This window comes from Populus trichocarpa, chromosome 4, assembly GCF_000002775.5.
Source record: "Populus trichocarpa isolate Nisqually-1 chromosome 4, P.trichocarpa_v4.1, whole genome shotgun sequence".
NCBI lineage: Eukaryota > Viridiplantae > Streptophyta > Magnoliopsida > Malpighiales > Salicaceae > Populus > Populus trichocarpa.
Genome location: NC_037288.2, coordinates 6,519,591 through 6,590,499, shown reverse-complemented (window position 1 = coordinate 6,590,499; position 70,909 = coordinate 6,519,591). Strand labels below are relative to the sequence as shown.

Below are 70,909 nucleotides of genomic sequence, written 5' to 3'. Positions count from 1 at the left end.
TTAATTATACTATATCTAACACTGTTAATTTTTTTTTTCATGGAAATTCAACTAAAAAGGATGTACACCTTTAAATAATTGTGTCGGCAGCTCTTTGAATTGTATAAATATATAGGAGCGTAATATATCACCCTTTGATCTTCGAAAATCTTAATCTTGAGATTAGGGCACTAGACTTTCCATTGTCAATCAAACAAGAGGTTTTGTTTTAGCTTGGAGGGTGTTTGGAAGTGGAGTAATAGTTGTTTTTCAAAGTATTTTTTATTTTAAAATATATTAAAATAATATATTTTTTATTTTTTAAAAATTATTTTTAACATTGGCATATCAAAATAATTTGAAAACATCAAAAATATATTAATTTAAAATAAAAATAAAAAAAATAATTTTTTTTTTTAAATTTCAAAATTACTTTCCAACCGCAATACCAAACATTGCTAAGTACTTTCGGCACAATTGGTGCGGTGCAGTTAAAATTATGTTTTATTATAATTATAATTTTAAATATATTTTTTGTTAATTAACACGCACAAAAGTTTTGCATAATTTCAAATGAAAATCTTATTTTGAAATCTTGGTTACAAAAAAGTGATGCAAAAGCTATTGTAGCGATAAACACACACTAAAATGCTTGAAAATATAATAATTTTTGTTTTTAAATGTGTTTTGTTTAAAAAAATATTAAATTAATAATTTATAGTATTTTTTTATTTTTTTAATATACTAATATCAAAAATAAAAAAATTATTTTAATATATTTACAAGTGAAAAAAACTTAACATCGTAATATCATTCACGAATTAAGTATATGAAATGATGTCTAGCCGGCACATGTTAGGTCGAAGAAAAAGGGTAGAAAAATCAAACAAGAGATTTTTTTTTTTAGTTTAATGTGGATGTCCGGACCAGTTTGCGCGTACCTCGACTAATCCCACGGGCCCTGAAGTTAACGACCATGTAAGCCTCTAGTGGCCATCATATGAGCAATCACAGGGTTCGAACCTGAGATTACAGAAGAAGCAAACCTCTTAGTTCTAAGCTCTTATTACTGGGACATCACCTAAATGATTAAACAAGAGAATTTTATGTGATAGTGATCGAACCCTAGATCCCTTTTGCTTGGACTTTCGGTGAGACGAAACAAGTTGCAAAGGGAGTTGATTGCTCTTCGGACTCCTCGAGTGGAGATATTTAATGGTCAAGATGATCATTTGCTATCATATCACGTCATTATTATCTTAATTTCTCCGGTAAATCTTCTTGTGGCACCTTTACAAGCCGTTACTTTGTCGGAGGTGGGACAGGCGGGGAATGTTATTTGTTTTTGTATTTTAAAAATATTTTTAAAAAGATTTATTTTTTTTTAAATTAATATTTTTTTATGTTTTTAGATCATATTTTAATATGTTAATATCAAAAATAATTTTTTAAAAATAAAAAATATTATTATAATATATTTATAAATAAAAAATATTTTAAAAATAATCATTACAAACACGGCTTATAGTCATGAAAAATCGTGTGACGCTGATGAGACCCACTCGAGACTCACTTTGCTACGGGCCCAGGACGAGCCTAGTTCATGCACTTCCTCGAACTCCAGTTGTTTTCCTGTACTTGATAAACCCGACCGACCTCTGCTAGGTGTACTTGACAACTCAGAACATTATCTAGAATAAATCCCAAGTTAAGTTTTTTTAAAAAATATCTAGCTAGTAAAACTCAGTTGATTTATCTACATACAGCCCCATTTGCGTCAATGTCAAGGATTTTTTTATTTTTTTTTTTGAAAATATCTCTTTTTAATAGAAAAAAATCCTGATTAACTCAATAATCCAAATTGTTTTCAAGTTCTTCGAGTAAGGATTGATATTTTTTCAATGGAGTTTTTAGAGATCTACTCTACACTATCCAACCCAATTTGCTTTAATATTGATGATTTTTTTTTTAAAAAAAATTAAAGTTATGTCGTTTAAATAAATAAAAAATAACTAAATAATTCAAAAATCTATGTTGTTTTTCAAGTTCTTGAATTGGGTTTGATATATATTTTTTTTATAAGGAGATGTTTGTGAGGATAGTAGCAATTATTTTTAAAATATTTTTTGTTTATAAATATATTAAAATAATATTTTTTTTTAATTTTTAAAAATTATTTTTAATACTAGCTTATCAAAATAATTTAAAAATATAAAAAAATTAATTTTTTTTAAAATATTTTTGAAACACGTGTATCTAAATCCGGAAGGGATGAGCTGTGAAACTGAAATGTCCAATAGCATGACGTTAGAAGCGTATCATGGTGACATATAGAGGCAGACAAGTGAATACCAGCTTTGCTGCATAATTGACTTGTGGGCTAATTAATAATTTGAGTCTGAATCATCCACAGGAAACCTCGAGATAGACATGGATGTGGGGGCACATACATCTTTTTTTTTGTTTTTTAGTTTAATATAGATGTCTGGTCAGCTTACATGTATCTCAACTAATTCTACGGGTTTTAAAGTTAACGACCATGTAAGTCTCCAGTGACCATCATATAAGCAACCACATGACTCGAACCTGAAATCACAGAAAAAACAAACATTTTAATTCCAAGCTCTTATTACTATGCCACCACCTAGATGGTTCACATATATCATTCTTGATGTTTTGAGTTCTGAACTTCAGCAAATCGGCATCATGCAGCTCGACAATGCAGCCGATTCACAAATGGAGGCTGCTTCATGCCGTCACAATGCTTTAGATAAATATCGAGAATAGTTTGTTACTTTTTAAATTATTGTTTATTTAAATATATATTAAAATAATTTATTTATTTATTTTTTAAAAATTATTTTTTATATTAATATATTAAATATTAACGTGAAAATATAAAAAAATATTAATTTAAAAAAAATTTTAAATTTTTTCAAAAATAATCTTAAAATATAAAAATAAACAGGCAAAATCACTTCCTTTCCCTTCAACCCAATTACCCTAGACGTAGAGCATCGGCCCCACACTTGGGGAGCTGGGTGTGCCCCACACTTGGGGAGCTGGGAGCATCATGGACTAAGGCTTTGATTTTTTTTATTTTTAATGGGATTAGGTAACTCTTCTTCGGAGCCCAACATCCCTTTTAAAATTTTTTCAATTCAATACATATTATTTTAAATAAAATATAATTTAAAACATCACATTAATATATAAAAGCTAAATAATTCTTCAACCCCTCATTTTTATAAAAAAATAAAATTTATGAGCTATAAATACCCCATAAATCCATCAAGTTCAAGGTTCACCATCTTTATTATCTACTTCGTATATATTTTCAGAACATCTCTTTCTAAAATATCATTACATTCTCTTTCTAAAAAGATACTAAATTAGAGAATACTTGAATCTTAAAATAAATTTTTTTTATAGGTACTAATTATTAACCACATTGATTTTAAATAAAATCAGATTAATAAAACCAAATAATTAATTAATTATTCAATCCATAAACATCACTACCAAACTAAATATATTGTTTGCAAGGAGGGGTGAGCACTGAGCACTCTTGCTTTTGATCACATTCTAGACGAATCTACTTTATTTCTCTCTCACTCCCTCTCCAAATATTAAAAACCTACCTTGTGCCGTCCTGTGATTGCTCATATGATAGCCACTGGAGGCTTACATGGTCGTTAACTTCAGGGCCTGTGGGATTAGTCGAGGTGCGCGCAAGCTGGTCCGGACACCCACGTTAAACTAAAAAAAAACCTACCTTGTGCTTCGTGTTACGGAAAAGCTTATTATATAAATTTTACTTAAAAAGTTATATATCCGAGTTAAACGAGTTATTTTAAACAAAATATATATAATTTTTAATTTAATTGTTGTATCAAATTAAAATTCTGTAATCGCATTTTACAAACCTGATTATATAGCGAATCAATTAGTTGTCTCGTTTTTATGCTCAAATTAGACTAAAAAATATTTGTTTTCAAATTTTCTTTATTTTTCCTGTCATTTTAAAACACAGCAGGAATGCTAAATCTCAGGGGACAGAATATATAACCTAGATGTGTTTGAAACACTTGCAATCATATTCACCATGTAAATGAAGATAAAATACAGCTTAAAAGTAGAGAAGGAAAAAAAAGATAGGAAGAGGAGGCGTCTCTAGTGCACCTAAGGAATGATGCCGAGGAGAAGTCCTGAGACATGATACAATGCAGTGACTTTGAAATTGCCCCCGCAATGTAGACTGTTTAAGTTAAGGTAAGAGTGAAGAAAACTATCTGCCTTCATTGGTCATCAACTGTGAAAAAACTTGGCTGTTTTTAATCTCTGAGGTACCATCACCACTGTCTGTTTCAGTCTCAGTGTTCTTTGATGGATCTTGGGGAGCTATTCTAGGTGTTGGGAGCTCCGGTGCATTCACATTGCTGTCTTCGCGTGGTTCTCTTGATGGTCCAGAATCAGATTTTTGAAGCTGAAATGCGTGCTCCAAATTCCATAATACATCGCCCATGCTTGGCCTATCGACACCATAGTCTGCCAAACATTTCTCTGCTGTCTCTCCAAATTTCTTCAAAGAATTTTGCTTTATCTGTCCCGCGAGATGAGGATCGATAATTTGCTCGAGCATGCCCTTCTTCTGCCATTGCATTGCCCATTCTGCTAAATTCACCTGCTCCGTAGCAAGTAAGGGATCAACTGCAGGCCTCGCACAAAGAACTTCCAAAAGCACCACTCCAAATGAATAAACATCTGATTTGTCAGTAAGCTGCTGTCTTCGGAAGTACTCTGGATCAAGATATCCAAAACTTCCTTTTACACCAGTACTTACATGAGTCTCATCCAGACATGGGCCTGATCGTGAAAGACCGAAATCAGCAACCTTGGATACGTAATTTTCATCTAGCAAAATATTTGTAGACTTGATGTCACGATGGATAATGCCTTGAGCAGAACCTGTATGCAGGTAGTGAATTCCTCTTGCTGCACCAATGCAAATCTCAAGCCTTTGCTTCCAGGACAGATGAGAACATCCCGGGCCATACAAGTGTTCCTTCAATGGACCTTTTTCCATGTACTCATAGACAAGGATCATTTCTGACTGTTCTTCACAATACCCAATGAGGGAAACAAGATGGTGGTGGCGTATCTTCGACAAAACTGTTATTTCAGATTGGAATTCAGGGAGCCCTTGCCTGGATCCTGGCAGACCCCTCTTTACAGCAACCTTTGTGTTGTCTTTAAGAACACCTTTGAAAACAATACCAAATCCACCCGAACCAATTTTCAGACGGTTATCAAAATTGTTGGTCGCCAACTGTACGTCAGCAAAAGGGATCTTCAAGCTGCGATATTCATTCACAGTCACTTCTGACATTCTACCATGAGTACTACCTCCATAAACACATACAGGTGTCCAACCTGCACTTTCTACTCGTCTTGGTTTCGGTTTCTTCTTCTTGCATTTACAAGAAAGTGTTACTACAAAGACAGTCAAACACAGAACAACAAAGCCTCCTATACTCGAACCCACCGCAATCCAAACAGTTCTCTTCTTGGAACCACTTTGCGAACCAGAAGGATTTATCATCTTCATGATCTCCACCCCATTCAAAATAGCATTGACTTTCAAAGGACCACTAATGGCCGAAGGTCCAACACTAACACGCACAGCCCCTAAATCATTAGAATCCACAATATAGTCTACATACATTGGAGATGAAAGTACATGGAATGTAAGGGATGACAAATCAAAATCACTTTCCGCGGAGTACTCGTTTAGGTACACATCAAAGTACAACTGATTAAGTGAAGTACTGACAATATCACAGAAATGTAATCGAACCAAGTGCCGAACCCCAACAGATCCCACTGGAAAATCCCATGTGATGTTAAATCTTGACTGAATTGGGTTATTATCCTTATTCAACTGCTGTGCAGTCATATATACATTTTCAGGTGCAATCTCCCTACTAGCTCCCCCACTCTGATAATTGGGAGCTCGAGTAGTAACTGCACGTTTCGCAGCATATTTCAAAACAAGAAAATCCTCATCAGGAATCCAAGTTCTCCACACAGTATCATTAAAAGGCACCAATTTTGAACCTCCAACATTAATCCTATGAATTGTCTCTAAAACATGTGAAGAAAGATTCTTGTACACTTCAATTCCATTAGCACTAACCAATTTAGCTCCCTCATCAAGAATAAAATCCTTAGGAGCTGAAAACACTTCAATTGCATTCACAAATCCAAAACTTGATTTACCAACAGGACTAAACAAAATTTCAAGAGCATTATCATCAACTCTAAATACGTACTCTTTAAGCACAACAACTTTGGTACTAAAATCACTCAACAACAAATTCCCATTAACTAAAACACTAAACTTTGCAGTAGATAAATCAAAGCCTTGCGCTTTAAACGGAGAGAAATGCAAACGTATAAAGTGGGTCCCGTTTCTCTTAATACTGAACTTGTAGCTTGAAGCAGTAGTGAAAACTCTAGCTGTGTTGTACAAAGTTGGTGAATTTGGAGATGGGTTTTGGTTCTTGGGTGAAATGGACTGGCCTTTCGAGGGAAAGATTGAACCTTGTGAAGTGGATTCAGCTCCAAAAATTCTGCTATCTGTAGGAATGAAAGAGGTGTTAGTGTTTGAACCACAGTTGATAAGGTAGTTGTCCGTAGGAGTGAAAGAGGTGGAGAAAGAGACGAGAGAGAGCAGTGTCAGGGAGAGCAAAAGAAGTGTTTTGGTTTCCATTGAAGCAGGTTTTTTGGGGTTTCATCAAGAGAGATTGAAGGGAGAGCTTTTAAGACATGGAGAGCAGTACATGATTACGGTGAAGTGCTGAAGATAGGTGTGCTTGTGCAAGAACAGGATCAGTTGAAATTTGACCTTTGAAATTAGTCTCCAAATCAAGTTTGACAACCACGAGAAAAAAAAGCTAGTTCCTCTACATTTTTGTGTCTATTGGAAGTACTGCTGCTACCTAATTTTTCATTTCCAGAATCTAAACATTAACACAACAAAAAAATTGAAAACTTTCTATTAATCCATTAAAAAGCATTTTTAATTCACCTGATCCACTAGCTAGCAATAATATAGTTACGCACTGATGACTTATTACTTGTAGTCCACTAGCTTCACAAAGTGGACGACAGATTTCATCAATTCATGTTGCATTCCTACATCATACAGAATAATTTAGAAAACCCTAATTCTCAACACTAAAGGATCAGTTGACAAATAGAATTCTCAGTGTTTATCATTCATCTCGGCCAAACCCCAAGTTTCCTGCACAGTTGCACCACACATGCCATAGCAATCAGCCCCTCAGCCATAAATTTAAGCTGGGGCGGAAAAAGATGTCAAAGAAGACACAAAATTTCTTCACCCTTTGACAAAGGGGTACCGCGCAATCAATTGCCATTATTATAGTCTTGATAGCTCTGGCCCCTGGATGCTCCATCAGCTTGTGGGTTTAGTGGCATCACCATCGTTAAGCAGATGGATGGGCGGTGTATTGCCTTGGTGGGCAAAATTTCTTTGAATTTGCTTTGCTTGGTGGATGTCATTTTCATGCATGTGTTACATGAATGAGCTGTAACCCTAATCATGATTCCATGAATTTTACCTCGAAGAGATGTGAGTGCTGCTGTTTTCATTATCTCTTAAAAGAATCCAAACACATTGAAGGAAACTGATTGAAAGAGGTATTTCATGGTAAAGTCATGATGAGAAAATATATTTAAAGGCATCGGAGAAAGAATGAGAAGATACATTATTAGCTAATCAATCTATAATGAAAAGCTTAATTCAATTAGATTAATGTGTTAGTCCTTTGGATTAAAGATTATGTCATCTTAATTTCCCAGATGAAAGAGCCCTTCATGAATTTATTGGCCCAAAAAGACTAAGTGGGCAGCATTGGGGAGAGCTGATGAGGTGGGCTTCGCCAGAATATCTGGTCTCATGAATTGGAGCTCCATTAATAACCACGAAAGAGCATTACTCTCTCATCTTCAATCCATTATGAACAGAACATTAAAAAAAACAAAGAAAATCAAAATTCAATTAAGATTTCCGAGACTTAAAAATTAAAACAATGCACTGTTATTGGATTTGTTGGGTCTATAAATCAATTTAGATCTATTATTCTTATTTAAAATTACATTGTGTTAGTTTTTTTAAATTCCTTGCATTAATCCGATTTAATCTAAATTGAGTTGATGAAACTAATTAGATCAATTGAATAAATAGCTAAGGTTTAATCAAATAAATATCAAAATTAATTCAAATTAAAACTTGAGTGGATTATGAGTTTGGAATTTATTAAATCAACCTATGGGGTCAGTACTAGCTTAATATTCATCTTAAAAAAAAAAAAAGATGAGTAATATTTTTCTCCTTTTTTTCACTGTTTTAGAACATGATTTTATAGATGAGGCTGAAATTCAATAAAAATTAAATGAGAATTAATTTGGTATGACAGGTTAAAAATTTAGGTTGACTTATGATTTAATTAACTTAAAAATACCCAATAAAAAACCAATCAAAACTAATTAACTTTTTTTTAAAAAAATATTTTTTTAAAATGATATTATTATTATTTTTTATAAAATAAAAATTTAATTGAATGAATAAACTTACCAGTAATTCAAAACATGTCTGGTCGGATCTATGTTTTCTTTCTAGAAAAAAAAAAAAAAAAACTCTTAATACTACGGCGTCGTTTTCGTAGGCACTCAAGTCTCGAATAAAACCGACGCTAGAAATCTACTTTTCAGCGATGATCAAAATCCCCCCCCCCCTCCCAATTCTTTTCTCACTGTAAGCAATCAAAATAAATTCTTTTCTTGATTTTGATTTTTAATTTCCAATTTCTAGGGTTTTTCTTTACAAACCTTTTTCTTTAATCTCCCCAATCTAATAAATCATTCAATATAATTTCATAATTCAGCTTAAATATGCATAAATTTCGTTGCTTTATACCGATAAGTATTGAAAATGCCTAGTCAATAGTTAATGTTGGGGTTTGTTTTGTTATTATAATGCAGGTATTTTGATGCTGGAAATCTCTTAAAGTTCCTTGCTTGAATCCCATTATGGTAAAGGAATTCACTTTTCAATTATTGTTTTTTATTATTATATGTGTTTATTGCTTTGTGTTTTTTAAGATTTGTAAATGTTTATCAAATTGACGCTGCTTAGGTTAGTCTCAGTAGTCACTGATCACGTTGCTTAAACTTGGAGATTAATTTGTATCCGATACGGGTGTGTGTTGTGTTCGACAAGCATATCCATGTCGGACTTCGTTATTTTCCGACATTTTACTTTGATTTGAAATGTCCAAGTGGTGGTGCCCGTGTTCGAGTATCTAGTATCTTGCACAGGTGCTCCACGGTAAAGTGAGTAGCTTGAGTAATACACAGAACATTAGGTGGGTTGGTTGTTGAAGGCAAGCTCGAGTATTTGGTTGTTTGAGACCATGTGGTCGGAAAACAAACCTTGGCTGGTCTGCTCTTCGGTATGGATGAGTTTATTGGAACTTTAATGAGAGTATTTAATTGTGTATTTGGAAGTTTTGATATATTCGTTTAACTCTGAATGTTTTTAAAACCGCCTTTTGTTTTTAATCTTGATCATAAAAAATGAAACATGAGTAAACAGTTATACAGAAATGCTAGACCATGTTTTACTTTCAGAGAACATGTTGCAGGGACTTGGGACATCTGTATCTAATACAAGTTCATGTTCGATGTGCATACTTGTGTCGGAATCAGTTGCTATACAGAACTTCGTTAAACTTTTTCGTTTATATTAAGTGTTTAGTGTCATAACCCATGCCTAGTTATTTGACACGGGTGTTCTTGGGGGTAAAGAAAGAGCCAGAGTATTTTATGCAACATTGGGTGGCTTGTTGATACCAAAGCTCTCTTTCTCTGTCTCACAAGTGAGAACGGGCTGAGTTTTTTGAAGACATTGTTAGAGGCATTTTACCAGGGAATTGGAGGTTTTGATATGGTCAACATATGAATGTCTTGCCAAATGGGTTTCTGACCAGTATCTTAACATGTCTTGTTTGATTTGGTCCTCATATTCAAATGCTCAACATTTTTCATAACACTGAGGAAGGCTGAGCTTAAGTGCAATCTTGTTGTGATGTTTTATTTCTTTCATGATGCATAATGGGATGATGGTTTTCTGGGTGTGATAATTGGATGCAGGATCCTAATTTTTTAATTGATGAGAAGGCTGAAAGTAGAGTTTATATCGGTAACCTTGACTTGAGAATAACAGAGTAAGTAAATGTATGAATGTTGAATTCCTTTTCTTTTCTTTTTTTTTGGTGCAAGTGTCAGCATAAGTTCATATTATCATGTTTTGCTGTTTCATTTACTCTCTGCATCTTCTTCAGGGCTGCTCTGATTAAGATGTTTACTCCCTATGGCAAGATTTTATCTGAAGAATTTCTATGGCATACTCGTGGACCAAAACGTGGAGAGCCAAGGGGCTTTGCTTTTATCCAGTTTAGCACTAAAGAGGTAAGCTGTATGCTTCTTTTGCTTTTGTACCAAGGCAAACTCCTGATTTCCACGTTTAAAGTGAGTATGCAGGAAGCTAAACTGGCCAAGGAGAAGATGCATGGGAGGTTAGCTTGTGGCCGCCCTTTGGTTGTTCGTCTTGCCAGCGAGAAATACGTGGATGAAGCAGCACAGGATTCTTCCACAGCACTTGGTGAGGCAAAGAAAGCTGGCCTTACTGGTAGCACTTTAGGGCAGACAAGTCGTAGTGCCAAGATAGCTGCAATAAAGAACAAATTGAGAGCCTTGGAAGAAGGGGGCCCTAGTGTGAAGAAGCAGAAGCAAGCTGACAGTGACTCTTGTAAGGATAGTCTTGACCACTCACAAGACAAGGGATAGGTGCTGAAGAGAACTTTGAAAACTAAAGGGTTTCAAAACCCATTTACTGTTTCTTGGAATATACTCAGTATGGTTTTAGCCTTAGGATTATTTTGATACATAACATCATGGGAACATCATCTGCTGTGGGTTTCAATTGCTTGAGTTTTGTGCATTACCTTCTGGCTTGGTTACTCGTATCAAAATTGTGCTGCTAACATTTCTAGGACTATGAAAGTTGATTTTATCATATAGATTCTCATACCCCTTTGAAATGAAAATCAGGATGCTTTGACAAATATATATGTATTTGGGGAGAAATGTTTTTTTTGTGGAATGGACAATTTTATTTATCTGATTTGATGAAATCTAAAGATGACTTGGCTGTTTTTCTTCCTCTTTCTGTTTTTCTACCTCTTTCTGTTTCAATGAAAGGATGATATATGGTCCAGACAACAGCTTAGAAGGAAAGAAAACACCTAGAAAAAGGATGCAATGAGATGCTCATAACGGTTCACTGCTTGCTTTGTTATTCCGTGTATGTCCATTGGCTTCTTTCTTTGTGCGAATAAAGCTGACACCATTAAGTAAGCGATGTTTAGTCTTCCTGGTTTGCAATATGAGGTGTTTGTTCCTTGCTGGCTTGGTTAGCAACATTTGAATCGAACTGCTTTTGCCTTCATAATCCTGCAACATTTGAATCGAACTGCTTTTGCCTTCATAATCCTGGATAATGTTGCTTTCGTGATTATCTGATTCATGGGAGGCAAATACCAAATGGTAGCTGGCTGATAATACTTTTTGTATTTGAAAGTGTTTTACCCGTACCTCACTTTACATGTTTCCTCACCTCACCTCTTCACTTACTTTTATGTAGGTTTTATCTTCCTAGCAAGTAGAGATGAAATGCAGTTTGATTTTTCCTTTGCAATACGAATGGGAATGGCTAAGTTTTTGTTTGTGCTAGCCTGCGAATAATGGAGAATTCCACATTAGCCACTTTATCTTGAGAATAATATGTTTTATATGTTCTACTGAGTACTGGTTGTCTTCCTCTCCATGTTTTCACATGATTTCTCATTTTAGGTTTGACATTGGAACTTTTAGTACAACCGTTTTTTATTATGTTCTTGGTTTTTTCCTAAACAATTTTGTAATGCTAAATTTTGACATCAAAATCCTTTTCATGTCAAGATGGATGCAGTTGTTTACCTGGCAGGTGTCAATGACAGAGAGGTTTGAATGAAATACTTACATTAAATAAAATCTTATTTTTGAAACAAAAATCTAAATTTGAATGAAAACAATGTAACACTGGATTATCTAAGACATCAAATTACAAAGAATAAGAAAAATCTCAGGAAAACAAGCAAGACATATCAACAAATAAAGTAGCAAGAACTCTCAATCCAAGGTCAACCTCCTAACGGAAGCTAAGAACCTAAAATAATATTTAAAATGGAGGGGTGAGTTAAACAAACTCAATAAGAGAATGACATTTAATATATATTTTAGCTATTTATAGGTATAAGGACTAAAATACACACACACGCATGTATATTAAGCATAATAACACATGGTATTGAAATATATGTCAAAGATAAGACAAAGCTATTGAATCAAATAATGGTTGAAACCCTAAGGTTTTGATAACATACGATGTTAGCGGCTCCAATCACCGTGGGATGATCAATCGTCACAAGTTGATGCCTCTCTAACCAACTAAATATATAGAATACTATGTGCACATAAACTAACTACTTTTTGTTAGCATGAAGTTACTGACATGTATACCAATATCAAGATATAACAGATATTCATATGAATATCAAAGCAAATGAATATGATATTGAATATAATTTAATTCAACAGAAAGCGAGTGCGAAATCAAGAATGAATAAGTACTCAGAAAATGCAATATATATATATATATATATATATATATATATATATATAAACTAATTGTACTTATAAAATAATCAATATACATATAATATTTATATTACATGCATATTAAAAATTATCTCACTCACCAAGAAAAATAGAGCAAAAGATAAACAAATGCATAATTGAAGATTAATGAGGATCGCTAGTACGAACATCACCAGAACCTATAACAAATATGATAAAAATACTAAAAACAACTTAAAGCAAATAGCATAAAACATTACAACTTTAAACTTAGAGACCAAAACTTAATTATAAAGCCAAATTAATTCACCTGATTAACCCCCATTTCTGGATCAATTGGTCAACTGAAACGACCAATTGGTCGACCACTACCATAAGCCAACTGGTTGACTAACAACATCAAGCCAACCAGTCAACCTTGACTGGTTAATCAAGATTTCTAAAATCTTGATATGACAGTTCTTCAAATCTACAAATCCCATAACAATCAATATATTCTTCAAAACCGATAATTCCAGTAATCTAATCAGTTCGTTTTAATCCAAATAACACCCTAAAATATCAATTAAATTCTTTAAATAGTTCAATCATAAAATCCTGATCTGACAATTTTTCAAATCTACAAATCCCATAACAATCAATATATTCTTCAAAACCTATAATTCCAGTAATCTAATCAGTTCGTTTTAATCCAAATAACACCCTAAAATATCAATTAAATTCCTTAAATAGTTCAATCATAAAATCATAATAAAAACCATAAACTCTTCTTTAATCCTTCCACCAACAATTTCCTAATCGAAAATAATAAGAAGAGAGATACTTGTTTCTTCAATCCTTTTCGAAACCCAAAACTTAAAATGCATAATGAAACGATAAAAATACCCTAAAAAACAAATTAAGCCTAAGGACAAATGATGTTATTTGTGTTTTTATAATGGTTTAATTTTTTTTTTGTAATTATCATATCAGCTTATGAATAATTCCTTATTTAGCTAAATAAAAAAAGGTGGGCATGCATGTAGTGCACCCGGGGGCAGGTGGGAGGCGTCCACGCCTTTCGAGCGACGCCTCCTAGCATTAAAAAATGCTCTTCCACCATGTTGTTGGAGGTGATGTCGTGTCCTATTCCTATTGGTGCAGAGAGTGTCATTGATGGTGGTCTGATTTGGTGTCGGTGGATCTTTTTTTTCGTCCTTCTCTCTCCCTCCCCTAAAAATTATGGCTGACCCTCATGGTTATTGGTATTTTAACTTCAGTCATTATTTTTTCATTTCTAATTTTTTGTTTTGACCCTTTTGTAGAAGTTTTATTATTCTTTTCAATTTCACATTGCAATTAAAACATTGTTTTTATTTTTTATGCCAGTCTTGATCCTCATTATTTTTAATTTTTTTTGTTATTTTACTAATTTGAATCTTTTTTCTCAATCTCACCCTTTAATTAAATATAAAATTTATTTTGTATTTTAATTTTGATCATCATTTTTTTAATTGCAATTTTTCTAAATCCTTTTGTATAATTGAAATTCCCTTTTCAATTTCATCCTTCAATATTTAATTGATTGATAATTGAACTTCATGGTTTCTCTAGATTGGATGCTTTGGGTCTAATGAATCGAGTCACAAGTTTGGAAAGTTAACACAATTTTTTTTATTTATAAAAAAGGGCTTTATAATTCTCTTTAATTTTGTTTATTTGGTTATTTCATTCATATGATCTAGGTCACAGGTTTGACGAGATATCCCTGGTTGATTCAACTCTAACCAGTCCTGATCATTCCAGACTTCATTTCTAATTTTTCACCTCTTTACTTTATATTTCAATTCAAATTGATGGTATTATGTTTTCTAATTTGGTCATCATTATTTTAATTTCTATTTTCTTTATCTTGACCCTTTTGTAAAATTTATTATTCTTTTCAATTTCACACTGCAATTAAAACATTGTTTTTATTTTTTATGTCAGTCTTGATCCTCATTCTTTTTATTTCAATTCAAATTGATGGTATTATGTTTTCTAATTTGGTCCTCATTATTTTAATTTCTATTTTCTTTATCTTGACCCTTTTTTAAAATTTATTATTCTTTTCAATTTCACACTGCAATTAAAACATTTTTTTTATTTTTTATGTCAGTCTTGATCCTCATTCTTTTTTTTTTTTTTTTGTCCTTTTACTAGTTTGAATCTTTTTTCTCAATCTCACCCTTCAATTAAATATAAAATTTATTTTGTATTTTAATTTTGATCATCATTTTTTTATTGTAATTTTTCTAAATCCTTTTGTATAATTGAACTTTTCTTTTCAATTTCATCATTCAATATTTAATTGATTGAGAATTGAACTTCATGGTTTCTCTAGATTGAATGTTTTGGGTCTAATGAATCGAGTCACGAGTTTGGAAAGTTAACATAATTTTTTTTTTTTAAAAAGAGCTTTATAATTCTCTTTAATTTTTTATTTGGTTATTTCATTCACATGATCTAGACCACAGGTTTGACGAGATATCCCTGGTTGATTCAACCCTAACCAGCCTCGATCATTTCAGATTTTTTCTTGGATTTAGACTTGTTTCACTAGTCCATAAAAACATATATTAGGTCATCCATATAATTTGTCGAGGTTAAATCTCCATTTAGTAATGTTAAATCATCACTTGAAGACTCAAAGCAGACCATGTCTACTAGCTCATACTTTCATTTCCTATATTTTCTTGAAAAAAAATGATGCTTTTCTAAGATTTTATAATATTTTTATATTAGATATGAAGCTGATTTAATCATGAAATCTTAATATATTTTTTTTGTAATCTTTCTCTTCTTTTATTCTTTTCTTAACTAAAGCTTGGACTGGATAATGGCTTTCCTGAGAATGTTAAATAATTAAGAAATTGACACTGTGCAGCTTTTAATTAGTGAAGAAGCCACTTGCTGGCATGGGGTAACATTGAACATGTTGAAGAATAGAACCACAGGAAGGTCACCCTTTTTTTATAAATAAAAATTAATTTGTTTAAAAAATATTTTTTATAAAAACAAAATCAATTTAACCCTTTATTTTTTTTATTAACCCACTCGACCGTGACTTAAAGCATGATATGATTAAGAAATTCAACAACATATCATCTAGAAACGCACCTTCATCACTACAAAATCCTAAGAAATCTTAATTCCTTGGGGTCCCTTGTCCTGCAAATAAAAATGCTATCGAAGATAACTCCTTACCTTCAACATCACTTTCCTCTTTTAATCTTTGGTGAAGTGATCTAAGAACAAAAATAATTGAAGTATGGTTAGATTAAAAAAAAATCCATCACTTTCATCCGTTTTTGCATTTCAATCATAACTACCACTATAGTCATAAAACCCGATTCAGGAGTCAAATCAAGATAAGACTCGAATCAACCTGAGTTAATACAATTTTTTTAATAAAAAGATTAAAATAATGTCATTTGAATGAGAAGAAAATTCAAACAAAAACATCAACGAGTTGAGGACTGGATTTTATTACGGGTCGATCTGGATTTCTGACTAAGTTAAACATCAATATCTTAACTCATTTCTTCTTTAGCTCGGATTGAATCAAGCTTCAGGTTGGACAAGTTCTAAATCGGCTTACTAGACTAGTCTATATTTTATAACTAGGCTTATAATGGACCTCAAATCATTCCTTTAGATTTTTCAACTATCTATAAACTAAAATATATGTGCACATAAAACACATGATGAAAATAATTTTAGATAATGAAATCGATTCAAAATCAGATTTCATCCAAAAGAGACTAATGAATGTGAGTTTTGACAAGCTGCTAGGTCTAAGAAATGAAGACAATTATTATTATTTAAGAAAGAGAATAAGTCTATTAGTTAATGTTAACATATATGATCTAGACAACAACTAAGAAGGAGTAAGAAGTTTTAGATATTAATTCAACTAATGATCAGTCATTGATAATTAATTTATTTTTTAATGATTTTTTAATTATATATAAATGCCACATATTTATTAAATTTCCCACCATGTTAATTTTTTTAAAAATATAATCTAAATATTCAATGAAAAAAAGGGAAAATAAAACCTGAAAGATTAAAACATTTTTTTAATAAAAAGTACAAGGACCAAAACGTAATTTGACAAAAAATTAAAGCTCCTATTCTAACTGTGGAAAAAGTAAAAACAAAGTCAACCGACGTTTCCAACTTCACTTGCTCCTTAAGTCCAGGTACCTCTGACCTCAACAGAGTCATCACTCTACTCTACTCTCTTCAATGGCATCAATACTTCCATTTCTCCACTCTCCGGTTGTCCCATCCCGCCGGTCATGTTTCATTTCCCGCCAAAATACTCTTATTACCACTGCTAACCCCACCAGAAGAACGTTACTACCAGCAAATAACGGGAACCAGACATCATTTCTTTCACCTCAAAAGAACCCGAATTTGATTCGATCTTCTGTAACTGTTAGATCCAATCTGATTCTGAATTTCCCTCTTATTTCCCCTACTGATCCATGGGGTATGTGGACTGCTCTCTTCGCCACTGGCGCTTTCGGTATCTGGTAATTCACCTTCCCTTTTCTTGCCTTTTCATTATAATATTTTGGTGTTTGTCTTAGCTGTGCAATCTGGGCTGTTCGTTGAATTCTGTATGCATGAACGTGGAACAACATTTAGTTGTCAAATTGACTTTTTTTAAGGTGAGTTTTGATGATTTTGATACGGTGATGTGAAAACCGTCGGACAAAGACATCTGAAAAGGAATGAATTTTATGTTTTTTCAGACGAAAAGTACTTACAGGTTGTTTGGTAACTTTAGATTTGAAACCGAATCAATTCAATGTGCTAAAATAGTTGGAATCGATTTTAGTATAGAATTGTTTCCAAAGAAGATTTTAGAGTTAATTGGAATGGTTGAGGTGTATGTTTGATACTGTGAACTGATTTGTTACTGTTTCTGTTAAGGTCAGAGAGGACCAAGATTGGAAGTGCATTGAGTGGTGCATTAGTGAGTACTTTAGTTGGACTAGCAGCTAGTAATTTGGGGATTATTTCATGTGAATCTCCTGCTTATTCTATTGTACTGAAGTTTCTGCTACCATTGGCTGTTCCATTGTTGCTGTTTAGAGCTGATTTGCGACGTGTAATTCAGTCTACTGGGACTCTTCTCTTGGCTTTCTTGTTAGGATCAGGTAATAATCAAACTTTTGATAGTCATTTCTTGTAGAGAAAATTAGGTTAAATGGGTTGTGATATATAATGGGGATGGGTTTGTAAAGAAAATTGTTTGTTCTTCTTTTCTATCCGGTTAGAAATTGGTTTTTGAGGGTTTTGTTGTGTGACAGTTGCGACAACAGTTGGAACAGTATTAGCCTATATGATGGTGCCAATGCGAGCACTAGGTCAGGATAGTTGGAAAATAGCAGCTGCTCTCATGGGTAGACATATTGGTGGAGGTATAATTCTTCTTGGTTGGCATGTTTCTTGCATTTCGGACGCTCTCAGGGTATCTCCATCAGTTTTAGCTGCTGGGCTAGCTGCAGATAATGTTATTTGTGCAGTGTATTTCACATCATTGTTTGCTTTGGCATCTAAGATTCCTGCTGAGTCTTCAGCATCAATCGATGGTATGCAACCTTCCACCTTTACATTACTTGAATGTTAGCAATTCCACTATCTTTTGGTGGATGAGTTACTTGTTAAGTTCTGTTACATGTAAATGATTCAGAATTCTTCATTTTGATTGTTATACATGACTGCTGATCTTGTCCACCATTTTCCTTAGTTCCCCTGCCCGCTCTTTAGACTTTTATCCCATCTGTTGCTGTCCTATCTTATGATTGCCTTCATGCCTTGAACTTGACTAGTTGAATATTTTCTGGCAGGTTCTGGAATGGACAGCGGGTCTGAGTCAGGCAACAAGCTTCCTGTTCTGCAGACTGCCACTGCCCTTGCTGTGTCGTTTGCTATCTGCAAGGCTGGAGAATATATCACGAAGTTCTTTGCAATTCCAGGAGGCATCCTGCCAGCCGTTACAGCCATTGTTGTTATCCTAGCAACCGCATTTCCAACCCAGTTCAATCACCTTGCACCATCTGGTGAGGCTTTGGCCCTGATTCTGATGCAGGTGAGCTGAGTTTTAGACAACTCTGTTTATTTAGTTGGTTTGCATCAACCATGAAGAAGCTGAATTGCTCGAAGTTTAGCTGTTAAAACTCAACTCCATAGCTCGTCAGTAAATTGCTTTCCGAGCTCTTTTATCTTGCCCTTTCCTCATTTTATCTCCTTAACTGTGAAAATAATTTTTTTTTGTATCTAATAAAAAACAACACGCCTTCAATTTCCTTTCTGATAAACAGGTATTTTTTGCTGTGGTTGGTGCAAGTGGAAACGTATGGAATGTGATCAATACTGCGCCCAGCATTTTCCTGTTTGCTTTGGTCCAGATTGCCATTCATCTTGCTGTGATCCTTGGACTTGGAAAGCTATTTCGCTTCGACCAAAAGCTGTTGCTAATTGCATCAAATGCTAATGTTGGAGGCCCCACAACTGCATGTGGAATGGCCACTGCTAAAGGGTGGAGTTCGTTGGTTGTTCCCGGCATTCTTGCTGGCATTTTCGGAATTGCCATAGCGACTTTTCTTGGCATTGCTTTTGGAGCAAATGTTCTTCAATACATGTGCAAGTTTTAAATTTGGAGGTCGGCTTAACTTGTATAATCTGTATAATAAGAAACAATTCCATGCACTACCCCTTGATTGCTTCTTGATACATCATTCTGCTTACCATTGTCTTCCTTCATATTTGATGTAGGTAACACATTGTTCACTGCTAGCAAAACTCAATAATTTGTCGGGTTTGAGTTATTATGTTCACGCACCAAAAAATCTAAAATTGCAAGCTAACGACCAAACCCTCTGTATTTAGAAATTGGAAACGAGCATCAAATTGTAGATTTGAAGTTATTTAACCATAGCCTCCTCTTGAAATGTCTTTCAGCCACATTTTCCTTGGTTCGATATTGAACCAAAGTAAGAAATATCTGGTTCAATGACTTGAGTTATGGTTGAACCCGGCCACAGACTTGAGAGTTGAGACATGGCTGAATTAGGCCATATGAGTTGTGGTCGATCCTGAACATAGACTTGAGAGTTGAAATTGTTAGTGTATATACCTTATAGTTAATCAGCTGATTACACGTGACATTAACTTTGTTGATGTATATATATTTAATTTATTAATAAAAGATTATTTATTTTTAATATTCATTAAATATTTAATTAATGAATTTAATATTTGATTAATAAATCTAGAATAAAGATAAAGTCTTTAGAACAAATGTTTTGCAAAGAAAAATATAAAGTTGTTATAAATATGAGATTCCTATTGCATCAAGACATTGTTCTTAAATGTTTTTGGTCAATTATCTATTAAGACTGAACATTAGATATAGCTGTTGAGACTTATATATTTTATGTTCTTTCCTTTATGAAATAAAACAGTTGTTCTCATAAACTGAGGTATGAGAGATATTTAGAATTAATATGAAAGTGCTTGTTAGATGACATGTACACTGAACTAACCCACATGAGATTCTTATATGAGAATATTATTTGTGTCTATGGAAAGGCTCACGTAATGGTTGTGTAAGTGATCATTAGACTTGAAATCACCAAGTTATCTTACATAAGGAGTGTTATGTTTTGATCCTGACCACACATTATCCTAATCAAAGGTAACAACTAAGCAGATATTGAGTATAACATGAAGTATATGAAAGTATTTAAATAATCAAGAGATGATTCATCATCTTAAGTGAATTAAAGAAAATATTACATTTGTTCTCAAATAGTATTGATTGTAAATCCTTACACAAGGTGGAATGAGATTAGTAAAGAGTTTCAAATCTTATTCAAATAATCTATGACTATAATATTGAGAACAAACATGGTTTGACAAAGTAGACACACTCTATGCTATAATATCTAAATCAGAATATTATTGATGAAGGAATAATAATTACACTGAGAAACTCGTCATTGAAAGGTTAAGTCAAATCACTTATGACTTTCATAATATCTAGGAGATCATGATAGGTTGCTAGACATTGTATTTGATCATCAAATATAAATCAATCAATTATTGAATTAATAATAAATCAATTAATTTATTTTAATTTATTTTATTTAGAATTATGATTTATATTTTGGCCAACTTATTAGGGAACCTAATGGGTCACACACATAAGAATCATTAGTTAGAAATTAAAATGTGTTGATTAATATGACTTGATTGTAAATAAGTTTTAGAAATTGGGTACTAGAGTGTAAATTATACATAGAATCACAATTCTAGATCTAAAAAAATCAAGTAGGGAATTGATTAAATAAATTTCTAAAATTAGCCTAAAACAATATATGTGATATTATTTAAGGGCTAAATTGATATTTTTATTTATTTATAGGATTTTTAGGTTTCCCTATAAATAAAATATTATGCCTCTTATTTCTTTAAAGTTTTAAGGTGAGAAAAGTACAATACAGAAACACCTAAACACAAAAGAAAAGAGCTAGCACTGTAAGATATATCAATCTCTCTCTCTTAAAAGATTTTAAGAGATTTATCACTGGTGATTCGTATGGATTACTTTTGGAGACCAAACATTTTAACGGCTTGTGGTTTACGACAACCTAACCTTGAAGCATATATTCAAAGCCAAAAAGAAGTTCAGATCCTCAGGTAATCTTCGCATCAACTCTAAACAACTTTATATTTGTTTAACAGGTTTCTTGGGACTCCTGATATTAAATTTACCGTTTCTGGCTTGTTGCTGCGTGTATGTGTTTCGGGAAACTTAACATAAACATAGTTAAATTCGACCATAGAGGTGACATGATTTCAAAAACAACTTTCATAGAAAAACATCACACTTAAACATAACCAACACAAATGACCAAGCCTTGACATATACAAAAAAAAAAACAAACAAACAAAACTCTCCAAGGACAAATCCTTTCACCTATTTCCTCTCTAAAAAACCCTTAATTAATGGTTTGTTCAACATAAACACTTTACCTCCCTCTCTTTCCCTCATCAATAATACCGCCTATTTATACACAAAATGAAAGCTTGAAAAATGAGACTTCAAGTGTGAATACAAATGGTTGGTGGCAACGTGAATGTGGCTTATGGATATCGGTCAATGGTTGGTGGCTATCATCATTGACCTTCTGGATTAAGTTTACTATAGCAAATTCCCCTTTTACACTCAATCGAGAGATGTCATTCCAAGCATTAACTTCAATATGATAAATGCCTCTCCTTTCAATGGCTTTGTAAAGATATCTGCAACTTGATCATTTATTTTGCAAGATATTAGTTCAACATATTTGTTCTTCACATGCTCTCGGATAAAGTGATGACGTGTATTGACGTGTTTACTTTTTTCATGATGCATCGGGTTCTTTTCTAATGTAATCGCTCATCGATTATCAATATAAATCTCTATAGGATTTCTTAAGGAAATCCCAAATGCTTCAGCATATTCCTTAACCATATTAAATGACATATAGTTGAGGTGACAACAACATAATTGGCTTCATAACTTGACGTTACTATCGATTGCTTTTTGGATGACCATGTGAAAGATGTATCTCTCATAAAAAAGACAAATCTTGTTGTGCTTTTTCTTTCATCCAAGTCTTATCCCCAATCATTATCTAAGTATCCAACAAGATTTAAGCTTTTACTTAAAGTATAGAATGTACCTCCATTCATCATTCCTTTGATGTAACAGATAATTATCTTGGTTGCATTCAAGTGAGACTAATCTAGTGTCTCTATATATCTCCTGATAAATCCTACTCCATAAAGTATTTTTAGTCTGGTACATGTCAAATGCCTTAAACTTCCCACTAAGCTTTTAAAGTAGGTTGGATCAACATTTCTTACTTTACTCTTTCTTGATTCCACTCTATTTTTAATTGGAGTTGATACCGGATCGTGGCTTTCTATCATGAACTTTTCAAGAATATCCTTAATATAACCGTTTTAGGATACAAAAATCCCTTTTTCTTTCTATATCACTTATAGGGCAAGAAAGTGTTCCATTATACCAATGTTTGTCATCTCAAACTCTTGCACCATACTTTTTTTGAAATCCTCAAACATGGTACGATTGTAGCTGGTGAAAATCATATCATCGACATATAGGCATGCAAATAGTGTGCTTCCATCATCTTCTTTCATAACATGTATTTTGTGTTCATATATATATTTTTCAAATTCATTTTTCTTGAAAATACCTGTCAATTTTGGTATTCCAAACATGCAGAGCTTGCTTTAAACTGTAAAGGGCTTTCTTCAACTTGTATACTTTGCCTTCATTATCGGCTTCAATGTATCAAAGTGGTTGTTCAACATAGATATTTTCTTCTAAGAATCATTCAGAATGTTAACTTCACATCAAGTTGATAGATCTTTCATCTATGTTGTGCAACTAGTAAGATCATTAGTTTGATTGTCTCTAATCGGGCTACATGAGTAAATACTTCTCCATAGTCAATGCTTTCTATATGTTTATAGCCTTTTTTCACTAATCTTATTTTATATCTTTGTAGTTCACCTTTTGTATTCTTCTTTGTCTTATAAACCCATTAACATCAATTGCTTTCTTATAAATTAGTCAGCTTTCAGGTATCATTCTTCTCAATGACATGTATTTCTCCATCCAGTGTTTCTATCTATTTCTCTTCTATGATAACTTCATTGAAGCTAAATGGATCACTATCTGTGAAGAAACAAAATAGATATGTATCTTCAATGGCTTCAGTGACATCATAAAAATCTTTCAAGTTTTATTAATCCTTATTAGTTCTTCTGATGAGGATGTTGATGGTGATGGTGATGATGATCCTGGTGTTGATGTGTTTCTCCTGTTAAATACAGGGAATCTGTATACCGGAGTTTGTGGCTCATCTGTTGATATTATTGGACCTTTTATAAGTATTGTTAGTACTTCCACTTAATCTGCAAGGATTAGATCAATATTGATCCATTTGACTTCTTATTGATCATTATTCCATTTCCAAGTTTTATGTTCTTCAAAGATAACATCTCTACTCATAATCACCTTCTTTATGATAAGATTATACAGCTTGTATCCCATCCTTTTATCATCATATCCGACAAAGATGCATTTTTTGCTTTTATCATCGAGTTTGATTCCTTTTATATCTGACATCTTTGCGTAGGCCACACAACTAAAGACTCAAAGATGAGTAACACTTGGTTTGTGACCACTTCATGCTTGTTCTGGAGTGACAACTTGTAGAATTTTGGTTGGGAAACGATTCAGTGAATACACTACACATGACATAACTTCGGCCTAATATTGTTTTGGTAGTTTCTTTACTATAAGTAGACTTTTTGCCATATCCAGAATAGTTCGATTCTTTCTCTTAGCTACAACATTTAGCTATGGTGTATAGGATGGCGTTGTCTAATGCCTGATGCCTTGTTGTTTACAGAAAAATTCAAATTCATTTGATGTATATTCTCCACCTTAATCAAATCTCATGGTTTTGATGTTATAGCCACTTTTCATCTTAATAATTGCTTTAAACTCTTTAAAACAATTTAACACCTTTGACTTCCTCTTTAGAAAATATACCAATGTCTTTCTACTATAATCATCAATGAAAATAAAAAAAAAGTACCTATTATGTCCAATTAACATTGGCTTTATAGGACCACACACATCAGTGTACACTAACTCCAGTGGTTTTTTTTGCTTTCTAGTTGACCTTTTTGGTAAAACTAGTTATATGGTGCTTGCTAAGAATATAGCTTTCATGGATTTCATCTGAATGATCAATGTGAGGTATACCTTTGACCATCTTTTTGCTTGCTAGTATCTCCAGACTTGTAAAATTCAGATGTTCAAGCCTTAAGTGCCATAACCACTCTTCATTGTTGGTGATGACACTTAAACACTTTGTTGCATCATATTGAATGTTTAGAGAAAATATCTTATTTTGGACATCTTCACATAGGCAATTAATCTCCCACTGTAGTCCTTGACTGTAAGATGATAATCCTTCATGAAAAGAGTATAACTTTTCTCTAGAAGTTGGCCTACACTCAGCATGTTATGCTTTATGGCTGGAATTTAGTAAACATCTGCGATATAACTATGATTTCCATTCTTCAACCTAATTGAGATGTTTCTTTTACCTTCTACTGGAACTTTTGAGGTATCTTCAAAAGTGACTTGTCTTTAAACAGTTTCATCTAAATTACCAAACAGATCTCGTTGTCCACACATGTGATTGCTTACTCCAGAATCTAGATACCAAACATTCTTATGATTGTCACTTAGTCCTTATTGGACAAATAATGCAGTTGATCCTCTTATAGTGGTATCTTTCTTTGTATAGATAGCTTGTTTATGCTCCCCTGATGGTTCTTTACTTCGACATTCAGTGCTATAGTGCCCAAATTAATTGCAACTATAACAATAGATATTCGTCTTGTCACAATTATTGTAACTGTTTTTTTTTTCCTCTAGGAGTATATACTTGTTTTCCTCGTCATCTTCTAGTGTTGTTTCTAACACCTCTATCTTTGAATCTTGTATTCCAAGATCCTATTTCTTGAGATTATTGAAATCCTCTCTGTCGCTGTTGATCTCTTCCTCGAGTGGTATATCCCCTTTTTAAAGTCCCTCCTTAGTCATATTTCCTTTTTTTGAAGGATAATTTTTATTGCAAGGCATGTTTTATTGCCTTATCTCTTCTCTTTTTCACAATCTTCTGTTCACGAGCTTGTAAAGAATCCATAAGCTCATCCACTATCAACTTGTCCACTTCTTTGGACTCTTCAATATCGATAACAAGATAATCAAATATTGGATTTAGGGATCTCAGAATTTTCTCAATAATCTGAACATCTATGAGGGTTTCTCTATTTCTTCTCATATGATTGACTATCACTATATTTCTTGTGTGATAATCAGAAATATATTCTTAGGACTTCATTTGCAATTATTCAAATTCACCTCGCAAAGATTGGAGACGAATCGTTTGATTCTATCAATACCTTTGTATTTTTGTTAGAGAGCCTCTCATATTTTCTTTGATGTTTCTATCGAAGTGATGATCTAAAATGTGGCTTCATTTAGACCTTGATAAATAATGGTCTTGGCTTTGTTGTCTTTCTTTCTATTAGCTTTGAGAACTTGTTTATGTGTCTCTTGTAGAGAATCTTCTGCTTCTTTGGAGTTTGGTTCATCATAATAATATCCCATTATCTATATACACTCGAGCTAATAAATGCCTTCAGTCTGATACACCAATTATCATAATTGTCTTTAGTCAGCTTCGAGATTAGTGTTGTTGCATTTTATGTAGTCATTTTATTCTTTGAATTACTATATCACCTTAAAGGAGTTGAATTTGACGTAATGGACACTGAGGATGAATCCAGAATGATCAAAATAGTAGGGAATTGATCTAATTCGGTTGAAAATGAGTCACAAATAGGTTGAATCGGTCAAAAAACCAATTTTGGATGTCGATCAGTTAACTGAGGTTGAACCAGAAATATTCCAGGAATATTCTTCAGCATATGGCTTGATGGCTCAGTTAAACGGATTTGGAGGCTTGGCTGATGGCGCGGCTTGGGCGACTCACCTCGGCTCAAATATGGCGTACGTGTACATCATTCGTCTTTTTCCTTTAGGTGTGTGGGCTACTAAGCAGATGTTTCAGGTAGCGCTTATGGATCACCACAAGCTCTGACTGGACTGATATTTGTATCGTTTTGTTCATAATGAAGAATACTACACCGTGGATGTGTTTTCACAACTTTGAAAATTCAAATGTATCTAAAAAATTCCTCAATTTTTTATAAACGAGATTCTGATATCAATTATTGGTGGGAGAGACCATAGGTAGTGGTTTTGAAAAAACTCAGGGAAGATAAAACAATCATAAACAACAAACTTACATGAATTGCAAACTCTCAAATTCTCACCCTCTCTTGCTCTTCAGCCACTGGTCAACTGTACTTGAATTGCCTATAGAGAGTCAACTGCACTTCCAGCAGTAACCATTGTATATTCTATAGCTTATGTATTACACATTTCTGAACTGTGCTGAAATAAATGACACTAACTAGAAGAACATATATTGAAGAATGGATGAGGGGGTCAGAATGTCAGATTGATGCATAACATTCACATAAATCAATCGTGCAAGAGACATTTCAGACCTCAGCTTTTTCTTTCAGATTGGTAAGATGTGAAAATATGTACTCTAATATGCTCCTGATGTGTCCCCGTGTTGAGAAGTACTTAATATCTAAAGAATCTGTAACCAAGTGAAAGGGACTTGAATTGCAGGTTCAGCACAAGGTTCAGCACACAATTATGCATCTTAATGTATGCAAATATGCACATAAAAAGTCATTTTGGATAAATCATCATTTTCGGTGCTTATGAAAAGGATTTATAAATGTATTTATAACACATTCTGCAGTTATTATCTGTCTTTTCCTGCTTATAAGAGGCATTTTCTCATATTTAAGTGTTTTTGACTTTCCAGATTAAGCCAAATCGCATTGTTTGCAGAAAGTGATTTACCACAAATGGGGTTTTAAATGTGCATGAATCATGCTGTTTCTTGGTGCTTTCACTAATGATGGTGACTAAAAGACAGGTCTTATGTCGTATACAAATGCTTTTCAAAGGCTGTTTACTTATAGCACTTTTAAAAAGTTTGCAATTGCAGGATTACAATTTGCAACTTAGTGCAAGGGCCTCCTTCCATAACAACTGCACAAGGCAAAGAAGATGAGCAGCATGACAGTCTTCAGGCTAATCTTCCTTGTGGTGTTTCTTGGATGGCTCGTGGTTTGGATTATGTTGCCAACGAAGTTATACAAAATTACATGGACTCCCAAGCTAAACAGCAAGCTTAATTCAACGTATTTTTCAGGACAAGGTAGGTTTTCGATTATCCATTTTCAATCCAGATAATCATTCTGTTGTTTTCCATTTCATTTCATTCTTCTCATTGATTATTTTTGTACCATTGCTACAGGCACAAATCTACTGCTCCTTTCATTCCCGATGATGTTCATTGCTGCCTTAGGATGCATTTATCTCCATGCTAAGAAGCAGCAGAGAAGTTCATACTCCAAAAGGTTTTCTTTTCTTACTAGTTCACTTCAGTTCTTTCCATTATTTTGATACTAAAGAATGAAACGGACGTTCGATTCTTGGAGTTTACCACATTACTGTACATTATACTGGTTGCAGTGTTGTTACAAGCAATCGTTTGTCCTTCTTAAGACGTCCGGCTCTCGTGATGGCTCCTCTTGGAACTGTTACTGCAATGGAGCTTGCTTTTGTAGCCATGTTTATTGCACTCTTGATCTGGTCTCTTGGAAACTACTTGTATGTCAGTTTTGGTCATCTCCACATACATAAACAAGGGGAGAAAGTGTAAGGCATATCCCTTTCATCTTTTTGTTCATTCCTACTTAGCTGGAATCAATTTTTCATGAAAACCTCTCATTCTTTCATTTTGTAGAAAGTCTTCTTCAAAATTCTTTCACTGAGGTGTTTCTTTTCATCAATTATTGCAGGTGGCAAGCAAAGTTTCGCAGTGTATCGTTGCGACTTGGATATGTTGGAAACATATGCTGGGCTTTTCTCTTCTTTCCTGTAACTCGAGGATCTTCAATTCTGCCTCTTGTTGGACTTACCTCTGAGTCCAGTATCAAGTATCATATCTGGCTTGGTCATCTTTCGATGATTCTTTTTGCTGCACATACTGTAGGTTTCGTCATATACTGGGCAATGACTAATCAAATGGCTGCGGTACTTGAAATTACTATACTAATCTTGTTTAGTTGGGCTTCCTGGTCAATCTTGTGGTCCTTAGCTTTTGTATGGTTATACTTTTTATCCTATAATATCAGATCAAAGGTGTGGTATCCGAGTCGCGTCAACTTTTTGTGTGATTAGAGCTTTATCAACTCTTTTTTCTTGGAAACGAATCTTGTTGTCTTTCTTGTTGGACAGAAGTGCGGGACCTGATGGTGGTCATATTCGTTTTGCACAAAGCTTTCCTTTCTTTTTCATGTTAAAAGTGGCATAGGGAGAAGAGAATTTTACAACCTGTGAGCATCAATTACATCAAAATACATGAAAGAAAAACAAGAAAAAAAAGGCTTATTAGGGCATAGGGCATGTTGTTGCATACACATTGCTGGGGTACATACATGAGAGTTTCATGAACATTTACATTTTATTTTATGATGACATTAGTCCTTTAGCGGGTTTGCAAAGAAAAAAAGAAATTGTTTGAGTGCTCATAAATTCAAGAATCTCTCGACTCACATGCATCAAAGAATGCCACACGTAGAAGTCAGGCATGTAGTGGGTAGCGTCATGAGTTTAGTCATAGCACCTCTTGGCATAAAGTGCTGGGTTCCATTCTCCCTTTGTAAAAGGAACCGAACCCAACACTTCTTATCAGTGTCCAAGACGTGCAACAACGTGGACCAATCAAAGGGTTGTTGCTAACTAAACTTATTTGCTTTGATGTTATTATGCCTGAAGGTCTAGTGATGTCAATGGTGTTTCCTGAATTTGTTGTGTTCTTCACATTGAAAATTTTTGTGGGACCCTTCAGATGCTGGAATGGGGCAAAACCTGGGTATCAAATGTTGCTGGAGAGATTGCAGCTGTACTTGCATTAGCAATGTGGGTGACTAGCTCTTACCGTATTCGGCGTAAAATGTTTGAGGTTTTCTTCTACACCCACCAGCTATACATTCTCTACATAGTCTTCTATGTATTGCATGTTGGTGCTGCCTACTTCTGCATGGTCTTGCCTGGGATCTTCCTCTTCGTCATCGACCGATACATGAGATTCTTACAGTCACAGCGACGGGCTAGATTAGACTCCGCACGTGTCTTACCATGTGGTAGTGTTGAATTGACCTTCTCCAAGAGTCCAGGTTAGAACACATTTTGATCTAGATGCGGCAATCGAAACATTCTATATCAGTATAAAATTAATATTTAATATTCTTGTCCTCAGGGCTGTATTATAATCCAACAAGCATATTATTCCTAAATGTGCCTAGCATTTCGAAACTACAATGGCATCCTTTTACTATAACTTCAAGCTGCAAAATGGATCAAGATAAGCTTAGTGTAGCTGTCAAAAGATTGGGAAATTGGTCCCAAAAGCTTTGCCAAGAAATTTCTTCTTCCGTGGATCGTCTTGAAGTTTCTGTAGAAGGACCATATGGACCTAATTCATCTCATTTTCTAAGGTCAGTTTGCTAGCTGGAAAGGAGTCCTGTGTTTAGAAGACTGTACATGGATTTCTGATATCATGCTCATCAAGTTTGGTTTATCTTTCCACAGGCATGAGCTACTGGTTTTGGTGAGTGGAGGTAGTGGCATCACTCCATTTATCTCCATAATCCGCGAGATCATGTTCGAAAGCACGAAACCGAACTATCAAGTTCCTCGAGTCCTTCTTGTTTGTGCATTCAAGAACTCAGCTGATCTTGCCATGCTAGACCTTCTGCTCCCAATCAATGACACACCTGCAAACATTTCTCAAGTGCAGCTGCAAATTGAAGCCTATATCACCAGGGAGGAAGAGCATCCTATTGCAGATAACCAAAAGCTTCTCCAAACCATTTGGTTTAAGCCAAATCAATTGGACTCGCCGATTTGCGCAGGTCTAGGCCAGAACAATTGGCTATGGCTTGGTGCAATAATTGCATCTTCATTTATCATGTTCCTTCTCATACTAGGCATTGTCACTCGTTACTATATTTACCCCATTGACCACAACACTGAGGAGATATACCATTTTTCCTACTTTGTACTCTGGGACATGTTTTTGCTCTGTGCCTGTATTTTCTTAGCTTCTAGTGCAGTCTTTCTTTTCCGCAAGAAAGAGAATACCATAGAAGGGAAGCAAATTCAGAACCTGGAAGTGCCAACTCCAACACCATCACCGGGTTCATGGTTTCGCAACTCAGATAGAGAGCTCGAAAGCCTTCCTCATCGGTCACTTGTTCAAGCTACCAAGGTGCATTTTTGTGCAAGGCCTGATCTCAAGAGTAAGTAAATGCCACTAAAACATTTCCATCTTCGTATGATCACTTAAATAGCTTGCAATCTTTTTATCCATTTTTCAGCATTTCCTGTGGCATTGCAGGAATTTTGTTCGATTGCAAAGCCTCGGATGTTGGAGTCCTGGCTTGTGGGCCAAGGAAAATGAGGCACGAGGTTGCCAAGATTTGTTCATCTGGCATGGCAGATAACTTGTACTTTGAGTCCATCAGCTTCAACTGGTGATGCTAGTAATATATACACTTCTAAGTAGAATAAAAGTAGGGTTTGGTCAGTACCATCCACAGCTACAGCAAGGACTCTTTCTTTGTGATTATGGACAAATAATTTGCTAGTAATATATATACTTCTAAGTTTTTATTTGAAAATATATTAAATTAATATTTTTTATTTTTAAAAATTTATTTTTGCATCAAATTAATTCAAAAATATTTTTAAAAAATCATAAAACAGGCTCGGAGTAAAGTCGATAAAAGTATGTAATAAAACAAACCATCTTCACGGGGAGCTGAGCACTAAAGTACAAGGGACCTGGAAAATGTAATGTTGTTGAAATGCGTACGCATGCTTGCATTAGATGGTATCCAGCCCATTTGAAGCTGGACTTGATCCTAGCTCATTTCTGGTCCTTTTTCTTTGCCTGCTTTATCAAATCAAGCCCTCTACTTTTTAGATTATATCAAATTAGCCCTAATTCATTTTTAACAAAGCAAGGCGACATTCTCCGTCCATTTATGTCATCACACATGGCATTCATCTAGCCATTTGATTAGTCAAAAAGCTGGATGAGGGTGACTAAATCATCATCTTAAATTGAGAATAAATGGGCTGATTTGATCTAATTTTAATTTGACCAAGTAAAAGAAAAGGTAGAAGGATCTCTCTCTCTCTCTCTCTCTCTCTCTCTCTCTCTCTCTCTCTCTCTCTCTCTCTCTCTCTCTCTCTCTCTCACACACACACACACACACACACACACACACACACACACACACACACACACACACACACACAGAGGAATTTTAACTTTATTGAATAATAATCCCATTTTTCAAATCTCAATTATCCATAAATTTTAGGGATTTATATAAATATATGTTAAAGAATAATCATATTTTAGAATCTCACCTAATAATTTAAGCTTTTGAGTTGAATTGGTTTTTAACATGACATCAAAGTTTTGATGACCAAGTGATCACGAGTTTGAATCTCATCATTCTTATTTATTTGATAAAAATTAAATATAAGGTAATATGAGTCTATATAAGTTTTCAATTCAAAATATTTTTACTTGAAAGAATAAATTAAAAAATAATATAAATCATACATGGATCTCGTCTAATAATTTAAACTTTTAGATTGAATTAATTTTTTGATTATATATATAAGAGCTCGAGATCTCTCTTGAAAAAAAAAAGAGGAACAAATTGCTAATTATGATGTAAACCCTTTATCAATCACTACTTGCCAGTAGTAATTAAGATTCAAATTAACCTTTAATGATCCCAAAATCATTTATCATAAAGAATTGGGGGAAGTTGCCAGTATGAACAGATCCATGTTTTTGCTAATGAATCATCATTCAATAGCTTAATGGTCAATTCTCCTAATTCAAAAGAATATATGAAAAGGCACGCAGTTCCCATTTCGCTAGATATTGACAATATTGTTTGATAAAATATTAACAATCACCTTTTTTGTCTCTAATAATAATTAATGACACCTTAATTACTATTATATCTTCTATTAAGTTCGTCTTAATTAATTATATCATGAAAATCGTGGTTAATGTTAATATAACCATTAAGGTCCGTACCATGAAAATGTTTTTTTTTTTTTTGGAAAAAGAGAAACGATGAAATAAAATTGTGTCATTAATTATATCATGTTGTTGCTAATTTTTATTTTTTACTTGTTAGTAGGGTTTCTTAGCATTCGTTCTCATATGCTATTTTCCTGTTTCTTGGACATGGTAAATATGTTTAGTTTTCATTATAACATGTTACTTTTTTATTATTATTAATTATGGGTGTCCGGGTCAGCTTGTGCGTGCCTTGACTAATTTTACTGACCCTGAAGTTAACGACCATGTAAATCTCCAGTAACCATTATATTAATAATCACAGGACTTGAACTTAAAAACATATAGAAAGCAAACTCCTTGTAATAATTATTTCATGGTTTTGCTGTTTTTATTATGTTCGAGTTATAATAACGGTCAATATAAACTAGAGATAGATATTACAAGAAAAAGAAAGAAATAAAAAAATAAACTCTGAATAAATTTTTATTATTTTTAATATGATTATATATATTATTAAAAAAGTATTAGTAATTAATTACAATTTAAGTGTTATAAGAAGGTTTCGCTCCGACATGAAAATAGTCGTTGTAGTCATCATCGTATCTGAACAGGAGGGAAATGTTTTTCTTTGACCTGCACGGTGCAAGTTAATTAAGTACTGATAATGACAAATTATAAAAATATTTTCTTTCATGGACGAATAACTAATTGACACATGCAAAGAATCCAAAATCTACTTCGAAGATAATATCGTTGTTGCTTGAGATACCATTTAGACGGTCCTAAATCAATAAAAATTAAATAAAATTGGATTGAGCAAGTGCTGGCATCGATTAAAATTAGAGGATGTTAATTAATTTTTAATTAATGCCTTCAAGAGAATGATTAGATGAAGATATATACCTAAGGTTGACGCCTTGTTGGAGGCATGATTTAAGACACCAAATCTTTTTTTGAATGTACAGATTCTCGACAAAGAATTTCCTGTGAGTATATCAGGATTAATTCATGAGTTTTATAGATCCAAGCTCGATGGCTCCATAGAATTATTTATATTTAGCAAGAGATGAACTTGGGATCTTGCAGACTGTCAATTTCCAGGTCTTTAAGATAACAAAAGTTGGTGGAGGTCTAGCTGTTTTGTACCAAGTTCTTTAAACATTCGATAAAAAAAAAATTCGACAGTTTCTTTGAAGATTTGCAAATAATTAATGGAAATATATCAGTATGATTATAATATAGACTCGTCAATGTTGATGCATAATTAATATAGCTGTAAAAGAATTACTTAATTATTCCTAAAACCAAGAGAAAAATCAATATTTCGCAAATCAAATACTTTCTTTTTTTATATTTTTGTTTGTTTCAGAATAATCGTTTTTTGGTAAAAAAAAACCCAACTCGTATATTTTTCTAAAATATATATTAAAGCTCATTAATTATCAGGGACATATAATTAATTTCTTAATATATATATATATATATATATATATATGCTTTCCAAAAAAGGGATTTAATCATAAATGCAAAAAGAATTGGACGAAATCTTGGATATGTCAAGTGAGAAAAGAAAATGAAACAAACAAATGATTGCAGGCCAAGCAGCTGGTCTTGCTTATGACCACTGCTTTGTAAAAAACAAAACAACAATGGTGGCCAAAAGTGATCATACTTGAGCACCTCTTGCCTTATCTCCCAGATAAGTCAACTTTTTTGGTCACGGATCCCAATACTTTTCACCCTTTTTTTTATTCTATAATTGACACATAATTCGTCTTGCAAAACCCTCTTCATCCATGTAGCATTTACTGTATCTATACGTAAAGCAAAATAATTTTCTTGTACAGGTCACTTAAATATATATATATATATATATATATATATATATATATATAGTTATTGAAAGATTTGGACCGTCAAACTCATATGAGCAAGAACTAATTTAGTAAAATACATGAATAAGGATTTTGTTTACAAAGAAAATTAATTGAATTTGATCATTGGGTTGTATGTCTCTTGAGACATGCATGAACAATGACTTTTCACTAGTAGCTAGTTAGTTTACATCAAAAAGATTTCAAATAAAATATAGTAATTACTGTTCTTTAATCTGTCTTTCTCTCTCTCTCTCTCTGTATATATATATATATATATATATATATATATATATATATATATATATATATGTATGTATGATAGGGTGGAGTTAACTGTAAACTCATAAAGGCCAGACGTGTAGTGCTACAAGATAGAGAGCAAGAGATGGGTTCTGGACCTTCTGGTGCAGCAATGAAGCTGGTTGCAGCGGTGATGACCTTTTTGTCAATGGTGGTTTTTCTGGGATACATGATGATTTGGTCTATGAAGTCTACTAATACCTTTTACTTGCATTGGTGGCCTGATGTTCTGAAAAAAACAAGTTCCACTTATCTTGGAGAACAAGGTATGTTATGCCAGGTTTTTTAGTTTTCTTATTGTAAGAAAAGGAGAGGAATTTTATGCTCATGTTGTGTTGTTGCTGTTTCTGTGATATATAGGCACAACCACACTGATTTATGCATTTCCTATCCTCTTCATTGCTACCATTGGCTCCTTGTACCTTCATCTGGAGAAGAAGTATGATCATGATCATAGCACCAGGTAAATAATTATATACAAAGTTGAGTATCGTTGATTGTGGAAAAGCTTATATGAAGGGAAAGGCTAATAGGTATCCTTGGAGCACTTAAAATTCGTTGGAGGAGCTTGTAGAGCCTGTTTGTAAGTATGGTAAAAATTATATTTTAAAGTTTTTTTTTTTTTTTGCTAGAAAATGTAATAAAACAATATTTTTTTAATTTTTTAAAATTTATTTTTGATATCAGTACATCAAAATAATCCAAAAACACTAAAATTAATTTTAAACAATAAAAAATCAAATTTTGAGCAAACAAGCACACAAATGTAGTCCAATGATAGGTTTCTCGCCGGAGATTATGAGTATGAACATTAGAAGTATGAACTTCTCAAACCAAAATGAGGTCCCTAGTTGATTCCAAAGTTTTTTTCTCGAGGAAATACATGCATGACGGAGTTGATTCCAAAGTTTTTTTCTCGAGGAAATACATGCATGCATGACGGAGAAATAAGTGTGACATTAATATAAGATGCATGATGGTATATATTAATAAATAATCAATGTTTAAGGAAGATAAATTATTGACCAATGAATCAATGTTTTTCTTGAAATATCAGGTTCATTTCTCGGATTATCTTGTTGAAACGGCCGGTGATAACGAAAGGTCCACTGGGGATTGTTTCTTGGACAGAGCTAACATTTCTGGCCATGTTTGTTGCATTGCTGGTTTGGTCCATGTATTCTTATACGCATAATATGTTTGCATTTGCTGCCCTGGAAGCTGCTCAAGAAAAATTTCAAGCGTAAGCCTAGCCTTATCTCCTTCTCAGCTTAATCTCAGAGCAAAAGGATTGATTGGTGTTTAAAGGGTTATTGATTTATGGAGCTTTTTGGCAGGTGGGAAGTTAAGTTGCGAAGTGCAGCTCTAGGTCTAGGGCTTGCAGGGAACACCTGCCTGGCCTTTCTCTTCTTTCCAGTGACTAGAGGGTCTTCAATTTTGCAGTTTGTTGGCCTGACCTCAGAGGCAAGCATCAAGTACCATATATGGCTAGGGAATATTACTATGGTCATCTTCACAGCTCATGGTCTAAGCTACATCACTTATTGGTCCCATACACATCAAATTTCACAGGTAATGTTCTATGGAATCTGCTAACTTTAGTCACTGTGTGTTGGTTTAGTGCTAGCTACTGAAGCTATGGGCCATGTCTGTGCTGAATGTGGCAGATGCTCAAATGGGACAAGTTCGTGGTTGCCAATGTGGCTGGAGAAATAGCTTTGCTTGCTGGATTGGTGATGTGGGCGACCAGTTTGGGACGCATAAGGCGAAAGCTTTTCGAGCTCTTCTACTATAGTCATCATCTCTACATTGTCTTTGTTATCTTCTATGTTTTCCATGTTGGTTTTGCTGAATCTTGCCTCATTCTTCCTGGTTTCTACCTCTTCTTGATCGATCGATATTTGAGATCCTTACAATCTCAGCAAAAAGTTCGCTCTGTCGCAGCACGCATTTTACCTTGCGAAACAGTAGAGTTGAACTTCTCCAAGAGTTCAGGTGAACTCAAGATTTTGTAACTAGATGTTACTGAAAGGTTTTGCAATCAAATTTTCCACTCTCGAGATATGTTTTTGACACTCTTTTGTTCATTGTTGTGCCAGGGTTGAGCTATGCACCAACAAGCATTGCGTTTATAAATGTGCCTAGCATTTCCAGGATACAATGGCATCCCTTTACTGTTACCTCCAACAGCAATATGGATTCTGATAAGCTAAGTATTGTCATCAAACGCGAAGGAAGTTGGTCTCATAAGTTGTATCAGATTTTGTCCTCCCCTTCTCCTACTAACCGACTTGAGGTCGCCATCGAAGGACCCTATGGACCTCCTTCAACCAATTTTACGAGGTAAACAAATGTTAGCAGAATCTGTATATCAAGATTTAAATTTTTGTGGCAGCTAAACTAACATAGAGAAATTGTCCCAGGTATGAGAGGCTAGTACTGGTGAGTGGTGGAAGCGGCATAACTCCTTTCATCTCCATCATCCGCGAGATCATCTTTAAATCCAGCACAACAAGCAGCAAGACTCCAAGGATTCACCTCATATGTGCTTTCAAGAAATATGTCGATCTCACCATGCTTGACCTTCTTCTCCCAGTTTCTGGCACCACTCTTGACCTATCTCGGTTACATCTACAAATTGAAGCCTACATAACCCGAGAGACAGAGTCAAAAACAGAGAGCCAGAATTCTATCAGAACAATATTGTTCAGGCCTAATCCATCAGATAGACCAGTTTCTGCAGTGTTAGGACCTGACAGCTGGCTGTGGCTCGGGGCGATAATCTCATCTTCTTTCATCATTTTCCTTATCTTGATTGGCCTTCTCACACGATTCTACATATACCCAATCGACCACAATACCAACATGAAGTATCCTGTCCCAGCAAGTTCAGCTTTCAACATGTTATTTGTGTGTATAGCCATAACAATAGCTGCCTCTGCAGCTTTTCTGTGGAACAAAAGAGAGAATGCTAAGGAAACAAGCCAGATTCGAACCACGGATATGTCAACACCGGCACTATCACCCACTTCATTGGTGTACGAAACAGAACTGGAAAGCCTTCCTCACCAATCTCTTCGCCAAGCCACCACAGTGCATCTAGGTCAAAGGCCAAATCTGAAAAGTATGCAATACTTTCCTCCCATGAGTGAATTTATAAACTTCTTACGTACTGACTTGTTTATATGTAAATCTCATTTCCTTTCGATATAAATTTTTGGATTCTTGATTCTTGCAGAAATATTATCAGAGTACAAGGAAGAAAAGGTAGGAGTTTATGTTAGCGGGCCAAGGACGATGAGGCAAGAAGTGGCAGCAATTTGTTCATCTTTTTCAGCAGATAATCTTCATTTTGAGTCTATCAGCTTCAGCTGGTGATTTAGAACAAGACATGTTAGAATGTAGCAGTTTGGTTCGAAAAATTTGTAAATTCCAGAAGTCCTTTGAGTGTTCATTGCAGTCCTCAACATCTCTACTTGCATTAGTTTTATAAAAGCGACGAGTACAAGCATGGTTATAATACTCCGGCCATGACGCGACCAAAGACTCAGGTTACCGGTTACGCAGTATAGCATGTTTAGGAGAGATAGTTGTTGAAAATTTTTTTTGTTTTGAAATATATTAAAATAATATTTATTTTATTATTTAAAAATTTATTTTTTATATTAGTATATTAAACGATCCAAAAAGATGTAAAAAAATCAAAATTGAATGAGAAATAAGTTCAATCATAGCCTTCAAACAAGATCTTAATCTAAAACAATATTTTTCCAAGATTTTTAAACAAAGATATATATTGAAATAAAAATATTATAGAAAAAAAAATCAAATTGAATCTCACTCATTTTTTTACCAAGTCAATTAGATTATAAATTGACATATCAATTAACTAAGTTTGACCGGTTTACTTTATACTTGATTCTACTTTAAAGTTTAAACTAGACCCGAGCTAAGCCGACAATTAACTCACTATGTTGGGTTTTATAACAAGTAGTACAAGTTTTGATCATTATGGTTCGTTCTAAATTTAAAAATCAAATTTAAAATAAGAATATAATTATCATTTCATTTTCAAATTGAATTTCACATTCTAATTTTTTTTGAGATATAATAATAGCAAGATGAAGGGCATTGAAAAGAAAACAAACATGAATTTTCATTTCATTTTGAATTCTTAAAAGAATCAAGCATGTATATGAGGCCATGACTCAGCTTAGCTCAGAAACTGCTGAAGCAAAAACAACATAAACTTTGTTGACAGAAAAAATATGTTTATTTATTAAAAATCAAAATGAATTTTTTCAATCAAAAAAATATTATATCAAAATTACAACTATTTTTCATTAAAAAATTATAGTACTTTTTAATATTTTATATTTGTGATCGTAAAATATTTATTTTATTTTATTTAAATTAAAAATTACAATAGAAAATTTTTATTGTTAACCAAAAACAAAATCTTTACATTATAAAAATTATAAAAATTAAATTTATGGCACTAATTAAATATGAATATATAAAAAATAATTTTAATATTTTATATTGGTGAAAGAGTATATTTATATATAAAAAAATGTTTTACTCATGCTTTTTAATTTGAAAAATAATGAAAATAATTGTGAATAACATCTTAAAATATTGCATGTGAACAGGAAATTTTAATTTATTACTCTACTTTTTAGAGAATTACTAGTTATAGAGAATTACTAGTTATAAAACTCGACTTGATCTAGTTAATCGTCTAATAACCAACCGAGACCCAGAGTATGGCCTGAATTGAGTTCCACTTTGAACCGACTTTATTCATCAGAACATTGTTGTGATGAAAAAAAATGATAATAAAATAGGCGAACCCACCAACCTACAAGTCGGCCAGTGACCTGAAGTTTTGTAACTGGTATTTATCTTTACAGCAAGTCTATGCTTCTTCTTGGATGTTGATCACAAATTTGAAAGAAGAAGATGAGCATCAACTTGGCTCTCCAGAAACACACAAGAATAAACGGAAGGAAAAGGAAAACACAAGGAGGAGCATATGCAGAATTTCAAAGCCAAGTTGTCTTTCTATGACTTTGAATTCAAGTTATTTGAATCAGACCAAGACAATCAAACATTGCGGCCTGTCATTTTCCACGACAGATGCGCCTCTAATCCAGTTGTTTCCCTCTGGCAAAAGCAAGAAACAGTGGACTTGTCTAGAGCTTAAATCCCCACCACCATTAAAAGCAAGAAAAAAGAAAGGGATTTGAGCTTCCTTTTCCTACTAGCCTTGTATACATACAATAATCGGTAGCAGAAGATGGCCAGTGGCATGGTAAGAGGAAGACAAAAAAGATTGTAGATAATCAGCAAAGGAAAACTAAAAACCACTTCTGATTTTCCGTTGATCATTATACCCTTAATGACCTCAAAACCGAGCTTACAAATAGCCAGAGTTGGCTTATGGATAGGTAAAAGGTGGGAAAATAAACATCATGGAAAGGAAAAAAGATATGTAAGATATGCAAAATCTAACTCCTATGAAAGGGGGAAAAAATAAATGACTTGAGAAGCAGATCTTGCCAAGGAAAATCACACAAGCACCACCAGCAAGAAAAAAACGATGGAATTGAGATGCTTCCTGCCCAAAACTTAAATGTTTGAACGATAAAAACAAAAGGGGGAAAAGGAACTATCTATCAGCAGATTAACCTAAGGCGAAGGCTCTACTCTTCTGGGTGATCTCTCAAATAAACTACTCTTCACCATCCCTCCTATGCGCCCCTCCAGGCCTTCTGTCAGTTATTCTATTTCCTTCATCACAGTTAGGAGTATCATTATTAGCCACCAATGAATCTTCTGCATTAAACCGGAACCGCCGCAGACTATCTGTATCATATTGTCTAACTCGCTGAGCCATATCATATCTGTTATGCTTTCTCCTGTCATCATCACTGCCATCAAATTCACCTCCCCTGCTGGCACTCCCCATATCGTTAAATTTTCTGGATCGCATCATCGGTCTGAACTGATCCTCTGAATCCAATCTCCGGATGGTACGCACCGAATCAAATCGTTGATTTGGACGGAACATATTCACAGGTGATTTTCTTCCCCGGAAACTATCTAAACCACCATTTCGATCATCAAACCATCTGGGGTTATGCTGTGTAAAGTGATTTCTTCTTGTGGGTATAAAATCCCCTTCAAAATCAGCTGGAAAACGCTTCTGAAATGGCAACCTCACTCTATCCATCCTAGCATCGGTCCTAAAATCTGGAGACCTACTACGAAGTCTTGAAACCTCATTTCTGACCCTTGGTAAATATGAAGATGGAGAGCGACTTCTGGATCTTGACCGAGATTTCTTATGAGTGAAGGGATGGCGAGGTTGTCCTCTGCATAGGGGAGAAATGCTTCTCTCTCTCCTAAGCATCCGTGGTGCAAAGCGATTAGAATATTCAATCTTGTCCTCTGGCATTGGCCTGTGGTATTCCTCTCTCAAGCCTCCTCTTGCAACCTCTCGTGGAAATCTTCTAAATCCACTCCTGATTGGACTACCATCTCTCACAGGTAATGCTCCTGTATGCACACGGTATGAATCATCTCTGCTGGTAGGTGATCTCCTCCTGACAATCCGTTCATATGCACCAGTGGAAGAAGGATTAACAAATCGCCTGCGAGCACGATTGTCAGATCCTGCAAAACCTACTCCTTCAGAATCGGTATGGTCTGAAGATATTATATATCTGCGGCTATCAAATCCACCTCTTGTTCTAGTATGTCCAGAAGTGTAATTGCCACGATAATTAGATAAATATCGCCGCTCTGAGTCACAGTAGCCTGTTGCATGGTTGACAAAGCGATGGCCTCCAGGACTTCTGCCACGCATTTGAGGAACAGCCCTGTCCCTTCCCATGAATTTATGGGAGCCTGCATCCCTTTCATCTCGAGGATATAAATTATAAATATTCCCGGCTCTGAAATATGAGAACAAGTGCAAATTAGCAACTAAAACATTGCAATTTCCGAAGAAAAAAATTAAAAGAAATAGAACTGATAATATGTAATTTACCTGCTCCTAAGTGTAGGATCCTTCCTAAATATGGAACTGGACTCCTCAATGCTTGACAGGAAATCTCTATTTGATGTCCTTGATCCAACAACCCCAGACAGGAAATCCTTGTCAGTAGTGACATCAGAAGTTCTTGTCTTTGGACTAACTGAGTCATCTCTCAGAGAATCCCCCATCCCATGTTCAATTTTTCGACTAGCATCATCAGATCCTGAACTGGAACCTCTCTCAACTTTCATTTCTTTCTCATTATCCATGCCACAAAGTCTTTCTTCATCACATTCAGACCCATAGTCAACATGCTCGACTTCCCCATCCTCTCCATTTTCATCCCAGTAGAAGCGTGCATCAGATTCCCTCAACTCCCCATCCTCAAACTGAGAATCATAACCAGCCTGAAGTTCTAAATCATTTTCAGTGCCAACTATGACCTTATCAGCTTGATAAACATCTGATTCAAAACTATCTTCCAGATCTTCCATATTGACATTAGCTGAAACACTTGTAAGACCATTACCATGTGCTCCACATGCATCTCCGGGAGTAACAGTTGAATCTGCAGAAGACTTCTGCATCAGTTCCTCAGACCCAGCTTGCACCGGAGAATGAACTTCAGCTTTATTGGCGGCAGAAGCTTCATTGGCTCCTCTAGCATCCACTTCAATTACAGGTTGGCCTTTCTCAGCAGACGGACTGGATGCAAAAATATCTCCACTATTAGGCAAACAATGGCAGCCACCTGATTCTTCTTCGCAACTTCCAGCTTCAATTCCAAGCCAAGCAGGTCCTATTGGTGGGAAGTTTTCCAAGCTACTCGTATTTTGAATTGACTTCCCATCTTCATGTGTACATGATGCTATCTGAGAATTCTCTCCATTATCATTTGAAATTGAGAGGTCAATCTCGCAAGTAACTCTCTCTAAGTTTGGTAGATGGTGTGAAGAAATGTTAATCGACTCAACTTGCATGCATTCCGTACGCAAAGCTTTTCCCATTTGGTCATCTGATGAACATGTTTCTGAACACTGCTTGAGGGTAAGGCTAGGAAGTGTATTGCATGGTGGATGATCTAGGGATTCTTCCCCCTCAACAATCTGACAGGAAGATTTTGCAATGGCAACATCACATATGGAGGGTTCCAGAGCATTACCAGTTGGAGATGGAAAGAGCTCTTCATGATTTCCATCATGGAGAGAACATGCTTCAGATGGATGTTCCTCTCTATTTGATTCACAAGTCCCAAGAGACAAGCCTATCAAATCAACAGGTGTATTATCCCGATGTAAATCAGATGAAACCACTCTATCAGGAGGGATGTGTTGTTCTAAGGCTTCAGGTTTAGCCTTGCAAATCTGTAAATCATTTTCACTTGGATCAAAGCTCAAAGTATCACAAGGTTGCTCCCAGGCAACATTCAAGTCCAAATTCAACATTTCATCCCGTGACAATAGAGATCTTTCTCCTGTTCCGCCTTCCTCGGTTCCAGCAGATGTATGCAACACTGTAACTTCATTATTTTGAAGAGATAAAGCCTCTGTTTTATCTTCATGTGCCATATCTTTTGGGGATGCAGCAGTTTCTTTGATCGGAACTGCAGAGGAAGATGAGCCCACTCCTTCTCGTGTTGATTCTTCCATTATTGAACTTTCTTCAACACAAGGCAACACTGTAACTTCATTATTTTGAAGAGAGAAAGCCTCTGTTTTATCTTCATGTGCCATATCTTTTGGGGATGCAGCAGTTTCTTTGATCGGAACTGCAGAGGAAGATGAGCTCACTCCTTCTCGTGTTGATTCTTCCATTATTGAACTTTCTTCAACACAAGGCAACACTGTAACTTCATTATTTTGAAGAGAGAAAGCCTCTGTTTTATCTTCATGTGCCATATCTTTTGGGGATGCAGCAGTTTCTTTGATCGGAACTGCAGAGGAAGATGAGCCCACCCCTTCTCGTGTTGATTCTTCCATTATTGAACTTTCTTCAACACAAGCAGCATCATTAATCATACTGTTGTCGCAAGCAACAGCAGCAAGTATCTCGATACCTGAGAAGTCGTCACTGTAATCAAACTTATAATTAAACTCTGAAGTCTTCAGACTGAGCTTAGTTGGAACAGTCACATCAGTTGCTCTACGTCGTCGTTTTCCACTTGAATTAGGTAGAACCACTTCAAGGTGTGGAGATGTGGTATGAGAAGGTTTTGAAGGACCCTGGGCTGTGAATCTTCTTTTTTTAATGGGTACATGCTCAATTTTCTCATTTTTTCCACTGAAGCGACGTCCAAGAACAGCCACACCATGCTGCAACAGAGACAAGCTAATGTTAAAATCCTCACATAGCATGGAGGTGCTAATCACGATCAAGAACAATGAAACGCAAGATCAAAGATCAAAGAAGAAAGTAGTGTAAAGTTAACCTTCTCGGTATCTGAAACTGTCATATCATCCGCATTTCTGGCACTCTCATCTGATAGCTTTGTCTCAACAGTAAAGCTTCTCACAACTGGTTTACGCCTGGAGGCACTCCGGTAGCCTTTTGTAACTGTCTTCCAGGTCAAATCAGGATTTATAAAATTAGTAAGTTCTAGACCTACTGCACTCATCATGCTCCCAGATCCACTAATTCCTTGCCCATCAACTGATGGCCCGCCACTCAAAGTCTTGCAGGACGCTGTTGCTCCTTGCTTTCTACCGACCACAGGAGTGGTACAGGATTTAGTCTGAAAAAATAAATACAAATCTGTCAGTTAAATAAAGACTAATATGAATCTCACACAGAGACCCCTACCAAATCTGTAAAAATCTAGCCACAAATAACACATAATTATCAATTTACAATGACAAATCACTTCTTTTTCATAATTAGTGTTCTTCTTGCATTAACACCATCCATGTAACAATCAAAACTTCATACAAATGTGGAAACATTAGAAAATCCCAGAACTTACTTTGACTCCCCCAATCTTGACAGAAGAAATTTCCTCGGATCTAAACCTCTAACGTGCTGCTGCCGTTCCTACCTGCAAAACAAGGGAAATAACATCAGCAACTCAACCAAAATGGATTTCTACACGAATCAGAGCAGCATCAGAACAGCTATTTCAGCACATTGTCATATAGTTCAGAGCTGATAACAAGATCTTCAAGGAGATTATGTTAAACATAATTGAAGGACTGCAAAGACTCCCTCGGCTCAGATTCTATATAGCTTTGCTGCAGGTCTTCTTTGTATGTCATTAACAGAACATGAGACGTAGTAGAGATAGAGTTCATCACTATTGTTTCTAAAACCTAAGGCCACCAACTTGCAAATAAATAGTTGTTTGAACAACAAAACAAGACAGCAAATCTAGTTGCTAGAGACACTAATTGTGTCTGGTCCAAAGATCATCCAGAACACCAATTAAAGAAGAAGCCATCTTCTAATCTCAATCAAAAGCAGAGAAGAAAACCCATATATTCACTGCCTGCGATGGATGGATTTGCTCAAAAACAAGTAGATGGTAAGCAGATGGGTATTCAGAAATTACAGATCCGAGACAACAAATCAACAGGAACAGAAGAACCCATCCCCGAAAAAAGAAGCAGATTCCAAATCTCACTGCAACAAAGAAAACCCTAACTTCAAAAATCTTGCTCTGCAGAGAGTGGATCTGACTTCTCCTCCTGATCTAAGCTTTTCGTCTTCTCTTCTCGTCGACACACAAAAACCATAGAAATCTATATCTCCAGTAATTCCAAGAAAACAAACAAATCGTATAAACTAATCAAAATAATACCTTTTTTGTCTTATAGATATTGTTTTTCTATTCCTTTAATAATATTCACAATCGCCGCCGCCTCCTCCTCCAGTCTTTGAAGCTAATGATAATATTATCAACAGAACATAGAAGACAGTCCGATCAGAAAGGTCTTCAGAAATATTCAATTCTTCGAGTATTTTAAGTAACCTTCGCCGGATTCCGATCGACGAAACTCCGATGAGTAGAGAATTTTTTAGAGATATTTCTGTCTAGGAAGGAAGGAAGAGAGCCAATGTCTTGCTTTAAAGAACAAACTTTAGATCAACGCCACGAAAGCCCTATCTCTATCTTTGCCCCTTTTTTATTCTCCACCTTATACCCAAACCGCCCTTGTTTGTTCTCACCAAATGACCATAATACCCTCCTTCCTGATTGTCTGCTGTTGACTATTAATGCTTTTGAGGGTGCGTGGTTTCTTGGGAATTCGAGGATATATTGTATTTAGTGGGGGAAATAAAAGAGAGATTTGAATGATTTATTTGTCTGTTTTCCTATTTTAATTAGTATTATTTTCATAAATTTACTTTCAAAATTTAAATTTATTTATTTTTATTTTTATTTTTTTTTGCCCTTTACTGTGTCTTAGACTTGATGCTCGGAGATGAGATGTACAAGCAAAGTATTTATGCAAAAAGTCAAAGAGTCAAATAGTGTGCAAGGGGACAAAGGGCCTATTTTAGCCTTGGGTTTTGGTGACAAGCACGGCATCTTCCAATTTATTTTTTTGTTGGGAAGTTTCCTATTTTGATTTTTTCTTCTGAAGTTGTGGTGTATTCGTCTTTCTCATTTCCTTTTTATTAAAAAAAAAAAAAAAAACAATAGCGGGTTTCTGGGACACAGGCCCAATTACAGCCCGGTAAAAAGTTTGAGATGAAACATTAAAGCCCAGTAACGTAGCATCCATGTAAAAGGTAAGCACCAGAAATTGTTTGGCAATGTTCTATTTTTTAAAATGTTTTTAAAATTATTTTTAAAGTTTTTTTATATTTTTTTATTTATTATTTTAATATGTCAAAGTAAAAAAATTAAAAAAATACTATTTTAATAAATTTTTAATTAAAAAATATTATGCATTACATTGTTTGTACTAAAAAACTAAAGTTTGGATGTTAAATTACCTCCCCACTATTTATATTATTTTTTTATATTTTCTATAATTATATATACATTAATAAAATTATTGAATAAATATGAAAAATATTATAAAAATAAAAATTTACTCGATTCTGAATTCTAGTGACTTGACCTTACTTGAGACCTTCTCATTCCTGAATTAAAGGGCGTGGGCATGGATCCGCATGACCCATGGGAAGCTTTCCATGAAATATGATAATTAGGTTAGAGAATTTTTTATTTTTTTATTTTTATAAATGGGAGGCTATAATGTTTCCTTTTGTAATACAGCAAAACATAATTAATTAGGAGTAGATGATCATGCATAAATATGATAAGGCCAAGCATTATCTTAGATGTATGGAATGATTTTTCTAACATTTAAAGTGTGTTTGGTAGTGTGGTTGAGAGTGTTTTTCAAATAACTTTTCGTGCCAAAATACATGCCAATGATGTTTTTTTATTTTTTAAAAATCATTTTTGACATCAGCACATCAAAACGATCCAAAACGTACAAACCATATTAAATTTTAGCTAAAAAAAAAATTCAAATTTTTTGGGAACGCAGGTTGAACCGCATTCCCAAACGCTTCCTTAGAAGTTTAATATCATCTATGTTCTTGTTTTGTATCGTTTTTATTCATGCTTTTTAAATTGTTTTTTATTTGAAATACATTAAATTTATGTTTTTTTAAGTTTTATTTTGATGGTTTTGATATATTAATGTTAAAAATAAAATAAAAAAATCATTTCGATGTATTTTTAATTGAAAAGCACCATATACCATAATATCAAACACATAAAAGCAGTCTATCTGGGATTTCCACTGAAAAAATTATAGACCTTATCACGGATATATTTACAAGATAGCATTTAATTATTATCTCGAGATAAAAATAGAAGAAACATATTTTTATAAACTTTTTATTTTGAAATGACAAAAAATTACTCTAAAACTATTATAAAACATATTTATTTTATGTCTAATTTTTTATTTTTTTTATCATGGAATACTAATCAAATACAATAACTTTTTCTCCTTGTTGTTCTGGATTTTGTATGATCTATATCATGAGCAAGTCGTTATCAAATTATCGAAGGATTCATATAGTCTTCGAGAAAAAAATATGAACACCCAAATTAACTATCAGTAAAGGACAAAGAGAAAACAAAAGGAATTTTTATCCTAATGTAAAAAGCAATTCATGATAAAATAAAGACATAATAGTCGAAATTTAGGGCACGTATTTTGTTTCATCCCTCTCTTTTAACTCTAACAAAATTATTCTTTGAAAACCATCTAGGTGGTGGCTCAGTGGTAAAAACTTGAGGCTAAGAGATTTGCTCCCTCTGTGGTTGCTCATATGATGGCCACTGGAGGCTTACATTGTCGTTAACTTCAGGGCCCGTGGGATTAGTCGATGTGCGCGCAAGCTGACCTAGACACCCACGTTAAACTAAAAAAAAAAATATTATTCTTTGCAACCTCATAGCTTTTGAGAGAAAAAAAATAGAGACCGGAAAACAATATATATAAAAAATAGATATAAAAGTGTATTTAATATAGAAGTGTAAGATAAAATGATTATTTCCATATTTTATTTTGTTATGACAGATAAGATAAAATAAAACGTGAAAAAAATCTATTTTATCCTTAATATGTATTGTTGTCAAATTTATATATTTAAAAAGAAAATAATTAAATATTATATGTGACCCAGGCATTGCCCCGAGATAACCCCTGAATCAAGTTTTAAAACTATAATAATAACTATTTTTATTTTAAGTTAAACATGAGACCCAGACCTTACTCCAAGTCAGATTTTTTAAAACTATGATGATAATTATTGTTGTCCTTATGTTGACACAGGTCAACGCCCAACCTCACTCATGACTCAAACCGTGTCTTGGATCGATCATCGAATCGAGTTTTAAAATTATAATAATAATCATTTTTATTTTTACGCTAACTCGGGTAAATTTGACCTGTGACCCGAGCCTCAACAACTGACCCGGGTTTTGTTCCGGATCGACCCTCGAGTTGGATTTTAAAATTATGATAATAACAATTTTTATTTTTACATGTCTTAGTTAGACAATTTTAAAATTAAGAGTTTTTTACAAAGATATTTAAGGAAAAAATAAATATTTTTTTATACCTCATGTTTTGAAGATATAAATATTTACTATAAAATTATTCCAAAAACAAATTTATTTTTACATCTTTATAAAATAGTTATTTCTTCACGGTCACCTTTCAACTAGTTTACATGGATTGAGAGTTGGAAAAAAAAAACACAAGAGAAATTGAATTTTTCGGAGTAGCTGGTATGGATGATGGCATGCAAAATTTTTATGGTATATATAAGTAATTAATGGCATTCTACTGACAAAAAGAAAAGAAATAAAATAAAATCCAAAATAATAAAATATTTTCACTTAAAATATTTTTTTTACTCATACTTGTATCTTTCATTAAAATAGATTATAACAAATAACTATTAGGCTATTATTAATTATAATTTAAACACCATAATTTTTTTAAAATAAATCATTTATCTCGCTTTGAATAGTTAGCGTTATATATATTTTTTTTTTACCAAATATCATAAGAAAAAAAATCCAATGATAGAACTTAGAAAACACTAGAGGTTGTTGCGAGTGTGATGCAATTAGAAGCGTTTGAAAATGCGGTACAAACAATATTCCTTTAATTTTCGAAATTTTTTTACTTAAAATTAATATTTTTTAGTATTTTTAGATTGTTTTGATTCATTGCTATCAAAAATAATTTTTAAAAAATAAAATAATATTATTTTAATGTATTTTCAAATAAAAAATATTTTAAAAAACAATCACAACCACACTAACCACACTAAACCCTTCTAAATCTCATGCAAAATGATTGCTAATAAACTATAGTTAGCCGTGCTAAATTCTAATTAGGGCACTGAAACAAGAATGATCACAAGAGCATCAAGATCGAACAACCACGCCATACGATAATGTTTATTAATGCGACAGACAATATATCAATTAATTCTTTATATTAATGTGTCAATGAACATTTCATTATTTTCGGGAATAATATTTTTTTCTCAATCCAAGATAGTCGAAACTCCTCGTACCCAGCACGTGTGAGTAGCATTAATTATTTTTATTTTTATATTTTTTTTTATCTATAAGAGAATTTATTTTTTCAATATAAATTATTAATTTATTTGTTAAATAATAAATGTCAGCCAGGAGGATTTCCTCCTCCTGAGCACCAAGTGTATTATCTATAATCATATTAATTCAAAAATATGTCTGGTAGTGGTGGTGATAGTATATTGGCTAACGATTAACTTGAAATCCAACAACCGATTTAATCTCTGATTTATTTTTGCATTTTAAAAATGATTTTAAAATTTTTTGAAATTTTTTTTCTTTACTTCATATTAATATTTTTTTGAGTGTTTTTAGATCATTTTAATGCGATGATGTCAAAAATAATTTTTAAAAAATAAAAAAATATTATTTTGATACATTTAAAAAACACTTTAAAAAACAATCGCATCTATACTTTCAAACACGCTTAAGCCAGGTTTTTTAAAAAACTAACTCGAAATTAATTTATTTAACATGATAACTTGATAAGTTAACCTGAAAACTAATGATATTATATTAAAAAAAATTAAAATAATATTATTTTAATTAAAGAATTTGCCCGAAGAAGAAGTGATGAATAGGAGGAGGAGGAAGAGGGGTGGGATAAAGGAGGAAGAAAGAAAAAGAAAGTTCTTTGCGTCACTCACCACCTTGCAATTTGCTTTCTTCAATAATTTGATACTTTCCTTTTTTTATATATTTTATATTTGTTATTTAATATCTTATTTTCAAAAGGGACCCACACGTAAGCGCGTTAACTTTTATTCCACGCCAGGAACCCCACCACAATTGAAAAGGTCAAGATTCCTTTCCAAAAAATTGAATCGCACCTGATCCTTCCACGTCATCAAGAGGACCCACTTGAGTGCCAGTTTTCACCAGTCATGGACGACCCAGATGCTCCCATTAAGCTTCCTTGGGAACTCTCTGAATCTTACCCTATCATCCGCACATAGTAGTTGCCCCTTTTAGCATTCTCACCGCACAACACCGTTACTGTTTGTTTTTGTCTCGCTTTTAAACAATTTAATTTTTTTTCTTTAATTTAATTTTTTTTTTTTAGTATTATTACAATATATTTTTTAAAAAAAACAAACACCGACTGTTAATCACAATATCAAATCTCCATAACTTTCCTTCCCTCCTTGGGCTGGTAAAATTTCCTCAAGTTGTCTCTTCTCTTCCTTCCAACCATTCCAAAGCTTTGGAAGCAGGTCTAGGAATGGCAATGGAAAAAACTCAACCCAGGCGGTTATCTTCCCTGGTATTTTTCTTAGCTAACAAACACCATTTCTCTAGAAAATCTTCTGATAGACGTCTTGCAACATTTTGGCTCAAGATACCCGGTTAAACTAGGAGCAATGCTATACATGCAAACAAACAAATCTTGCGAAATTTCCATATTGCTACTTGTTATTTTTAACCAATCGTTCGATATTTTCGGGACCAGCACTTTCTATCATTTATTACATGACATATGAGTTTGTACGAGAATTTAGCGTGTAATTTTGTTTGTGTGCGAAGTGTTTTTCGATCTAAAATGTTGTAAAAAAGGAATGCTTTTAGCATAGTCACATCCTAACTGCAACATTTTCCAGACAAGGACAGCAAGCAATGCATCCACCAGCAAATTACAGAAAATGCAATCAGGTTAAGTCCAAAATATTGTGGTGGAGATATTAACACTCCACTTATGAAGAAGGGTGGTTAGAGAGTTAGCTGATCTCACCTACTACTCTGCACTCATATTTGACCCTTCTTCGCATTCTGAATAAACGAAACAGGTTGTGCTTGTGTCCTTTTGTAGCATCTTCTCTCAGGTTTATCCCTTCATTTTGCCCATTTTCCGATGGACACCAACTATTCCGATCTAGGCACACTGTTCCCAAACTTTTGACTCTCTCCACAAAGGAGAGCGCTAAGAACTCTAACCAAGATAATGAAATCATGATTCATCCAGCTGACATGTCTACACCTCATGTGCATTATCTGCACAAGGGGTCCAACCTGCACACATGTAGCATATACCACCCGATCCATGTGTGTCAGTCACGACCTAGATTGGCACTTCACATGTTACAAAGCAAGTTGACATTTCCAAAGAAATTTAATAAGGTGGGATTGATAGTTGCTAGGGATTGCAAAAATGATATTTTAAGTCCAATCTTCAACTTACTCTATCTCTGATTGTGATGGAAACACTTCACGCAAGAAACCCGCATCTAATGGTTGTTTGGGAAATCTGGCTATACCACCTAAAACAGTATCTTTCCTCTTTCTCCATTATCTTTCATGGTAAAATAACATGATGCATTGCTTTGGTCAACCTCTTGATAAAAACTACTAAAACAAGGAAGAACTGGAATCCATGACAAAGTTTACCATGGGTAAACGCTCTCTCCCAAATGAGACCATTTGAACGTCTGATGGGGGACAGGACTCGATATGAGTGAAAATCGCAACCTCTTCTGCTGGCTTGCCGCCATTCATCAAGCATGTTTTAGTCCCTTGAGGCTGTTTGAAGGGGAAACACCGAATGGTTGCCCCTGTTTCTTGTTTTACTCTCTTTTCATCCGCATCACTACAGTCAACAAACACAGCATAGTATTAGACATGCTGTGAGTCCCTCCCACTTTGATCTCAATACTGTAATTGTTTATCCACTACTAACATGAAGAAGAACAAAATAAACTACCTAGCTGACCAAGGACCCCTTGCCCATTTACCCAGGGATATTGCCGCTTTGAGTTCATCATATGAGCCCACATCCACAATGTTACTGCAAGAAAACATCAGAATAATATTAGATGTTTTTGACGAATACAGGAATCTGATGGACTTCATTACAGATGGCTGTGATTATTGGAATTGGTACACAACTACACAAATAAAAATAGCCTAATTGCAATCATGTGAAGCAGACTCTCAAAGCTTCCAGAACAATAATGCCATGCACAATGATAAAGTAACTATATATCTAGATCTAGAGATTTGATCAAAGTGCCTGAGGCTATTAAGATGAAGCATAAACTCCCAGTTTCATTGCTTTGGCAGTTTCCATCATGTGACAAAGTTAATGTTATATGAAATAGAAAACCTATGGTCTTAGGAAAACAATTCTTACATCCTTGCTAGTAAAAAAGCAATTTATTGCTTCCTGTGAATCATGCTGGCATTCCTTTTCATTCTGGTAGGATGGTCTACTATGATGATTATGCCTCGCGTGTTTGAAAAAGTCAACTTATTATTTGCATTATTAGACCACAACCTGTTTTTCTCCTAAAGAAGCCTATAGGTGCTATTACTGCCTTGACATCAAAGCAAAGTCCACAAAGAAAAGGATGTGAGCAGCAGTGGTATAGACATAAATATTAGCATTTTTATTGTGGCAGGGTGCAGAAATCACTGTTTATAAACAAATTCGTCACCAAGAGATTATGCTATAATTCTGAAAAATAATAATAGATGACCTCGATGAAAAGTAGACCTCGCATATCCAATAATTGATGCACATAACTAAGCTTCCACTACACATAATGTTTGAGCAAGAGAATGCACCTATCTCGAAATGATGTTGGCCTACCCAGAAGAGATGACTGGATCTCATCCAACTTGTCCTTGACATAAGCTTCTAAATTGAAGGCTCCATGGATATTCCAACACTTTTCCTTGCTTTCCAGGAACATCTCTCCTGATTTGACCATGACCACACTTCCACTTGAAACATCCCGGGGACCAATTTCAATCCTCAGAGGTACCCCCTCTTGAAACCAAAGTATTATTTAATATTTGCTTGAAAAAATAAGGGCTGTTCCACACGTTTCAAAGGCTTTCTTTTATGAAAAAAACAACTGAAACCATTTTTTTAAAAAACGTTTCAAAGGCTTTCTTTTTATGAACAGGGATAAGGGTTTGTGGTAGAAGTTGTTTATCAAAGTGCTTTTCACTTGGAAATGAATCAAAATAACGTTTTTTTCATTTTTGACAGCACATCAAGACAATCCAAAATCACCAAAAAAATAAATTTGAAACAAAAAAAAATCAAAAGCACGGTTGGGACTAATTGAAACTATTTTTTTTAAAATAAAATAAAAGTGAGGACCAGGTGTAGCAAGTCCAACACATTGCATAAGTCACACAATGACATAAGCATCCAAAATTGACATCAAGCACAAGAAGAAATGTACAATTCAGATTCTTTTTGACAGATTACCATAAGCTTTAATGACCGAGACACATCCGGGCACCTTTCATGAAAGTCATAATTAATTAGAGGGCTAAATCATTAATTAATTATTAATCTTTTCTTTTGTTCATGTACTTAAAATAAGAATAAGAACAGACCTTCATCTCCCAGAAATTGAACTTCCATCCCGGGGTTCTTTGATCCATGTCATCAAGTTTAACTTTGATACCAGCAGATTGCAAGTTTTCTTTTACAGAAGATGCTGTATTGAGAACTCCAGTTTTTTCATCCTCCTTTCTCCAGATTGGCACAATCACCACCTGGAAGAATGCAACACAGATAGGAAGAACAAATTGAAATGGTAGTATAGCTCATAAAACGAGTTGTTTGTTATCTACTAAACGTGAAAATGACAACTCGAAAACCTAAACTTTACTTTCATACAGGCACCTATCAGAAGACTGAAACCAAATGCTTATGCATAGACTGTCCTGATGAGATATTTTTCTCCAATAGACAAAAGATTGCTTGTCCAAGTACCTGAACACAGCAAGCACACCCCTGGGATGTGCTGCTATATTACAACCACAAAAGAGAGCAACAACAAGCTTCCTTAACAGAATGAAACATCTCTATTCTTAGATCAAGTACATAAAATTGAAAGACAGGTACCAAAGTACCTTTGATCTAAATGCATGTAAAACAACAATGATAATAACAAACACATATATGCTAACTTAAGAAATCACTAATAGAGATACACAAGTACCTTTATTGGTGCAAGTTTTGGTGTAGCATTAGACCAGAATCATCACCATGGGTCATAATTATACCACCAACAAAGCAGGTGCTGATAGCCCATGATGTCTGCCACACATGTTGCCTCTCTCCAATTTCATCCATAAACTGTACAGGCACATAATTTCTGTTAAGATCATGGACTTCTCAAATTATAAGTAAAATTCAGTAGTGAGGGGAAGGAAAGGATCGATTTCTTTATTTGGTAGGTTAAAAGGAAAACATGAAAAAATATCAAGGAGAAAAAAGTCATTGGCAGAGAACAGACAATCAACAAAGTCCGGTATTCACCCATGCATCCAAATGCACATAGGCGAAGAATAAGCAGGATATTACCCTTTACTGGTGTTTATGTACACTTCTTGAAGACAATGGCAACACAGCTAAACGATTTAACAATCACACCTAGGTTAAGAGTGCAAAATGCTGGACCAATGAGATGATCATTGTTGTGCTACCACTGAGTTAAGCTTAGACACTTGCCATAGAAGCTGATAAAGTTAAAACTCGGACATGGCCAACTGAGCCACTTCATATCAGAGAATGCAATGGGAGATATATTGTAATTGCTTGCCAGAATAAGAATGGGTGCACGCAAAGGTCTTGGTGCCTTTAAGTAGTGTCTTGATAATGAGCAAGAACACAAGTGTCTTTGAGGGGCTGTGTACAAACACTTGTACTCATGTTTAGCTATCATGTGTTCACCTATGTGCCCAAATAAGCAAGACTCATAATACCTATATAAGTAGGCATTCTCTTATGTGCCAAACAAGCTTTGTTGAAATAAAACTCCACGTTATCATACAATCTCCTTTTTATCTTCCTCTTCTTTGTTTGCTTTATGCACATCACCACTGTGCAACCCAGTTGAATTGCTATAAACAAAACAAGGAGGCTGTTATGCACAAGGGTCTATTCTTGTGATACATGTAATTTGTATAGGGACATGAAAGGTGGTGGTATGTATAAGGTTAACAAAGAGGAAAGCATTGGATAAAACTATAACGTATGTGTACTTGGGGATTCTTATTCAAAAGAGCTTGCTTGTTCCAAACATGATGCCTCCTTCTAAAAGTGTTAGTAAGCTTGGTTATTGGACGTGTAGATGGATAGGTCTTACCTAACATTAGCCAAGCTTTAGTGCATGACACCTCAAAGACACTTGTCTTCTTGCATATTATCGGGACAAGACACCTAGACAATTGCATGCACCTATACACATGCTTGGATAATACACCTACATACTTGCATGCATTTCTGCTTCTCGCACACTACATTGCTATATACTGCACATGTATTACATAGGTTCCTTTTCTCCTTCATCATAAACGAGTGGCTACCAAACATAGGCATATGGTATTGGACAAAAACACTTTAAAACACCATGCCTAGGATAAGACTACAAAGCGCCGGACCCAATAAGGTGACCGGGAATTCAGGATAGTGCTGGCACCGAATTAAGCTATCTGTAGGCTCTTATACAGTCTAAAGCTCAGGCGTTGCCATCTGAACTACTTCATGTAGGACATGGTATTTAAGGCGCGTGGTTTTGCGAAGAGAAAAATAAACCGAACCACATGGTAGGTTAAGCGTTATAAATGTTACATAGACGGAAAACAAAAGGAATAGTAAAGGTAAGTTCATTCAGACTAATTGTTTATAGATGCCAAAATGCACACTGGCCATTTTGTTGTTTCTAAATCAAATGGAAGGGAATTTCCCAGGTAAATTAACCAGGATTTAACTCAAATCTTAAGTTGCAACATTTGTTTTTTCCCTATTCCATAATTATCCACAGGAACTAGCTGATAATTCACTAAAAAGGATTTAATTAATAAAATATATTTTCAAAATTACGCTGTTGACTTTTCTTTGCATCAAATGATATCATGCGAGAAATAGAGCAACAAAACACTCAGCTAGCAGCAACTCATAAAGTGTGTGAAATAATCTTATCTAGTAACTACTGACTAAAATACCTGCGTTCCAAAAGCCCAAGAAAAGCTTTGCCCAAGGCTGTGGCTAGTTCCGGCCTGTGATGCCTTCTGATCACCCATCATAGCCTCTATTGTATATGTCCTATCAGCACCAGCAAGAGTTCCCAGTTTTGATTTTCTACCTGTAATAACAGGTATTGCAGCTTGCTCATAAGCGAATTTTGTATAGACGTCGATCATCTGTAATGCCTGCGATTCAGCAGCGCAAATCCATTTAATGCAAATGCTAGTACGCTATCATATATCAAGCATACTACAGCTCAATAAAATGCAAACCTCGTTTTCTGCCTCCTCTGGATTGGCATGAGCTGTGTGACCCTCCTGCCACAGAAATTCAAGAGTCCTCGCAAATGGTTTTGTGCACATCTCTGATCTTGTGACATTTACCCACTAAAACAGAAAACAAAATATTAATAGGAAGGGGAAGGGGAAAAAAACAGTTGTACATAACAACCCTCCATGATTGGAAGCTATTCGCTACAGGTGACCAAACTTTTACATGGTTTACCTTGAGAGGAAGATACGATAACTATGAACCCACTGAGTAAACATGTGATTCACTATGGTTTCACTAGTGGATCAAACCTGCCACAACCTCAGCAAGTGCAACAATCAAAGCCAAAACTCAGGTCATTGTTTTTCAAGAAAATGAAACAACATAACATTTTCATCAACCCTTAAATTTCCAAGACTAGAAAAAATCAAATGTTACCACAAGTTTTTCTTCAAGTTCCTTTCCTCCCGTGATAGTTACAAGAGCCAGTTCTGGACTGAACCCCTCAACATGACTAGCTTCTTTCTCAATAAATGAGTATTGGTATAAACTACAGCACACAAATACCAGCATAAGAATTAAAGACAAACTCAAACAAAGTCCATCCACAAGAACACACACATGCAGTTTCAATTGTAAAAACAAACCATGCTACTTGAGCTCAGCTCTGATTTGTCTCATAAAAACATCATACACAAACTCATTTGTACGCAAAGAAAAGCAAATTAGTCCCATAATTCAAATTCAATATCATTCACAAACAAACTCAAACAATAGAATACTCAGCTCAAAGTGTCCATGACCACAGAATATGTCTTTAAGAATTGATTTTGGGAAAAGTTATATTAAGGCATACCACTTTGCTGTATTTCTAATAAAACAAAAACTACAAACTAATCCTTAGATGATAAATTGTTTAATTTCCTTAGTCGTTTTGTCACTATATCCTCAGCATAAACCTAGACTTATTAAAAAAAGTGAACAAACCGAGCTTGAGTACTTTCTTAACTCAAAGTTAACCTCGGACCCTTTTTCAACCTACCTAAACAAACCAAACACGGATCATAAGTCATAACACTCCACTCAACTCAAAACCTCAACTCAATCACAACACTGCATTTATAACATTCCACAGACAAATAAATAAATACCCCACAAAACAAGCCTGAGGAAAGTACGCGTTGCTATGTCCAGTCTTCTTATACTTCACCTTCGAATAATCCTGCAATGCCAAAACCCACAAAAAGCTCAAAACTTTCAACATCCCATTAAAAAAAAATCTCAAAATTATCTACTTTCAACTAAAAAGCTCGGATTTTTAAGGACCTGAATGGCTTCCCAGATGGCATAACCATAGGGACAAGTAACCATGGTACCACGAACCGGACCATAATCTGCAAGTTCAGCATTAGCAATGTTGTCAAGACACCAAGCATTGAAGTCTAAGAGACCGAGAGTGATTGCAGTTTGGTCATGGTTTGTTTGTTTCTTGGGGTTTTCAGTTGTGGATTATGCATGCAGTTTGAGAAGAGAAGGCGGCGGTTAGTGGTGGAGGGATGGAAAGTTTACTGCGGAGGGAGGAAGGGAGAGGAGAAGAGGGAGGTTGGTGAGGGGAGAACAGGAGATGATACCATTTCTGTGGGTTTTTTTTGTTTTAGGTAATTTAATTAGATCATTTTTTTTTTATGTTCCAAAAATATTTTAAAAATATTTTTTTTTCATTTGTAATTAATATTTGTTTAATGTTTTTAAAATATTTTAATATATTAATATTAAAAATAATTTTTAAAATATAAAAAAAATATTATTTTAATATCTTTCTAAAACACAAATCTTGATTATTATATAAATATTTTAAAAAAGATGAGGTTTTTGTTTTTCCATAAAGTGTACATTCTAGTCCCTATGCTTACAAAATGATTCATATAGATCCTAAAAGTAAAACTCTTGACCCCGATCACAAATTTGCTATTTGTTGCAAAGTTAACCCTCAAGCTAATTAAAACAAAATATTGTTCGATTATACATCAAGATTTCCTCCCTTTGTAAGAATATCATAAACCTTAACTAGATTTAAACATAACTAAATGGGTACGATAAGATGAGATCCCTTAAAGCCAATCCTCATAACCATTTAGGTTAAAAAAAATTGCCACATACAAGCATCACGTCCTAGCTTATGGTTTTGACATAAAAAAAATTAATTTAATTAAAAGAATATGGATTTAGACCTTTTATTGACAAAGGAAAAGCCAAGATGTTTCATATATGGAGGGCCGCATTATGCTAGGGAATGTACTAAGAGAGAAAAATTGAATGTCATTATGGTTAATGAAAGTGAACCTGAAGAGACAGTCATGCACGTCAACCCAATACGTGTGTTGAATTGGTATCAGAGCACGGTCTATTCTGTTTTGAGGACTTGGTCCGAGAGTGAATGTCATCAGGCAACATGGAGTCGATTTGAGAGAGACTCTCTCGTCTCGAAACTGTTCTAGGTCCTGTGGCTGAAAACGAAGAACAATCCATGAACCAAAAACTTGCATACGCAGTAGAAATGGCTGAGAGGGCTGCGAGGCAGTATGTGAACTTTACGGCAGATGTGAGTCGTAAGTTCAAAGATCTTGAGGGTGAGATCGCTGTTCTGAAGGAGGCAATAGTGAGCATCCCTGGGGCAGTGGTTCATCCAAACCGAAAATATTGATATTCGATTATATATCAAGATTTCCTCCCTTTGTAAGAATATCATAAACCCTAACCAGATTTAAACATAACTAAATGGGTATGAGATCTCTTAAAGCCAATCCTCATAACCATTTGGGTTAAAAAAAAATTGCCGAATACATGCATCACGTCCTAGCTTAATGATTGGTTTTGACATAAAAAAATTTAGTTTAATTAAAAGAATATTTTTGGATTAGTTTATATGTCAACTAAAATTAAATTTAAAATTTAGATTATTATCTAAAAAAAACATATTAAATTCATCTAAATGAAATATATCATGTATTTAAAATTTTCCATGAATAATTTATACACAAGCGAGCTAAAATATTTACTAATTTATTTACGACAACCCTCCTAGATTTGGACACAACATTGTTTTTTCTCAATCCAATACAAAATAATTTTGAAACTAAAAATCCAAAATAATAAATGTATTCCAAGGATGGATTAGGATCCATTTTTTTTTTTTTTTCTAGGCCTGGATTCCTTCGGCAGGTTTTCTTGGATGGGGCTTGAAATGTACAAGGCCTGGCCCAGTGGCTACAGTCTTGAGCTTGTGTGATAGTCTTGGGCCTGGCCCTCCAATGAACCGTTTTCTTATTCCTTTTCTTTTTCCGTTTTTAGAGTGCTAGGAAGCCTAGTTGTTACTTGTCGTACCTCCGAAAAAGAATTTAGTTAATTGGATTTTCAATAATATTACTTTATTTTTTAAAAAATCATCATCGAATTAATGGGATCAATCTAATTGGATTAATCGATTAATATTAAATTAATATTTTTAAAAATTCAATTTAAAATCTCATTCCAATTAGGACCAGATAACGAGTTGTTTGTTCAGGATAACTTCTCGGGTGGATCAGATTTAGCAACTAAAAAGGGGAGAAAAATTGAGATTTGAGCTAAATCTTTTTTCTTTGAATTAAATGCTCATGAATTAATTTTCACTATTAAGAGCATCGAGACCAACAAGAGCCGGGTGACACTCGTTCATGCTGTGCCACTGGATGAAAAAGGATAAAAAGTACCACAACTTTATTATAAAGTTTAAATAAAATGTAAATATTAAGAGACAAAAAAAGGGTTTTGACTTTACTATTGTGTAAAGTGACTTTGATCTCATTTGGTGACATGTTCGTGATAATCTATTCAGCCCGTCAAATCCAACCATCTATGGACACCATTGCTAATTTTCTTTATTTTACTCTTACTTTATACAGTGTAGTAATTTTAATTTTTTTAGACAAATTAAAACAACACAACTTTCAAAAAAAAAATTACAAAGTGTTAATCGAGTCACAGCAAATTAACATGTCAAGTTGATCGAGTTGAACCGAAATTGAATCTAATTAAATTTCAATTAATTCAATTTCAAAATCATCTCAGATCAAACTATTCACTCGATTAAACATGATGGCCGAGTTTAATAATGATATTTACTTTAAAATTCACACAATTAGCTTAGCTAATTGAATTCTAATGTCAGTTATATTCTTTTGTTCTTCTTTTTTCCCTGCTCGTTTCAAAAAGCATTTGTTTCCTTTCCCATTTTTAGGTCACACATAGTAACTGTTTAGCCACTGCCATGTGTGTGAAACCTTCCATGACAACTCGAATTATTATGCATTTGTTAGGGTTTTTCCATGGAGAAGTGTGCAACTTGTGCATCACACGTTTTGCTGGTGTCAATAAGCATTGAGTGATTGATCATTGAAGGTGAGTCCGGGTGTTCTGCAGAGACGATATTCAGTTATATTTATTTATATATTCAATTAATTTGGGATATATTTAAAATTTTCAAGCTTTAAAACTATTTATTTATTTATTTCGAGTTGGATAGGCATTTGTCCGTACCGACCATAAACCCGACCTTTTCTTACAAGTTTTTCATGAGTCATATAAAGTCTAAATTTTTTTTTTAGTTTAACATGGGTGTCCGGGCTAGCTTGCGCGCACCTCGACTAATCCCACGGGCTCTGAAATTAACGACCATGTAAGCCTCCAGTGGTCATCATATGAGCAACCACAGGGCTCGAACCTGAGACCACAGAAGGAGCAAACCTCTTGGTCCCAAACTCTTACCACTGGGCACCACCTAGATAGTTAAGTCTAAATTTTTTTTTATCTATGCAAGTCGGTTCAGTCAATATACATCAGTTTCCGGTGAAATGATCATCACTGATAATTATTGATCCATGTTCGTGCTTGAAAGAACAAGTGTCACTTTGGAACACTGAATTCGGGCTTATGGTTGCAAAGGTTTGCAGTTCCCCTCACTTGATGATGTCTTTTCATCTTAAAGTATGGATAGATGTTTCTAATCTTAGGTACCAAAATAGTAAAACAAATTCCCTTGTCCTCCTCCAACCTCTTCAGTTGCATCGATCATGTAATGTCCGTAGCTCAATAATTCAAAAAAGAATCTCGTAGCTCAAATTTTGTAAGAAATCATTAAGTTCTACTCTCATGTCCACATGAATGCGAGAGTGAATCATCGAATAATCTTCGTGGTTAAGAGGGTATTTGAAAGGATGATAACAGTTATTTTTCAAAGTGTTTTTCACTTGAAAGAATATACTTCTATTTTCAAGATTCCCCAATAGATGATAACTACAAATTATTCATACCATAAATGCTATCTTAAGGAAATTTTATTTACTTATGGAAATTCAATCACTTATATGATATCAATTTAATTATTGGAGATACTATATGATTGCTATGTATGTATAGTATATGTATATAATTAATGGGTACTCAACACGTAACCTACAAACAGTGTGAATGCTCCATCCTTCTTTCTTCTTCCTCTTCGTCTTCTTTACCAATAAATATCCGCATCTTAACCAAAGTACTTAATAATTTTAAATCGAATAAACATATACTACTTAAAAAAAAAATTAAACTCATTTTATAAAGAGATCTATTCTTTTTTTTAAAAAAAAAAAACTCAAACCAAAAACAATTCATTGTCAAAAAAGACATTAATGTCAACTAAACAAAAAAAATCCATTTACTAGTTATGAATAGTATTATTAAAATCGACCCGGACTAACAAGTCAATCCAATAAACAATTGTTTTAAAACCTAGTTTGAGCTATATTTTAAATTAAATTAGATGAGGATTAATTATTAAAACCGACTCAACTTGACAAATCAATCCAATAAATAGTTATTTTGAAATCTAGTTTGAGCTATATTTCAAATTAAATTAGATGAGAATTAACCCAATTAAAATCCAATAAAATCAATCTATGATTTGATTAATCATTTTTATTTCAAAACAAACCGATACAGTTTAAATTAAATTAACTTGTTTCATATCACCCAACCCCTGAAGAAGTATAACAAGCCAAATTTAATAATTTTGGCGACAAACACTATGGGCAATTGAGAAAGTTGAAAGCCTTTTATTATGATTTTAACTATATCTAGCAATTCCCCTCTATTAAAGTATCATTGATTTAAAAAAGCAAGCAAACTAAATCACACAAGTGTTAGCAAATAACACCAAACACATAGATTCCTTCACACACACACACACACACACACACACACACACACACACACACACACACACCTCACATTTAATATTAATAATAATAATAATAACAACAATAATAAATGCAAATGAAGAGAATCTTCCTTCCTCAAATTCATCCAAACACTCCTTTTATATTATTTCGTTTGGTGGATTTTCTTTCCATTTTCATAAGCAAAAAAAAAAGATAAAAATAATACTAAAAATAAGTATACATATACTTTAACAATAACACTAAACAATTAATAACAACAGCAACAGTAATAATAATATAAAAGAAAGAAAGTGAAGTTAACGCCAAGCAGATGCGACTGTGAGAGTTTTTCCCATCCAACCGAAACATACCCCACCATTCTCTTCTTTAACACTAAATCCTGGGTTAACTCTGTTTGCTAAACTCAATCTCGTTTTCATCGACTCGGCTATGTTGTGACTCAGAGGCTTCAACTCGAACCCTGCCATGCCCATCCGGGCCCGCCATTTTCCAAACACCTCGCATCTTTCAACACGGTCCCTCCCTTCACAAGCAACCGAGTTTACCATCCTCCGCCCCAGTCCCTCCTCGACCTTGGCTCGCTCCGAGTTATCCCCTTTAACCGTTGACTCAATCGAGTCGAATAGCGCTCCGTAATATGAACAGGATTCGTTCACGCGCGCCATGAATGGGGCCGTGTTGGTATTCATTTCTTGCTCCACTACAGTCACCACGCGCGGCGCCAGCCCCTTCACGCGCCTCAAAAGCTCATCCCTGGGATTCTCGGTGGAGGACACGCTCTCGTCCGGCATTCTATACAGCTTGAACGCAAAATTGACAGCCAATGCCTCGTCCGGCTCGCACCCGAGGGACTCCCGAGTCAACTCACTGAGTTTGCAGCTCACAACGTTGAAACACAAATTCAGACCAACTCGACGAGCGAGTTGGGTAAGCGTTTCACCAACTAGCCTCAGCCTCTCCTCCTCTACGCCATTGCTATCAGCAGCAACGGCTGTGATCTTAACAATGGCTGGCTTCGAATTCTGAAGCCCAGAAAGCGCGTGTAGAAGGTTCTTGTATTGCCCTCCATGACCAATATCAAAATCAACAACATGGAAGCCATTGCTGGAAGTGTTCGCCTCTTGTTCTTGCTCTCTTGTAGCGTCAATGATGGCAAGATTGGCAGCCATGAAACCAAGTTTGAAACAAGGAGACAGGTCGTATAACAACTGGGTTGCATCCACATGTTCCTTGCTATACAGCTCCATTACAGAAGTTGTGTTTTCAGAAGAATTAAGCCGGGATTTTAAAGCCATCAACATGTACTCAATCAATCTCTGCTCAGAATTCCCTCCTGGGCTCGAAACCAGAGACACACGAGTCAAGATCTCAGTGTAAACATCAGTTTTACCTTCGTAAATTGCTGATGCTGCTTCGATTACTGTCTGTTTCGAAACCGGAGTTGTGACCGTTGAAAATGAGGATGAAGATGATGAAGTGGGTGATGGAGAAATCGGATTATTACAAGAAGAAGAAGTGATGAGATTATGTATTGTTTCAGACCATTCACTGTTAGTGTTCGTTATAACACTGACGGCATCACCTTCTTGGTTATCGTCGTCGTCGTCAAGAAGCTGTTTTTCCAGTTCTTGAAGCTGGTTCAGCATCTTTTTCTCCCGATCTTGGCCCATAACTATTCCATTTCCTCCTCCGTTTTGATTCTGTAACATATTCACATACGGCATCATGCTGTTGTTGCTGCTTCTGTTGTTGTTGATGATACCAATAGGACTAATTAGATTCATGGGCTGCTGCTGCTGATGTTGTTGGTGGTGTTGGGGTCGAAGCTGTTGAAGAAGAGGGAGCCCGTAACGTTGAGACATTAAGGAAGGGAGCTCAGGAGACAGGTTGCTAACAGAGAAATCAAGGGTGGAAATCGGAGACGTGTTCTGTTGGAAAATATTGTTATTAATCCTCGGCTTTACAGACCGGAGAAGAAGATTGTTCAGTGCTGCTTGGTTTAACAGGTTTTGTTGCGGTGGTGATTGTTGAAATGCTTGAAAATCGGCAAGTGTTCGCTTGCCGATCAAGGTGGTGGTAGCGGTGGTTGTGGGAAAGATTGCTCTATGTTGAGCGATCTGTTGGTAATTATGAGAAGACAAATTTTGGTCAAGAAAAATTTGGTTGGTTCTATAAGGAGGCAGTGATGATGGGTTGTGGTGGTTATTTGTTAGGTTCATGGTGGGTATAATAGGTGATCTATTGGTGTAGAAATCTTGGACGCCACCGCCACCGCCACCGCCACCGCCTGAAAACCCAGAGGCCATGAGAATTTGAGTTTTTCCAAGAACCCCTTTCTTGTTTTCTTGGAGGATCACAGAGAGAAACGCATTATGGGGGAGGTTTGTTTATGGGGGAAAAGCGAGTGTATGAGAGAGCGAGAGAGTTTCTCTTATGAGGGTGAAATGATTGTTGATAGAATATAACGGAGAATGTCACCGCTTGATTTCTTCTGTTTCTTGAAGATCAACGGTGATTAATTGAGTTGTAACATACTTTTGTTCGCGTGGAGTTAGTAGGACATTATCTACGCTTGTTAGGAGTGCGTGCTTTTCAAATTTTTTTTATTAAACTCTTCAAGCTTATTAGAGTGTTTTGTTTTATAAAATGTTTTTTTATTTTAAATATATTAAAATAATATTTTTTTTTAATTTTTTAAAAACAAATTTAAAAATGCAAAAACAAATGGATTTTTAGAGTCTATTTTTTTTGTTTAAAAAATATTTTTAAAATTTTTTAATGATTTTGAATCGTTTTGATATTCTAATGTCAATAATAAATTTTTTTAAAATAAAAAAAATATTATTTTGATATATTTACAAGAGAAAAATACTTGAAAAAACAGTCACTGCCATAATCTCAAATACTATCTTAATTGGAAAACCAAAACCCGATCCAAATTTGAATTTTTAATTGAATCAAATTAGAAATTAATTGGTAAGACTCGAATAACCTTATCAGAATTTTAGCAACTAGGTTCACTTAACAAAATCTTGTCCAAACCTTAAGTCAGTACTATTTTTTTAAAAATAAAACAATATCATTTTATTAAAAATAATTAATTCAGGTTGATTTTCTCTTCAACAACTATGTTTTCCATCATAAGTTGATTATCATATTTATCTAGCTATGGTAATTTATGTTATAAGTTTAGCATGTTCAATAAATAATTTTATTTATTTATTTAATAATAAATCCTTGAAAGGATTTTAAGGGAAAAATTAGGTTGTATGTCATTTTTGCATTTCTTTGTCACCCCCTAAAAAGGGTATTTCCTTTTCATTCCAGGGGTTATATCCTTGGAATTATAAGACAAAGAAGATTCACACCTTTTTTTTTTTTTTGGGGTTAAACTAGCTAGCTAGCATCCATTAATTCAATTGATTATCTTTCTATGACTGACATTATTTTTTTTCTTTTATTGTGATCTCCTAAATACTATGTGCACTTAAATTTAATTTTTTTTTATTTAATCAATTATAAAAACAAAGTATAATGACTAGTAAATTATGGTAGTGCTGGAGTGATTTTCTCAGTAACTAATTATTATTATCATTATTATTATTATTTGATTAACGTGGGTATCTGGGTCAGCTTGCATGCATCTCGACTAATCCAACGGGTTCTGAAGTTAATGATCATATAAGCTTTCAATAACCATTATATTAACAACTACATGACTTGAATTTAAAATCATAAAAAATAAGAACTTTTTGATACTAAATTTTTCCGTATCTTATGGTTAACTAATTTATTTTTTATTCGAACAGATTATCCAATGTTTGACAAATTTGTTATTTATATCTTGAATATGATAATTTAATAATTATATGTACACGTGTCATGTCATAGACTCCTAGTACATAGCTAGGCTCTTAGGAGTGTGGACACGCGCTTTTCTTAGGAACGTGATGATAAACCTGAAACTTGTGTGAAGTAGATGATCTTTTTATACGGGGAGGAGGCAGTGATCACCTGACAGGACAGTTACGACCTGTTCTAAAAAGCGAACGACAATAACCCTAAGAAATGCAACCCAGAACGGCAAGCGAAAATGACTTATCGGACGCGTGTCACAACAAGGAAGAGCTTTGAGCTAGGCTTCGGTAACTGAGCCGTTAGTTTCAAATTTTCTCCTTTCGGGTCCCCCTGATTCCAAATTGTAGTAGCTGTTTTGTCTTAAAACCAAGTTTATTCCCGGTTGATTACTCACAGGTGTCGGTCATTAACACGGAGAATTCCAAAAACAATAAACAAGAATTTTTTTTAATTTTTAATTTTTCAATATTTACTTAAATTTGAAAAAAAAACAAAGTGAAATGACTATTTTTTAAAATTTTATTATTTTTCAACATTTTATTTATCAAATTTTATCACCATTTTTTAAATAAATTTGAAAAAAATAAATAATTATTTTTTACTTCATTTTATTTTTTTGACTGGGTGCATTCTTTAAGAATTACTTGAGTGAATTTGCACAGATTCATGAGTACTAGAAAACAACTTTCCCCTTTCATACGAACCAGTAAGGAAAAGAGAGCGCCCTGGTCCGTTTCCTTTGCTTTGGCTATTTAATTAATTTGTTCTTTTAGTTAAAAAAAAAAAACGTGGATTGACAGCTATGGCTTTCAAGGATTGGATAGGACCAACAATTATGAATTTGGATATGAATTTATAGCCCCAACCTTTTCTCTTTTTACTTTTTCAACGCAAATCTTAGATTTTACGACAGTTTGGTACCTTTTTAATTCACAGAGGTGACATTTTTTTTTTCCTTTGTTGGGAAAACTTTGTTATAAAACGGCTGAATTAGAGTCTAAACTAGTATGATTTTGACAACAAAAAATGAAAATAGTGACCTGAACCCGATTCTTGATCATTTTTTACTTTTTAATAAAAATAATATTCTTTTTATTATTTAATAGTTTTTACAAGAGTTTGATACCTTTTTAATTCATAGAAGTGACAAATTTTGTTCCTTTATTGAAAAAACTTACTTTGTTATCGTATCTATACAGGTTGTGCTGGCTAGTTTAAAATTTGCTAAATTAGAGTCATATTTAATTCAAGTTTTAGAAGCGTTTTTAAAAAATTTAAACCGGTTGTGCTGGCTGGTTTAAAATTCGTTAAATTAGAGTCTCAATTAATCCAAGTTTTGGAAGCGTTTTTAAAATTTTTTTATTTTTTCTTTACTTCAAATTAATATTTTTTTATATGTTTTCGAATTATTTTGATGTACTAATATAAAAATTAATTTTTTTAAAATATTATTTTAATATGTTTTGGAATGAAAAGCAACCGATACCACACTTTAAAATTCGCTAGATTAGAGTCTCGTTGATCCAAGTTCGACAAAAAAAATTAGTGAAGATGGTGATCTTTAATTTTTTTTAATTTTTTTTTATAAAATCTTTCCATTGAATAGCCGTAGAACTTCAAGTTTCTTTTCTTTTCTTTTCCTTTTTGTTTTTTTTTCAAAGGTTTGAATATATAATTCAGCTGACCAACTATTTAAAATACTATACTCATCAACACTCACATGCTTGGAATAACCTCCATCACATGATTCACATCTATACATTGTCTAAATACATAGGTAGAAGGAAAACAATAAATTATAACTTTTTCATATTAAATGTTCAAGAGAGAGTTTTTAATAATATTTATATACAACCATGGTATATATTAATTAATTATAATCGATGATAAAATACAATTTCAACCACAGCTCACTACCACGTAAATCCGAGTTCTTAAGATTATGCTTCTCTCTCCCTCTCACTACCCTCTTATCCACCCATCTTTGCTTACAGGACAGACTCTTGAACTTGGATACTCATTGTTCTTGCCCTCTTTCCTTGCACAAAGCTGGCTTTGATCGAGAAACAGGTAAGTGAGCAGAGGAGATAGAAGTTTATGAAGAAGAGGGACAGTAGATATTTTGCTTTCATAGCCCACTGCTAACTTTTCAGGTCATCTTTAATGCAAAAACACGACACCTTTAATGCTCGATAAACATTACTGTGTGGAAACGTGCAATCTGCATTAACACCAATATTATTATTTTCTTTGTTCAACGAGCTAGCCAAAATGGAAATCAATTTGAGCAATTTTATTCCAATTAATAAATTGATCTAATTAATTTGCAACTAATTGATAGGACATTTAGCTCATTTATCCTTGTTCGCTGAGAGAAAAATATGTGGTCACGGTCATCATAATTAATAAAGACACGAGATATTACATCAAAAGTTTGGTCTCAACACTTAATTTGATCATAGAATTATTTAGATGAAACATCAAATACCCTTATCTTTAAATAAAATTAATCTTCAAGAATCATTATCATCCATGCATTGAAATACTTAATGAAAAACTATAATCCAATGTTATTAAATTTGTCTCGGTTGGGTAGATTGACCCGAAATCTAACCTAAATCAGGTTTGAAAAAACAAATGAAAGTTAATCAAATCAAATCTAGATGACATGACAAGTTATACAACATGGTAACCTTACTCAAAATCCAATTTAACTTTTTTTTTTCCTTTCAAAACAATGTAATTTTACCATTTTTTTTAATTTGAAGATATCGCTTTGAATTAACATGAGTTTATTCATCTAACTCATGACGAAAACTATAAATCAAGCTAGATTTAATAGTCTCGATATACCATACTAGAAAACAAACGACAATAATAAAACTATTTTATATAAATATAAGTGTGAATAGCAAATCTATATTTTTACAGAATGGTTCATAATTATTATATTTTTCAAAAAAAAAAAAAAGAAGGAGAATGTATAAAATAGTTGTTTATCAATTAGATGGCTGCTCCCTCTCATGAGAATGACTTGTTTATTCAATTGAGAAGGACATTGCCATCCACGACGGCCACATTTTAAAGTATTTTAGCTAATAAAATGGTGGCCCTAAAGGGGATCCCCGCCACAACTGTTTCATTTGGCTTCAAGATTAAGCCATTTCCAATACTTTTTTCTTTTTTAAAAAAAATCAATTTGAGCATCTATCTTTAGAATAAATTAATCCATTTCGGTATTCGAACAATTAATTTATGAATTTAATGGGTCTAAAGGAGTCATTTGGTATGAGAATTACAGGGCTAGGTGCTGCCCTAATTAATTTATTTTTAGAATAATATAATTCTTTGTTAATTTTGGAAATTTTTTTGATGGAGAATCATACCAAAGAAGAAATAGAAATATTTTTACTTGTATTGCTCTTGAAATCTATAAATTACTGATAAAAAAAGAAATTTATAATCTTGACAA

The 70,909-nt window shown here is 34.1% G+C and overlaps 7 protein-coding genes, 1 non-coding gene and 1 pseudogene across 11 annotated transcripts; 5 read left to right on the top strand and 4 right to left on the bottom strand.

The window, feature by feature from the left end:
* Positions 1-4,055: 4,055 nt before the first annotated feature.
* LOC7493593 (probable receptor-like protein kinase At5g24010) lies at positions 4,056-7,776 on the bottom strand. Its single transcript, XM_002305875.4, has one exon. The coding sequence runs from the start codon at positions 6,749-6,751 to the stop codon at positions 4,268-4,270; it is 2,484 nt and encodes an 827-aa protein (XP_002305911.3). The 5' UTR covers positions 6,752-7,776; the 3' UTR covers positions 4,056-4,267.
* A 977-nt stretch (positions 7,777-8,753) lies between these two features.
* LOC7493594 (uncharacterized) lies at positions 8,754-11,192 on the top strand. Of its 3 annotated transcripts, XM_024600029.2 has the most exons (5): positions 8,754-8,821; positions 9,049-9,099; positions 10,219-10,292; positions 10,410-10,536; positions 10,609-11,192. In XM_024600029.2, the coding sequence occupies exons 2-5, from the start codon at positions 9,097-9,099 to the stop codon at positions 10,912-10,914; spliced, it is 510 nt and encodes a 169-aa protein (XP_024455797.1). In that variant the 5' UTR covers positions 8,754-8,821; positions 9,049-9,096; the 3' UTR covers positions 10,915-11,192. The 3 variants fall into 3 exon arrangements, with proteins under 3 accessions (XP_024455797.1, XP_024455798.1, XP_002305243.2); XM_024600030.2 differs by lacking the exon at positions 8,754-8,821 and having other exon boundaries at positions 10,219-10,302; XM_002305207.4 differs by lacking the exon at positions 8,754-8,821 and having other exon boundaries at positions 9,054-10,292.
* Positions 11,193-11,616: 424 nt separating this feature from the next.
* On the top strand, positions 11,617-11,735 carry LOC112327389 (small nucleolar RNA snoR83). Its single transcript, XR_002981606.1, has one exon. It is a non-coding gene; the product is annotated as a small nucleolar RNA snoR83 (small nucleolar RNA).
* Positions 11,736-16,995: 5,260 nt separating this feature from the next.
* On the top strand, positions 16,996-19,572 carry LOC7487424 (uncharacterized). Its single transcript, XM_052451886.1, has 5 exons — positions 16,996-17,363; positions 17,767-17,993; positions 18,147-18,428; positions 18,687-18,928; positions 19,161-19,572. Exons 1-5 carry the CDS (start codon positions 17,074-17,076, stop codon positions 19,491-19,493), a joined length of 1,374 nt encoding a protein of 457 aa, XP_052307846.1. The 5' UTR covers positions 16,996-17,073; the 3' UTR covers positions 19,494-19,572.
* A 7,993-nt stretch (positions 19,573-27,565) lies between these two features.
* Positions 27,566-31,335, top strand: LOC7487425 (ferric reduction oxidase 4). Of its 2 annotated transcripts, none has more exons than XM_024598595.2 (8): positions 27,566-27,803; positions 27,903-28,005; positions 28,121-28,306; positions 28,450-28,639; positions 29,502-29,829; positions 29,913-30,150; positions 30,245-30,954; positions 31,053-31,335. In XM_024598595.2, exons 1-8 carry the CDS (start codon positions 27,653-27,655, stop codon positions 31,190-31,192), a joined length of 2,046 nt encoding a protein of 681 aa, XP_024454363.2. In that variant the 5' UTR covers positions 27,566-27,652; the 3' UTR covers positions 31,193-31,335. The 2 variants fall into 2 exon arrangements, with proteins under 2 accessions (XP_024454363.2, XP_024454361.2); XM_024598593.2 differs by having other exon boundaries at positions 27,567-27,803; positions 28,450-28,684.
* A 3,614-nt stretch (positions 31,336-34,949) lies between these two features.
* On the top strand, positions 34,950-38,465 carry LOC7487426 (ferric reduction oxidase 2). The gene is made up of 8 exons (XM_002305210.3): positions 34,950-35,211; positions 35,306-35,408; positions 36,003-36,188; positions 36,283-36,517; positions 36,613-36,940; positions 37,045-37,288; positions 37,369-38,069; positions 38,184-38,465. The coding sequence occupies exons 1-8, from the start codon at positions 35,031-35,033 to the stop codon at positions 38,321-38,323; spliced, it is 2,118 nt and encodes a 705-aa protein (XP_002305246.1). The 5' UTR covers positions 34,950-35,030; the 3' UTR covers positions 38,324-38,465.
* A 1,822-nt stretch (positions 38,466-40,287) lies between these two features.
* On the bottom strand, positions 40,288-46,071 carry LOC7493595 (uncharacterized). Its single transcript, XM_002305877.4, has 5 exons — positions 45,778-46,071; positions 44,947-45,018; positions 44,416-44,718; positions 42,000-44,299; positions 40,288-41,904 (listed from the first exon to the last, which is right to left on the bottom strand). Exons 3-5 carry the CDS (start codon positions 44,602-44,604, stop codon positions 40,680-40,682), a joined length of 3,714 nt encoding a protein of 1,237 aa, XP_002305913.4. The 5' UTR covers positions 44,605-44,718; positions 44,947-45,018; positions 45,778-46,071; the 3' UTR covers positions 40,288-40,679.
* A 5,380-nt stretch (positions 46,072-51,451) lies between these two features.
* On the bottom strand, positions 51,452-58,828 carry LOC18097564 (proline--tRNA ligase, chloroplastic/mitochondrial-like; annotated as a pseudogene).
* A 4,870-nt stretch (positions 58,829-63,698) lies between these two features.
* Positions 63,699-66,021, bottom strand: LOC7493597 (scarecrow-like protein 8). Its single transcript, XM_002305878.4, has one exon. It carries the CDS (start codon positions 65,883-65,885, stop codon positions 63,876-63,878), a length of 2,010 nt encoding a protein of 669 aa, XP_002305914.2. The 5' UTR covers positions 65,886-66,021; the 3' UTR covers positions 63,699-63,875.
* Between the last annotated feature and the right edge of the window lie 4,888 nt (positions 66,022-70,909).

Excerpts from the sequence above, each read along its gene's own strand:
- LOC7487425 (XM_024598593.2), top strand. The coding sequence starts at position 27,653 with ATGAGCAGCATGACAGTCTTCAGGCTAATCTTCCTTGTGGTGTTTCTT. Across the intron at positions 28,006-28,120 it reads AGAAGTTCATACTCCAAAAG|TGTTGTTACAAGCAATCGTT; the intron begins GTTTTCTTTTCT and ends TACTGGTTGCAG. Across the intron at positions 29,830-29,912 it reads GACCTTCTCCAAGAGTCCAG|GGCTGTATTATAATCCAACA; the intron begins GTTAGAACACAT and ends TCTTGTCCTCAG.
- LOC7493595 (XM_002305877.4), bottom strand. The coding sequence starts at position 44,604 with ATGATGAGTGCAGTAGGTCTAGAACTTACTAATTTTATAAATCCTGAT. Across the intron at positions 44,300-44,415 it reads CAGTTTCAGATACCGAGAAG|CATGGTGTGGCTGTTCTTGG; the intron begins GTTAACTTTACA and ends TCTCTGTTGCAG. Across the intron at positions 41,905-41,999 it reads GATCCTACACTTAGGAGCAG|AGCCGGGAATATTTATAATT; the intron begins GTAAATTACATA and ends CTCATATTTCAG.
- LOC7493593 (XM_002305875.4), bottom strand. The coding sequence starts at position 6,751 with ATGGAAACCAAAACACTTCTTTTGCTCTCCCTGACACTGCTCTCTCTC.
- LOC7487424 (XM_052451886.1), top strand. The coding sequence starts at position 17,074 with ATGGCATCAATACTTCCATTTCTCCACTCTCCGGTTGTCCCATCCCGC. Across the intron at positions 17,994-18,146 it reads GGCTTTCTTGTTAGGATCAG|TTGCGACAACAGTTGGAACA; the intron begins GTAATAATCAAA and ends GTTGTGTGACAG. Across the intron at positions 18,929-19,160 it reads TGGCCCTGATTCTGATGCAG|GTATTTTTTGCTGTGGTTGG; the intron begins GTGAGCTGAGTT and ends TCTGATAAACAG.
- LOC7487426 (XM_002305210.3), top strand. The coding sequence starts at position 35,031 with ATGGGTTCTGGACCTTCTGGTGCAGCAATGAAGCTGGTTGCAGCGGTG. Across the intron at positions 35,212-35,305 it reads CACTTATCTTGGAGAACAAG|GCACAACCACACTGATTTAT; the intron begins GTATGTTATGCC and ends TGTGATATATAG. Across the intron at positions 35,409-36,002 it reads GATCATGATCATAGCACCAG|GTTCATTTCTCGGATTATCT; the intron begins GTAAATAATTAT and ends TTGAAATATCAG.
- LOC7493597 (XM_002305878.4), bottom strand. The coding sequence starts at position 65,885 with ATGGCCTCTGGGTTTTCAGGCGGTGGCGGTGGCGGTGGCGGTGGCGTC.
- LOC7493594 (XM_002305207.4), top strand. The coding sequence starts at position 10,213 with ATGCAGGATCCTAATTTTTTAATTGATGAGAAGGCTGAAAGTAGAGTT. Across the intron at positions 10,293-10,409 it reads CTTGACTTGAGAATAACAGA|GGCTGCTCTGATTAAGATGT; the intron begins GTAAGTAAATGT and ends CATCTTCTTCAG. Across the intron at positions 10,537-10,608 it reads TCCAGTTTAGCACTAAAGAG|GAAGCTAAACTGGCCAAGGA; the intron begins GTAAGCTGTATG and ends GTGAGTATGCAG.